Source organism: Muntiacus reevesi, chromosome 2 (assembly GCF_963930625.1).
Source record: "Muntiacus reevesi chromosome 2, mMunRee1.1, whole genome shotgun sequence".
Taxonomy (NCBI): Eukaryota; Metazoa; Chordata; class Mammalia; order Artiodactyla; family Cervidae; genus Muntiacus; species Muntiacus reevesi.
In genome coordinates, this window is record NC_089250.1 from 257,483,044 (window position 1) to 257,555,132 (window position 72,089).

The window sequence follows — 72,089 nt, forward strand, 5'->3', positions numbered from 1 at the left end:
GGAAATCAACCCTGAATATTCATTGGAAGGACTGATGCTGAAGCTGAAGTTTCAATTCTTTGGCCACCTGATGCATAGAACTGACTCACTGGAAAAGACCCAGATGCTGCAAAAGATTGAGGCCAGGAGGAGAAGGGGGTAGCAGAAGATGAGATGATTGGATGGCATCATCAACTCAATGGACATGAATTTGAGCAAACTCCAGAAGTTAGCGAAGGACAGGGGAGCCTGGTGTGCTGCAACAATGCAGTGACTGAACAACAACAACAGAACTCTCTAGCCCATTTTGCCACAAGAGGACTCATTGAGAAGTCTGCAACCAGAAAGCGAGGCTGACAATCCTGGCACCCTGATCTCAGGCTTTCAGCCTCAAGAACTGTGAAAAATAAATTTGCTTATAAGCTACCCAATCTTTTGCATTTTGTACGGCAGTTTGAATGGACTAAGACAACAATCCATGGGTCAAAGAAGAAACCAGAAATTAAATCAGAAAATACTTAAAGACTAATGAGAATGAAAACACAACATACCAACATTTAAGGTACAGAGCAAAAACAGTACTAGGAGGGAAATGTGTAGCAGTAATCGCCTACATAAAAAAGCAATCAAAAATCAATAACCTAACTTCTGCCTCCAGGAACTATAAAAAACACAAACTAGACCAAAAGCTACAGAAGGAAGAAAATAACAAAAAAAATAGGGTGGAGATAAACCAAATAGAAAGTAGAAAAACAATAGAGAAAACCAACAAAACCAAATGTTGGCTCTTTGAAAAGTTTAACAAAATTGATAAACCTTTACCAAAACTGACAAAGAGAAAACACAAATAACTAAAATCAGAAATGAAAACGGAGTTATTACCACCAACCTCACAGAGATAACACAGGACAAAATATGAACAATTATATACCAACATATTAGGTAAATAGCAAAAATGGAAAAATTCCTTGGAAAATAAATTAAACTAACTCAAGAAGAAATACAAGATTTCCACAGACCTATAAGAAGTAAAGAGATTGAATCATAATCAAAAACATCCTGACTGAAAAGAAACTTTTCAACCAGACTGCTATACCAGTGAATTCTACCAAGCTTTTAATGAAGAATTAACACAAGTCCTTCTCAAACTTAAAAAAAAAAAGAAAACAAACTGAAGAGGGGAAACACTCCTTAACTTGTTCTGAGGCCAGTATTGTTCTGTTACCAAAGACAGATAAAGACATCACAGGGAAAGATAATTACAAACGAATATCCTTTATGAATACAGATGCAAAAATCCTCAACAAAATATTAGCAAATTAAATCCAACAGCATATTAAAAGGTTTACTCACCATGAGCAAGCAGAATTTACCTCAGCAATGCAAGGGTGGTTCAACATAAGAAAATTAATCAATGTAATCCTTCCCATTAATAAAATGAATGGAAAAAACCCACTTACTCATCATGATTTATGTAGAGAAGACATCTGGAAAACCCAATAACTTTTCATGATGAAAATGCTCAGAAAACTCAAAATAGAGGAAAATTTCCTCAACATGATAAAGTTACTTGTGAAAAGCCTACAGCTAAAATCATACTCAAAGATGAAAGACTGAAAGCTTTCCCCCTAAGATCAGAAAAACACAAGGAAGGAGACCTGCTTTCACAGTTGCTATTAGGCACTGTACTTGAAGTTCTACCCAGAGCTATAAGACAAGCGGGGAAAAAAGTCATCTAAAGTGGAAAGGAAGTTGTAAAATGATCTTTTTTTTTTTTTTTTTGGCAGATGACATGATCCTATACTTTGAAAATCCCAAAGAATAATAAAGCTAATAAATGAATTCAGCAAACTTGCAGGGAAAACTAACACCCCAGAATCATTAGTGTATCTATAGAACAGCAATGAACAACCCCCCCAAAAAATTAGGAAGCTCCTTGTATTTTACAACCATACCTACAAGAATAAGATATTTAGTAATAAATCTAGCCAAGAAGGTGAAAGATTTGAATGCTGGGGGGAAAAAATAGTTGAATGAAAATAAAGAGCTAAATAAATGGAAAGATGTCTCATGTTCAAAATAAAATAGGAAGTCTTAACATTGTTAAGCTATCAATATTACCCAAGAGATAACACAGATTTAATGCAATTTTTACCAAAAGCCCATTTTTGCAGAAATGGAAAAGAATTCCCAAATTCATATGGAATTTCAAAGGGCCCCAAATAACTAAAACAATCCTTTAAAAACTTCAAAACTTAACAAATCCCCGGTGGTACAGTGGATAGGAAATCCACCTGTCAATGCAGGGGACACTGGTTGGATCCCTGGCCTGGGAAGATTCCACATGACACAGAGAAACTAAGCCTCTGCACCACAACTACTGAGCCCACACCACAGCCCACACGCTGCAACTACTGAACTTATGTGCACCACAGCTGAGACCTGCGTGCCCTAGAGCCTGTGCTTCACAACAAGAGAAACCACCACAATGAGAAGCCTGTGTAGAGCAGTGAACAATAGCCCCCACTCACCACAACTAGAGAAAGCCCATGCACAGCAATGAAGACCCAGAGCAACCAAAATTAAATAAACAAAAAGAAGTGATAACTCGGTACACGTGAAAAAAAAAAACAACAGTATGGCACTAACATAAGGACAGACATACAGACCAAAGAAATAGAAGAGCCAGCCCAGGAATAAACCCTCATATATACAGTCAATTTTCAACATGGATGATAAGACCATTCAAGGGGAAAAGACAATCTTTGAATAAATTGCAGAAGAGGAAATACTACCTCATTCTATGATGCCAAAATTGCCCTGACACCAAAATCAGACAAAGACACTACAAGGAAAAAAAACAGAAACAAAAAACTATAGACCAATATCCCATGTGAATATGGATGCAGACATATTCAGAATACTAGCAATAGACACTTCTCCAAAAAATATATATAAATGACTAACCATGGAAAAATGGTTGGCATAATTAGTCATTAGGGAAGTGCAAATCAAGCCCATAATGAATTGTTTCTTGGCTTTCTGGCTAAGATTGAATGCAAAACCACCACTAGGATGGCTATAGTAGAAAAAAGGGCACGGGAGGCGAATAAGTGTTGGTGAGGTTGTGGAGAAATCGAAACCCATTGCATTGCTTATGGGAATGTAAAATGGTATAATCATTGTGGGAAAAAGTATGTGGTTCCTCAAAAAGTTATATATATAATATTTTCTGTCAATTCCATTTCCAATGTATATTCAAAATACTTGAAAGCAGGGACTCAGTTGCTTAGGATTCAGATAATTGTTCACAGATGTTTATACCAGTATTATTCACAATAGCCATAAAGGCAGAAAACAACCCAAATTTTCATTAACAGATGAATAAACAAAATATGGCATGTACATATAATGAAATGTTTTTAAACCTTAAAAAGAATGGAATTCTAAACAGGCTACAATAGATGCACCTTGGAAACATTGTGCTAAGTGAGATAAGCCATACACAAAAAAAGGCAAATATTGTATGATTCCATGTATATGAGATACCTAGAATAGGCAAATTCATGGAGAAATAAAGTAGAATATAGGTTACCAAGGACTTAGGGCAGGGTGGGAGTTACTGCTTAATTGATAGAGTTATTGTTTGGGATGATGAAAAGCTTCTGGAAATGGATAGTGCTAGTGGATTTACAACCTTGTGAATGTACTTAATACTATTAAATTGTATATTTAAAAATGGTTAAAAATCATAAAAATTTATTATATCCTGCAATAAAAAAATGAAAGAAAAAACCCCAATATATAATACAGTTAGCCTTCCTTATTCTTGTGAAATTAGGTGCTACGTCTTTGATTCTAGCAGAAGTATGGCAAAAAAGGAGAATCCTAAGCAAATTATCTAAATCCCATGTAAGATCATGTATATTTCAGGGTGATTTTCAGACTGCCACAAACCATACCTGCTAGCTTTTATCTCCAAAAGAGGTACTTTTGGAACTCAGCTAACCTATCTCTATCAGGACCCACTAGTAGACAAGTTAATGGAAACTACACAAAAGTTTCTAAGTGCTCATGGATTACATTGAGAAAAATCTGACTTTTTGGAAGGGTGGCAGGCTCCAATATGTAAAGAATTGTTTCATTGTTTATAATTTTATTTCTCCTTTAAAGTTGTGTTTGTAAGAATAATAGTTTCATACAGGGATTACTCAATAATTAGCATTTATATGAGAAAATAATCAAGTTTACAATCATTTGTTGATGACCTTAGTTTGTTATATCATGTAATAGTTTAAATTTTGTAATTGATATGGAAAATTACAACCCATTTCCTGGTTGTAAATATTATGGGAATTGAGGCAATAAAATAAGACTCAAGACATAGACACCAGAAATGTTCAGAGAATGTCTGAATTTTTAAATAAGTGCATGAATCAGTAGTTTACAATATGTGGCCCCTTGACCAGCAACTTCAGCATCACCTGGAAATCTATGAGGAAAAAAATTCTCAGGAGATTGTACCTGGCAGAGAGGAGTATCTGAACAAAGTCCTGATAACTGGACAGACTGGGCTTTACGGAGGGGAAGAAGGTCTGTTGGGTACAGCTAGTTTGGGATGGCTGGCTCGAGAGCATTCACAACAGAGAGGGGAGGGAATGGAGCCCAAGATATCTTTCTGGATATAATAGGGGTTTGGATTTCCTAAGAACAAAGGGCACCCTCCCAATGCCCCAGGGACAGATGGGTCATTAAAAAGGGAAAAAATGCTGGGCATGGCTATGGTACACATAAGAGTGGATCCCACCTCCAGGAGATAAGAGTTGCAGGCATCCAGCTTCTACTGCAAGGTCTTCCAGTTTCTCCACAGGAGCCCAGAACCAGAGATTTCAGAATCTGTGTAAAACTGCACAGATTTCCCATGGTGGAAACTGATTCATATTAAAAAAAAACAAAAAAAAAACAAACAAACAAACCTTTGGGGAGCCTTAATCCACACCTCTAGGCCAGATGTAGACTCCCAGGTAGTACCTGGTTAAAGACAGAACTGAGGGCTTGGTGCTACAGGCAATCCAGTTATACTTCCATATATTAGACCAACACAAATAGAAGAAGGATGGATAGATTATTATTTGTAATTGTACCGATAAGGTAGCCTTGATAAAGTTTCATTTTATTAAAACATAAAAGCTGATCACAGTGGTCACTTGAGCACCTAGGAGACATGTATGAGGACAGACCCACAGGTGCCAAAATGCAGAGAAATAAGAGAGATCTTGATGGCCCTTCTGAGGATTCCACCTTTCATAGGCATTTCCAGAGTTGTCAAGTTTATGTAATTTCTTTGCTAAGAATGTCAGTGTCCCTACTAAAATACTTAGAGAAATGCAAAAATATTTCCAAATCACAATGTCTGACATCCAATTAAAAATAAACAGTGACACACAGAAGCAGGAAAATATAACCTAAAATGAGAAGAAAAATCAATCACTTAAAACAAGGCACAGATGAAGCAATTATACCCCAATAAAAAAATTTTAAAAACAGGCACAAAACATGAAAAGATGCTCATCACTGCTAATTATTGGGCTTCCCTTGTGGCTCAACTGGTAAAGAATCCATCTGCAATGCTGGAGACCTGGGTTTGATCCCTGGGTTGGGAAGATCCCCTGGAAAAGGGAAAGGCTACCCACTCCAGTATTCTGGCCTGGAGAATGCCATGGACTGTATAGTCCATGGGGTAGCAAAGAGTCGGACATGACTGAGCAAATTTCACTTCACTTCACTGCTAATTATTAGAGAAATGCAAATAAAAAATACAATGTGGTAACACCTCACACCTGTCACAGTGGCTATCACTAAAATGTCAACAAATAATAAATGCCATATAGAAGAACAGATTTAAATGCTAATGAGACAGGCTTGCTTATAAGGCTGTTGGCAAATGAACCTATATAATGCAAATGGCTTTCAAAGCCTGACTTTGAATTATTCAAGTATCACACACAACTGTGCTATTGTATGAATGCCAAGGGCAACTTTAAGTACAAACCCCTAGTGTTGTAAAGAGCCCCATGTCCAGACTTGACATGGGGCTCTTTACAACACTAGGGGTTTGTACTTAAAAGAAAAATCTGAACCATATGACAGTCCACTGTAGGTGGAATAAAAAGCTTTGAGTGATACCAGAAACATTCTGGGACTTGTTTCACAACTGCTCATCCAAGAAACTGAATGCTATTTCCAGTGCAAAAACCTTGCCTCCAAGGTTTAATTAATTTTGGATAATGCCCCAATCCATTGCCATGAAGAAGTTGAAAATGCCCACTCCAACCCAGATGTTCTTTTCATGCCCCTAAATTCTATGTTATCCAACCACTCAATCAGGGCATAATAAAAGCAAAATATAAGAGAGCTTTTTAGCAAAACTCTCAACACCAACAAAGAAACCATATACCAGGATGGACTACTGGGTGTCTGTCAATATATTCACTGTCACTGTGTTGGCACAACCTGGGATAATTAATAAGCAGATTACTATCATTAACTGTTGGGAAAATGCTTGGCTAGACTGCCTGAAAATTTTCAGACTTAAAGGTGTTACAGAAAATATAAAGGACAGGGTCAAACACACAATGCATATCACAAAACATATAAGTAAGAAAGATTTCAAATGATATGATGGAAGATGTGGAAGAAACTTTGGCAGAGAGGGAAGTAGAAACCACCAACTAAGACCTGGAAGAGAACGCAAAACAAAGCATCGTCCTCTCCTTTGGTTTTCCTGGGTCAAGCCAAGGTCAAGAGATTTACCCACTCAGTGCACTGCCCCATCACACATCCTGCGGTTCTATCAAAATTAGAGTTTTAGTTAATGTTAATATTTAATTAAGTTTAATCTTTTTTTTCCTAGGACTTTCTTTGCATGGTGTACTGTACAACATAGTATACTATACAGTGTTTATGTGTTTACTGTATAAGAGTACTGCATATATGTATTGTTTGTGTATGTTGTAGTGAAAAGAGTAAAAACAGTACAGTAACAACAGAATATACAAAAATGATGTCATTAAAATATTTTTAATACAATGAAATATCGGATGTAACTTCTCAGAAACATTTATTAAATAAGGTGTCCTAAAACAGAAAAAAAAAAAAAAATCCCATAGGAGATTAAGTATTGATTGGTTGATGAAAATGTGAACAGATGCCCACAGGTACCTAAATCTGTATTGCCACTAGAAGCAATGGTCCAGTATTCACTAATTCAGTGTTTATGGTGAACTTAAAGACTATAACTACCGTGAATAACAAGAACTGATTGCATATAATATATGTATATGTATTTCATGACTCAGGCCTTATGCTCAATGGCAGACATGACATTGAAATGTTACATGTCAATATTTTGTAACAAATAACTTTCAATAAATGTTAGCCGAGTTAACATCCCAATGGTCCAATTCTCCTGACTATGGATATAAAAAAATACATAAAGGGGATGAGGCCTTAGACCTCTCCCCTTTCAGCCCCTCCCCTGCCCCCACACAAATGACAAATTGTCATAAGCTTGGCAGGGAGATTGGAAAAAAGACACACATGCATTTCCCTTACCTTTCTCTTCTACATCTCTTTAAATGCTCTTGAGATGGATTTGTAATAAACATAGGAAGGACTGTTGCTGACATTTTCCCCAAATGCATGACAACCACTGAGTCTCCCTTGTGGATTCTCAGATGTAGTGGAAAGCTGTAGCCAGTGTCAATTTCTAGTATGACCCTTTAGATGACCTGCCATAGAAAGCTTTCACAGAGATGATAATTATGTTTCTCTTCTGACACTGAGTAAGATATCTCTCAGGCCAAAAGACTTCCCTGAATAGTTATATTCAAAAAGAAAAGGTACTTCACCAGTATGAGTTCACTAAAATTGCCTGAAGTGAGCAAACTTGCACAAGGCCTTCCTCCATCTTCTAAACTCTGGTGTGAATCTTTTGATGGTGAGTGAAGGATGAACTGTGGCTGAAGGCCTTCCCACATTCACCACATTCAAAGGGTTTCTCTCCAGTGTGAGTTCTCACATGTTGAGTTAAGGCAAAGCTGTCACAAAAGGCCTTCTCACATTCTTTGCACTCATAGGGCTTTTCTCCAGTGTGGATCCTATTATGCCGAACAAAATTTGCAGGTTGGGTAAAAGCCTTTCCACATTCTTTGCATACATAAGGCTTTTCCCCAGTGTGAATCCTCATGTGTCGAGTAAAGGAAGAGCTATAGTAAAAGGCTTTTGCACATTCTTTACACTCCAAAGGCTTTTTCCCACTATGGGTCCTATTGTGTCTGATAAAAACAGAATGGTGTGTAAAGGCCTTTCCACATTCACTGCATTCATAGGGTCTCTCACCAGTGTGAATCCTCATGTGTTGAATTAAGGAAGAACTGTCACAAAACGCTTTTCCACATTCTTTGCACTCAAAGGGCTTCTCTCCAGTATGTGCCCTCTTATGCCGGATGAAAGTAGATCGATGAGTAAAGGCTTTTCCACACTCACTGCACTCATAGGGTTTCTCTCCAGTGTGAATCCTCATGTGTTGAGTAAAGGATGAGTTGAGGCAGAAAGCTTTTCCACATTCTTTGCACAAAAAGGGTTTTTCTCCCGTGTGGGTCATATTATGTTGGATAAAAGTGGAGCGGTGAGTGAAGGCCTTTCCACATTTGCTGCACTCATAGAGTTTCTTTCCAGTGTGAATCCTCATATGTTGAGCGAAGGAGGAGCTGTAGTAAAAGGTTTTCCCACATTCCTTGCACAAAAATGGTTTTTCGCTAGTGTGAGTCATATTATGCTGGATGAAAGAGGAGCGATGGGTGAAAGCTTTACCACATTCTTTGCATTCATAGGGTTTATCTCCAGTGTGAATACGCTGGTGCTCTGTGAGGTGAGACCTGCGTTTGAAGGCTTTCCCACACTCGATACACTTGTACGGCTTTTCCCCAGTATGAAACCTCATATGTCGAATGAAGTCTGCCATATAACGAGAAGCTTTCCCACATTCACCGCATTCATAAGGCTTCACTCCAGCGTGAATCTGTTGATGCCGAATAAGGGCCCAATTCTTGCTAAAATCTTTTCCACATTCCTTGCACTTATAGAGGTTATTCCTTACATCAACAACCAGGTCTTTTCCTGGTTCTTGGGAATCACATTCATGCAGAGCATCTTGTATAGTGACTTGCTCTGGTAAAACCCCTAAACAAAGACTATCATCTGTCACAAAGTCATCATGTTTATGGCTCAACTTCTTCAGGCATGCCTCCTTGTGGGGATCTGCTCCTGGCCTCCAGTTCCCTTCCTGCATTTCTGACAGTTTTTCCTGATACCTTGCTTGCCCCAGCCAGGAATCCCTTGAGGTGCCATGTGTCACTTGTTCCTCAAAAGAGGCTTCCTCAGTGAGGGCCAGCTGAGAAGCAGTAAGCTGTGTGGTCTTGGGGTTTGCTTTTTCACCTGAAGGAAATCCAATATAACAAAAGTGCCTATTAGTGATGTCAAGACAGAACAAAATAAATGACCATTTTACTGGGAGAATGAAGATGAAAATAAAGCCTCTACCATCTATGGCATTTTTACATCTCTTAAACCCTGGTTTAAAATTTCTTTCTTTACTAATCCTTGGGCTCTTGACAACTTTAAAAGGTAACCCAAGGAGATAACCTGCAGCAGGGAACAGAAAATCTGTAGTGGAGACTCCACCTCACTCTCCAGAGTGAGGGAGGGTGGGCAGAGTAATGATAATGACTGTGTTCCAATATCTCATGCTGCTATGACAGCACAGAGAAGGTGAACCTAACTTGGCCCAGATGGCAGACAGAAAGAGGTCAGTGGAGGCTACAAGGACAAAGTGCTACATAAAATTATTTCTAAAGGTGAGTAGGAATTCCCTGACAGAGGAATTAGGAGAAAAACTGTATTAGACAACTGAAAGTTCAAAGGGTCAGGGTCTTAAGAGAATGCTGAATGCCAGGCAAAAAGAAAAGAATGACAAGATGGTGGAGAGGGAGACAGAGACAGAGGAGAAACAAAATCTTAGGATTCTGGACTGTGCAAAAGTTGTGGGGAGTCAGAGATAAGCAAACTGGGTGGACATATTCAATCTACTACACCTGAGTAAAGACTAGGTGAACAGACTGAAATAGATAACATTTAGATAACTAGAAAACATATCACACTAATAAAGATTTATTTGAAAACAGAGATCAATAATATAAAGCTGCCAATTTCCCTCAAATTCACTATAAATTTAACAACTTGGGATAAATCCCAATAGGGTTTTTCATGGTTACAGGCAAGCTGATTGTGGAATTTATATAAAAGAACAGAGACCAGGATAAGAAGAAGAAGAAGAATAAAGAAGAATAATATTCTGAAGAAGAATAAAGCAAAACGACTTGCTCTTTGAGGAATTAGGATGATGATGAAATCATATATAACAAAGTAGTGTGATGCAGCCTAGATATAATATAAGCTGTCAAAGTGTCAAAGGTAAAAACAGAGTTAGGAACTCTGAAATGTGTATATGGAATTTGCTCAACACATGAGGATTCACACAATTTTGATATATGATAGAAGTAGCAGAGAGGCCAGTGGGAATAAGAAAAGACTATTTAATAAATGGATGTAGAAAAATCATTTGCCACAATGAAGGAAAATGAAGTTGTATTTCTACCTTGCACAAAGCAAAAAATTAATTCCAGATTGACTAAGACTTATTGTCAGAAGCATTCATGGGGTCGCAAAGAGTTGGACACAACTGAGCGACTGAACTGAACTGAAAGATTAAAAACTTTTAATAAATAGTGAAAATGACTATCTTTTAGATCTTGGGGAAAAGGAAGAATTCAAAAACAAGATACAGAAGCATTCACTATAAAAGACTAATCAACATGGCTAATGTTTTAAAAGGCAATCCAAGAAAAATGGCTATGTTAACATCAGACCTATATTAACACCAGATAACATAGATGACAGAGCAAAGAAAATGGGACCAAAAGGGACATTATATAATGATAAAAAGATCAAGCCACCAGGAAGACATAATAACCCTAAATCTGTATGTACCAAATATCAGAGCCTCAAAACATACAAACCAAAAACTGAGCTGAAAGGAGAAATACCCAAAATTACAATTACAGCTGGAGACTTCAACACTTCACACCCAAAATGAAAACCGACCCATGCTATTAACTGACATTTCACAGAAGATATGTATTGACTAATCAACATGTGAAGAGGTACTCAAATTTCTTAAATATGAGGGAAGGGCAAATTATGATCACAAAGAGAGACTATTTTATATTCACCTGATTGAAAACACTTTTCAAGTGTTGGAGAGAGTATAGATCCATGGAATTGTTCATACAGGGCAAGTGAAGTATAAGTGTATATAAATAACCATGTTAGAACACAACAGGGCATCATCTAGTAAAGTTCTCCTTTTGCTTAATTTATAATTCCCAAATTCCAGTCCTAGGCATATTCTAAGAGAAATTCCTACACTTGTTTGTGAGAATACACACATGTGAATTTTCATGGCTCCACTGTGTATGGGTACAAAAAATTAGAAACAAGAAAATTTCCATGAAAATGGATTAATACATGGCTTTATATAAATGACTATGGGAGAAAAAAAAATGAGTGAACTATAGCTGTGTGCATGCTCAGTTGCTAAGTTGTGTCTTGCCTCCTTGCAACCCCATGGACCGTAGCCTGCCTAGCTCCTCTGTCCATGGGATTTCCCAGCTAAGAATACTGGAGTGGGTTGCCGTCTCCCTCTTCTGGGTCTTCCTGACCCAAGCAAGGGATCTTCTGAACCCATGTCTCCTGCATTGGCAGGCGGGTTCTTTACTGCTGAGCCATCAGGGAAACTGAACTATAGTTACATGCATCATGAATCTCAGTAATGTACTGTTGAATGAAAAGTACAAATCCTATAAGACAACATAAACAGATACTTTTTATAATGTTCAAATAAAAGAGCAAAATATACCCACAAGTACAATGAAACAATGTTTTTTTTGAGAATGTCAGTTTTTCATGGCATTATAAAACTGATGTGTATGTATCTTAAACTTATTTTTTAGCAATTTTTAATTGTGGTAAAATAAAATAACATAAAAAGTACCATTTTCAGATGAAACAATCTTAAAAAGAAATGGATAGAATAATTAGATGAAGTAGATGAATTCCTTAAAACACTCAAATTACCAAAACTGACACAAGAAAAAACAGAATATCTGAATAGCCCTTTATTTATTCAAAAGACAAATTCTGTGATGGACTAAATGTGTTCCCCAAAATTCATGTATTGAAGCCCTGACTGCCAATGTGTTTGGAGGCAGGGCCTGGCCTTTACAGAAGTAATTAAGGTTAAGTGAGGTCATAAAAGTAGGGACCTGAGAGGATCAGATCCTTATAATAAAGAGACACCAGAGACTTCTCCCTCTCTTCCCCTCCACCACACACCACACTTTGGAAAGGCCATGGTCCCTATCTTCATATAAGAACACTAATCCCATCATGGGTGCTCCATTCTCATGACCTCATCTAAACCCAAGCACCACCCAAAGGGCCAGAATCATCACACTGGGGTATTAGGGATTTAACATACAGATTTGGGGAGGACACAGGCATTCAGTTCATAACAAGGTGACATGAGAAAAAATACAGCAAAGTGCATGGCAAATGTTCTGTAAATTGTAGACCACTATCTATCATTATTATAGTTGTTACACTGGTTAATCAGAATGTCAGCAATAACCTGTGAGAACATTTTTTTTAGTACTGCAATGCTGAGAAATACCATTACTGGGGCCTCAAAGAGTAAAGGGCAGATACCATCTGCTCACAAGTATGTGAAGCAATGAGGGATCTTACATATAGCTGATGGGAATGTGACATGGTGCAGTCACTCTGAAACTGACTGGTAGTTTCTATTAAAGCTAATCATATAACTACACCATGATCCGGCCAGTCCACTCATAAATATACTCCCAACATAAATGTGTGCTTATAGGCAAAAAAAAATATGGTTAAGAATATTCACAGCAGCATTCTCCATAATATTCCGAAAAGTCAAATGTCCATTGACAAGAACACAAGTATGTGTAATCTATTAATTCATTGAGCTATTGCACAGTGAGAAACTAACTCCAAATAAATGCAACCACATGGATAAATTCCAGAGCCATAATGATTGCCAAAAGAAGACAGGCAGGGCCATATTGTATACTGTGGGGTTCCATTTATAAACCTTCAAAACTAATCTATGGGACTTCCTTGGTGGTCCATAGCTAAGACTCCAAGCTTGCAATGCAGGAGGCCTGGGTTCAACACCTGGTCAGCGGACTAGACCCCATATGCTGCAACTAAGAGTTCACATGCCATAACTAAAAGATTCCACATGCCACAACTAAGACCTGGTGCAGTCAAATAAATAAATAAATAAATAAATATTTTTAAAAAAAACTTAAATCTATGGTGACAGAGTCTAAATACTGGTTAATTTTGTAGAAGGGGATATTAACAAGGAGGGAAGCACAAGATGCCTGAGAGGTGCTGGAAATACTGCATTTCTTGACACTTGCAGTGGATACACTGGTTTATATATATGTAAAATTTCATAATGATGGACCTTTAAGATTTATACATTCACTATGTATAAATTACACCTCAGTACAAAAATTCAAGGAAATATTGACTGGTAAAGGGGAAGTCTGTGTAGATGTCTCTTCTGAGAATGAGAAAAGTCCTTGTCTCTTCTGAGAATGAAAAAAGTCCTCTAAAAAGCTTGGTTGTTCAGCTGAAATAGAGTCCACAACTTTTGGATGTTGTTGGAGAGCCAAGAGCATTTTCTTTTAATGTTTCCCACAATTGCAAGAAACTTCATCATGTTTTTTATATTGAGCAGAGAGAAGATGGAGATATCGAAGAGGGAGGAAATAAATGAAAAAGCATGTTCTCTGAGGTAGCAGACAAGACTCCTGTATGGTTTCCCATAATCCCGTCCTCATGGTGTTCCCACAGGTTTGATACCCTCTGCCTGAATCCTGGGCTTCCAAGGTGGCACTAGTGGTAATGAACCCACCTACCAATGCAGGAGACATAAGAAACATGGATTCAATCCTGAGTCAGGAAGATCCCCTGGAGAAGGAAATGGCAACCTGCTCCAATATTCTTGCCTGGAAAATCCCATGGACAGAGGGGCCTGGTGGGCTATAATCCATGGGATCACAAAGAGCTGGACATGACTGAAGTGACTTAGCACACACACATGCTGAATCTTAGCAAAATTTACTTCTAAAGAACAGAATATAACAAAGGCGGTAGAATGTAAGACGTTAACAGATAAAGTATACGTATGGAACCTCTCTTGCTGGAATCTCTTACACCATTACTTGATCTGAAGAAGTAACCTGATGTGTTGTAAACTGCCTACAACTACAGCTTTGCAGGGGATCAAGCTAAGCTGTGCCTAGATTTCTGATCCACAGATGAGATAATAAATGAGTGATATTTTAATATTAAATGAGTGATTTTTACTCACTTATTGTGATCTGGCAATAGATAATTAAGACACCTGAGAAGGTAGGTGAAGGTATGACCTAGACTCTGCTAGGGGGATCAGCCATGGCCAGGGATGAGAACTCTTCTGGAGAGGTGAGAAGGAAGCTGCAGGTATAAGTCAGTAAGGGTTAAAAAGCAAGAAAAAGAAGGGAACAGCCTTTATTTTCTGAATGAACTGGGTCATATGTTGAGATCTCAGTGACTGGGGAGATGGTGATGTTTGGAATAAGGAAAAGTGGATAGGGGAGTGGATGTGAGACATAGAGTTGATCCTGGGGGGACTATGTTAGCATCATGCAGGCAAAAGATGATTACAGTCTGAGCTAGGGTGATGATGATGGAACTCATAGAACTGGTGGAGGTGACAGATTCAGAAGAAATGTATGATGAAATATGATCAAGATTCAGGAATGGCTGCATCATGGGCATGATGAAGATGGAGGTGTTGTTCAAGTTTGTTTTTGGTTTTCTCAACTTCTTGAACAAGACCATTGACTGAAATGGGGAGATGAGAGGAGTGGGCAAGATCTTGAGATCCTTCTTAGGCATGATGGGTATGAAGTGCCTTTGAAACCTCCAAGTGAAGACGCAGAACTGCAGAAAGGGGTGAAGATTTGAGACAGACTCACTGGGACTGAGGAGGGGCTGGCCAGAGATACTCTCTGGCTGGCTGAGCAACCTGAGGGAACCCAAGAGGGGAGTGATCACAAATTTACATTGGTGCTAGCCACACATTTGTCTTTTTTTTCTTTTTTTCATTTATTTTTATTAGTTGGAGGCTAATTACTTTACAATATTGTAGTGGTTTTTGCCATACATTGACATGAATCAGTCATGGATTTACATGTGTTCCCCATCCTGAACCCCCCTCCCACCTCCCTCCCCATCCCATCCCTCTGGGTCTTCCCAGTGCACCAGCCCTGAGCACTTGTCTCATGCATCCAACCTGGACTGGCGATCTGTTTCATACTTGATAATATATATGTTTCAATGCTATGCTCTCAGATCATCCCACCCTCGCCTTCTCCCATAGAGTCCAAAAGTCTGTTTTATACATCTGTGTCTCTTTTGCTGTCTCGCATATACGGTTATCGTTACCATCTTTCTAAATTCCATATATATGCATTAGTATACTGTATTGGTGTTTATCTTTCTGGCTTACTTCACTCTGTATAATGGGCTCCAGTTTCATCCATCTCATTAGAACTGATTCAAATGAATTCTTTTTAATGGCTGAGTAATATTCCATGGTGTATATGTACCACAGCTTCCTTATCCATTCATCTGCTGATGGGCATCTAGGTTGCTTCCATGTCCTGGCTATTATAAACAGTGTTGCGATGAACATTGGGGTGCACGTGTCTCTTTCAGATCTGGTTTCCTCAGTGTGTATGCCCAGGAGTGGGATTGTGGGTCATGTGGCAATTCTATTTCCAGTTTTTTGAGGAAACTCCACACTGTTCTCCATAGTGGCTGTACTAGTTTGCCTTCCCACCAACAGTGTAAGAGGGTTCCCTTTTCTCCACACCCTCTCTAGCATTTATTGCTTGTAGACTTTTGGATAGCAGCCATTCTGACTGGCATGTAATGGTACCTCATTGTTAGCCACACATTTGATGTGGGGCTGACAAAGGCAAACATCCTCTCAAGGTTTTACAAGACAGGAGGGCAAGAGGATGACAAGGCTAGGGACTGCTTCTGAATATCTCATTTACAAATGGAAGCATGGATGCCTGCAGGGATGTACAGTACAGATAAACGATTGGATAGAGGTGGAAAAGAGTGAGATGCAAAGCAGAGTTGGAGGTAGTAATCTGCAGAAAAATAAATGACTCTTTTCTAAATCCAGAAGGTAGTGAGATACCATTAGTTACCATTCTTTATGAGTAATAATACATGAATATTGTTAAGTCACTTACTTTGGGTCAGCAATGGAAGGTGAATGGAAGTGACTATGGGAGCAAATGGGTATGACTACTCCCCTTCTCTCCTATTCCTTTTGGCCAGTTGGATGACGTCAGGGCAATCTTATAGCCACATACTGACAATAGAATACACCTGGTCCCTAAATAGATATGTGGTACAGAATTTGCCTGCAGACCCACATTATGTGTGTATGTGCTCAGTTGCTCAATCGTGTCTGACTCTTTGCAACCCTATGAACTATAGTCCGCCAGGCTCTTCTGTCCATGGAATTTTCCAGGCAAGAATACTGGAACAGGTTATCATTTCCTACTCCAGGGGATCTTCCCAACTCAGGGATCAAACCCACATCTCACTCGTCTTCTGCACTGGCATGCAGATTCTTTACTACTGCGCCACTTGGGAATCCTGACCACGTTATACCATGGCACAAATGAGAAAAACAAGTCTTGCTGAGTCACCAAGATTTTGGAGTTTATCTCTTACAGCAGGCAGCATCACTTAGCCTAACTTGTGTGTCAAAAGCACAGGGAGATCATGCAACTTCCCCAGGGTCCTGATGCTTCTGAATGGCCAAGTATAGAGTCTGTCTCTTACTCAGGATAGCACATTTCAACCCCAGTAAAAGCAAAGAGTGTGATGGGATTGGGAAGACAGCAATAGCACAGTTAAAAGGACTCCATGATCACCCAAGACCCCCAGAAAGCCATAGAAAGAAACTGCCCATGGAAAGGGGCACTGCCCACTCAATGGGGCTGACTGGCAGACTACCAGTCACTCCCCAGCAGTCTGCCAGCTGCCATGACACTCACCTGTACAGGTGTTTCTGGAGAGGCCTCTCTTTACCGTCCACAGTCCTGGCCCATATTCCAGTAGGTGAATCAGCTCTGCCTTGGGAACAGGATGCCCTGTACATGGAGAAATAAACGGGGAGTGGATATATAGGTAAAGACAAAAGGGAAAGTCTCACATACACAGGAGTGAACACCTTGAACATACCACCATGAAACCCCAAAGGGCACACCTCCTTCCAGAAGTCTTTCCCTAATTAAATCAGCAAGATTCAAACTTCCCATGCTTCAGAACATCTTAGACACACCTGGTTCTAAACAGAGAACAAATTAAACCAAATCTCTGGGCATAAAGACAGTACTGGTTGTTTTCAAACTTTGCCAGGTGATTCTGGTGCCCAAGGATGGCTGAAAAGACTAGACTAAATCAACTGATAGTCAGTTGTCTGAGGAAGGCCATGAGCTAAAACTGCTACCCATTCTGAAGAAAAGTCCAGGTTGGGAAGATGGGGCTGAATGTGGGGACTTGCTACCCTATTTGTTGCTACAATATCCTGTTGCTACTTCAGGGATGCTGGCCCGATGACCTGGACCAAAGAGAGAAAGCAGACAGAGAGAACTGGGTTGGGGGGTACCAACCCAGGAACCAGCACCACCACAGGGCTTCTCATTAGGTGAAGTAATAAACTTTTTTCAGGGTGAAATTTGTATGATGTGGTTTTTTGGCACATGCAGCCAAATATATTTTGTCAAATGTGAAGGTTTAAAGATAGGAGGATTCTAAAGAGAAGTCAATGACTTAGGCAGCAGGACCACAGAAACTCTGATTAGAAAATCCTGTACTGCAAGCCAGAGTGCACCCAGCTGTCACTTAGCAAATGTTCACTGAGGTCTGCTTTATATTTGGCACTGAGTTCAGTGAGGAGGCAGGGGAAAAGGTAAACCTGATCTTCCTATGTCTCTGCTCGACCCGAGCTCCCTGCCCACTCAAGGAATTGGCTTGTGTTTGTCCCTCCACTTGGAATACTATTCCCCAGATGCCTCCTTTCAATAACTATTCACAATTGTCACAAAACACTGTAGTTACTTCACTGAAGCCTGACCTTCTGGGAGAGACTATGTGGACATGAGACAGGGAAAGCCCAGTTAGAGGTAACCATTTCTGGGTAAAGTGGCCAACTAAGCTTTAGGTGGAAGAACATTTGGGATTTATTATTTTGTATAATTTTATTGTGCAATTTGTATACGATTATATTTGTACGTAATTTGTATAATTTTGTACATTATTATGTATAATTTATTATACATAACAAATACCTATATGGCACTTTCTAAGTTCCCAGTTCTACTCTACGCACTTGAAAGATATTAGTTCGCTGGGGCTAAGTGAAAGGGTTACTACAAAAATGATAAAAATAATCATGAGGCGGTCAGACCAGAACAGGCTGAGGCTGGAGGGAGAAGCGAAAGCAGGCTCCTCAGGTCTTCTTAACCGATCATGCTCAGAGAGAGGGTAGAATGAAAGAGGCTCTGGGTACCACATGTGAGGTGAGGCCTTACCCAGTGAGACCAGGAGGCTGCAAGTCTCCAGCATCACCTCCTGGTACAAGGTCCTCTGGGCCAGGTCTAGATGTCTCCATTCCTCCCCAGTGAAGGTTATGGCCACATCTTCAAATGATATCAACGCCTGCAAAGTGAAATAGAGGTGGTGGGGTGACTGTATGGCTATTAAATTAGAGCCTACTGCATGGTTAGTGACAGAAATTCAGAGACCCAAGGCCTGAATCCCTGAGTATCTCCTGAGAAGCCAGCTCTGTGCTGGTTTTAAGAGGGAGGTAGATGGTGCTGTAGATGGAATACAAATAGTGTGGGAGAGAAAAACCACCTATATGGGGATTCACTAGAGAGTGATGCAAAACAAAGGTAATCTTGTGTGGACTATGAGTCTATTACTGTAATTCAAGCAGGATAAGAGCAGTGGCAGCCAAACCTCACTGGTCTGCCCTCTATGCCTGCACCTCAGGGTTTTAGATGCTGTGTTAAAGCAACTAAAAGATTCTAGATCTGCATCTAGACTTCTTGGGATTTAAATCCAACCTTTTGAACCAAAACATGCTAATTTCTTTGAGCCTCAATTTCCACATCAATACAACAATAATTCCAACTTCACCAGGTTGTTGCAGAGATTAAACTGAAAACGTTCATAAAGCAAACAAATGCAGTGCCCAGCACTTGTCAGTGCTCATTGTGTATTTGTGAATTTCATTAATCCTCTTGCAGCCCGTGAGGTAAACACCATCCCTGTCTCCATTTCACAATCAGCAAATGGGGGCTCAAAGTCAAGCAGCCCAGAGTAACATGTCTAATGAGAAGGGACAAGATTTGAATCCAGGTCCCTCTGGACCAGCCATGGTAGGGGATTTAGATTTGATCTACGTATAATAGGAGCTCCAGAGGGTAGAATCTTTCATTCATCAGCCACTTATTGAACACTTGGTACGGGTCCTGCATTCTTCTAAGCTTGGGGACAGGAGTTCCCACATCCCTGACAAGGAACTAAATAAATAAGCAAGAAAAGTCATATGGCCTTGGGGGCTCTGAAATGAAGAAAAATAAGATGACTACAGAGGATTACAAGACTAGATGAGGCAATCAGGAAGACCTCTCTGAGCAGATGTGGAACAGGGCTGGAATGAAGTTAGCGAGCAAGTCAGGAAAACTGGATAAACAAGCAAAGTTCTGGAGGTGATCAGAGCTATGTTGACAGCAAAGTGGCGTGCTGAAGAATAACTTAGGACCTGTCCATATGTTTACATCCCTTGAGGCACAACATTCCTATGCACTGTCATTAATGAAAACTGTAATGGATTCACTTTTCAAATATAAGTAAATGTGCTGGGGAAATGGATACTGTCAGTGGCAAGCCAATGGCCTTGTACCCAGATGGCACCTACAAAGAGAAATCCAGTGACAGGCTTGTCTTCTGGTCTGTCCCAGGAACTTCTACTCCTACTAGAGGAGCAGCCAATTTCAGAAACACTGCTCCCACCCCACTTCTGCTCTCCAGGCTGTCTCATCTGTCTCCCAGTTCTCAGCAGCGTTGAGGCCGGAGGCAGGGATGTCTGAGGGAGGGTCAGACTCCACCTGGGGTGAGCCTAAGATAACAGCAGGACCAGGAGAGTCCTTCTCCGGAAACCACATCGAGTGATGCTCTCTGGGTTGTGCTGAGCACTCAAGGACACACGTCACAAGCATGTGCTCTCCAGTTCCTCCGACCGACAGAGAAAAGTTGTTAATACTCCAATTTTAGACCCGAGGGAATAGAGGCCAAGGGCCGTGAATTCACAAGCTTAGAGCCCATTATGGGTGCCTCTCTTTACAACACTTTGGCCTGGATTCAGAACCCTGGGTTGGAACTGATAAGCACTGTAGTTCCCATACCCCATTCTCACCGAACCTCCAGATCCGAGCGTATTAAGACGGAAAGGCGGAGAGGCCCGGGATTCCCCATATCACAGAGTGGCACTATGCGGACCGCGACCCCAGCGCACTTGGGCACCCTCCACTCACCAGCGCCGGCGCCGCCATGGGGCCCGTAGGCAGAGCGGGACGGCGGGAGGCGGTGACAAAAGCCGGTAGAGAGGGCTCAGCCGACCCGAGGCCAGCCCTGCACGGAAGTACCTGGGACCTGAGTGTCTGCGGTGTGGAATGGGCATCAGGCCCCGGGAGCCGCCTCTGGGAGCTGTGGGGACGGAGGGCTGGGAGCTCAAACTCTCGGCTGACAACCCGTTCCAAGCGGGGTCACGGCTCACACAAAAGTGTGGCGGTGGGTTCTAGTCTCCTCACGGCTCTTTGCTCGGTACAGAAGACCTTTTTCTGTGGAGTGGTCAATGCTCAGAGCTCCAGTGGGGAAAGCCCGTAAGGCTAGACAGACCGCTAGTAAACGACGTCCTAATACTCTATCAAGAAGTCCCGCCCAACCTGCCGCCAGTGCCTGCCTCCGCTTTACGTCATTGGCTCAGCGCCCAAGCCGTCATTGGAGACACTGCCTTCTGGGTAATGTAGTTTCTGACTTCATCCTGCTGAACCAAGGAGCTAACTTCCGGTTTTCTATGGAAACAGTGTCTTAAGGTTCCGTGGTATCTGGTCCCATCACTTCATGGCAAAAAGATGGGAGAACAATGGAAACAGTGACAGATTTTATTTTCTCGGGTTCCAAAATCACTGCGGATGGTGACTGCAGCCATGAAATTAAAAGACACTTGCTCCTTGAAAGAAAAGCTAAGACAAACCCAGACAGCGTATATAAAAAGTAGAGATATCATTTTGCCAACAAAGGTCCCTATAGTCAAAGCTGTGGTTTTTCCAGTAGTCATGTATGGGATGTGAGAGTTGGACCATAAAGAAGGCCAAGCACCAAAGAATTGATGCTTTCTAACTGTGGTGTTGGGGAAGACCCTTGAGAGTCCTTTGGACTGCAAGGAGATCAAATCAACCCTGAATATTCATTGGAAGGACAGATGCTGAAGCTGAAGCTTCAGTACTTTGGCCACCTGACGGGAAGAGCCAACTCATTGTAAAAGACCCTGTTGCTGGGAAAAATTGAAGGCAGCAGGAGAAGGGGATGACAGAAAAAAAATGGTGGGATGGCATCACCAACTCGGACATGAGTTTGAGCAAACTCTGGGAGATGGTGAAGGACAGGGAAGCCTGGCATGCTGCAATCCATAGGGTCACAAAGAGTCAGACATGACTGAGCCACTGAACAAGGTTCCAAAGGAGGGCACAGCCTCGCTTCCTCTTGAAGGCAAGGCACACTGATTTCCTTGGCCCTTCAGGCAATGCCCCGCCGTTAAAGGACTCTAACACATGCTGTATTCCTTAACCTACGCAATGTACTCCTGCCCAGCATTTCACCTCTCTGAGCCAGGATTTATGATGAAAAGTGAAGATTCCCCTAATCTGCGGTTTCCAATTCACAGACCACATCAGTATTACCTGGAATTTGTTACACGTCATCAGGTCCCACTTCAGACATACTGAATCACATACTCTTGAGTGAGGCCCACGTACCTGTGCCTAAGCCCTGCAAGAGGTTTTAATGCTCCAACACAGTTGAGAACCGGACTCTCCAGTGAATGGGACAAAATTACCTACGTCAGAAGAGATAGCTAAAAAGTGCTTAGCACTAGACCTGGCACATAATAATAAATGCGTGCTAAATCACGTCAGTCATGTCTGACTTGAGACCCTATGGACCCATAGCTTGCCAGACTCCTCTGTCCATAGGATTCTCCAGACAAGAATATTGGTGTGGGTTGCCATGCTCTCCTCCAGGGAATCTTCCCCACCCAGGGATTGAACCTGTGTCTCTTACATCTACCTGCATTGGCAGGAGGGTTCTTTATCATTAGTGCCACCTGGGAAGCCCAAAGTGATGAGTACTTGAGAGCTTTTGTTGTCATTTTCAGTCACATTGACTTCACTTGATTTCTTCAATAGATTCTCTTTCCAACTCGGGTTTTTGGCACATCTAGTTCCTTCATCAGAAATGCTGCTTCCCCACATTGAACCTGGTGGAACTATTCCATCCAGCTGGGGTCTGCATGATACCAGCTTCTGTTTACTCTGCTGTCCTTTCTGGCATTATACCTTAATGCTCATTGTCCCACTTTTACCAAAAAGGACACTGAGAAGTGATATTATGAGGAAATAACAGATTAATATCCCTTACATTTACAGATAGAAAAATCTTCAACAAAATATTAGAAAACAATTCCAACATCATTTCAATTTTTTAAAGGAGTGTATATAATCATGGATTTATTCCAGGAATGCAAGAGTGGTTCAATATAAGAAAATCAAGTAATAGAACACATCAATAAAATAAAGAGAAAAAAGACATGATAATCTCAATTGACAAAGAAAATGCATTTGATAAAATCCAACACACTTTTATAATAACAGTAAGAGTAATAAAACATTCAGAAAACTAGAAATAGAGAGCATTTTTCTCAGTGTGATAAATGGTATTCTTGAAAAAGCCACTGTTAAAATTATACTTGATAATGAAAGATTTAAAGCTTTCCCTGCAATATCAGGAACAAAACAAGAATACCTGCTTTAACCACTACCATTCAACACTGTACTAGAAGTTTCGGCCAGGGGCAAAAAGAAGAAGAAAGAAAAAGCACTACATTTGGAAAGGAAAAAGTAAAACTGCCTCTATTCACAGATGACATGATTCTGAGAGGGTAGGGATAACCACTAGACCATTCGGGTATGACCTAAATCAAATCCCTTATGACTATACAGTGGAAGTGAGAAATAGATTTAGGGGACTAGATCTGATAGACAGAGAGCCTGACGAACTATGGACGGAGGTTCGTGACATTGTACAGGAGACAGGGATCAAGACCATCCCCATGGAAAAGAAATGCAAAAAGGCAAAATGGTTGTCTGAGGAGGGCTTACAAATAGCTGTGAAAAGAAGAGAAGCAAAAAGCAACAGGGAAAAGGAAAGATATACCCATTTGAATGCAGAGTTCCAAAGAATAGCCAGGAGAGATAAGAAAGCCTTCCTCAGCAACCAATGCAAAGAAATAGAGGAAAACAACAGAATGGGAAAGACTAGAGATCTCTTCAAGAAAATTAGAGATACCAAGGGAACATATCATGCAAAAATGGGCTCAATAAAGGACAGAAATGGTATGGACCTAACAGAAGCAGAAGATATTAAGAAGAGGTGGCAAGAACACACAGAAGAACTGTACAAAAAAGATCTTCACGAGCCAGATAATCACAATGGTGTGATCACTCACCTAGAGCCAGATATCCTGGAATGTGAAGTCAAGTGGGCCTTAGAAAGCATCACTATGGACAAAGCTAGTGGAAGTGATGGAATTCCAGTTGAACTATTTCAAATCCTGAAAGATGATGCTGTGAAAGTGCTGCACTCAATATGCCAGCAAATTTGGAAAACTCAGCAGAGGCCACAGCACTGGAAAAGCTCAGTTTTCATTTCAATCCCTAAGAAAGGCAATCCCAAAAAATGCTCAAACTATTGCACAATTGCACTCATCTCACATGCTAGTAAAGTAATGCTCAAAATTCTCCAAGCCAGGCTTCAGCAATACGTGAACCAAGAACTTCCAGATGGTCAAGCTGGTTTTAGAAAAGGCAGAGGAACCAGAGATCAAATTGCCAATATCCACTGGATCATCGAAAAAGCAAGAAAGTTCCAGAAAAAGATCTACTTCTGCTTTATTGACTACACGAAAGCCTTCGACTGTGTGGATCACAATAAACTGTGGAAAATTCTGAACGAGATGGGAATACCTGACCACCCGACCTGACTCTTGAGAAACCTGTATGCAGGTCAGGAAGCAACAGTTAGAACTGGACATGGAACAACAGACTGATTCCAAATAGGAAAAGGAGTACGTCAAGGCTGTATATTGTCACCCTGCTTATTTAACTTATATGCAGAGTACTTCATGAGAAACGCTGGGCTGGAAGAAGCAAAAGCTGGAATTAAGATTGCCAGGAGAAATATCAATAACCTCAGATATGCAGATGACACCACCCTTATGGCAGAAAGTGAAGAGGAACTAAAAAGCCTCTTGATGAAAGTGAAAGAAGAGAGTGAAAAAGTTGGCTTAAAGCTCAACATTCAGAAAACTAAGATCATGGCATCTGGTCCCATCACCTCATGGGAAATAGATGTGGAGACAGTGGAAACAGTTTCAGACTTTATTTTTTGGGACTCCAAAATCACTGCAGATGGTGATTGCAGCCATGAAATTAAAAGACACTTACTCCTTGGAAGGAAAGTTATGACCAACCTAGATAGCATATTAAAAAGCAGAGATATTACTTTTCCAACGAAGATCCATCTGGTCAATTTTATGGTTTTTCCAGTGGTCATGTATGGATGTGAGAGTTGGACTGTGAAGAAAGCTAAACACCAAAAAATTGATGCTTTTGAACTGTGGTATTGGAGAAGACTCTTGAGAGTCCCTTGGACTGCAAGGAGATGCAACCAGTCCGTCCTGAAGGAGATCAGTCCTGGGTGTTCATTGGAAGGACTGATGCTGAAGCTGAAACTCCAATACTTTGGCCACCTCATGTGAAGAGTTGACTCATTGGAAAAGACTCTGATGCTGGGAGGGATTTGGGGGCAGGAGGAGAAGGGGATGACAGAGGATGAGATGGCTGGATAGCATCACCGACTCGATGGGCATGAGTTTGAGTGGACTCCAGGAGTTGGTGACGGACTGGGAGGCCTGGCGTGCTGCGATTCACGGGGTTGCAAAGAGTCGGATATGACTGAGCGGCTGAACTGAACTGAACTGAACAGGTAGGAAGGCCAGTGGTCTCCAAACGGAGGAAATAGGCTTCAAGTGTCAACATTTTTTAAATCTCTCTCTTAACAAGCAGGAGGAAACAAACTAGTGATATATTCTTTTCCCTTCTCTATACAAATTTAAAAAGAGGTTTCTGTTAAAATATTGTGTTGCCATAATGACACCTTATTCCACTTAACTTTTCTCAAATTTTGAGTTAACCAATATATTTTTCTAATGGAAATGTTTGTCTTAAGCTATGTTAATGTACTATGCATTTACCCCAGACTCTGTCTTCAAGTCGGTTTGTCCTAAAAGCTCAGATTTAGACTCAGAACCGACTTGACAAACCAGTATGTTATACTCAGACATTGTTCTCCTAATCTATGTAAATGAAACTATTTGTATGGTAATCTGCCTTTCTACAAGATTCAAGTCAATTGTTTTATGGCCCGGGATGACTCACCTGGTGCCAAGATTATCCCAAAATACATCTTGTGAGTGAGGGGCCTGGTGCCATTCTCTGAGTTTTAAGACATTCCTTTCTTTCATTAACAGACTGGTAGTAACTATATAACATCCAGCTAAAGACTAGCAGGTGGGTATTCTTTCTGCCGCCTTCTGATGTCTATGTCAGAAGCTTTCTCTATCTCATTTAACAAATCTAATAAAACTTTACTACACAAAAGCTCTGAGCGATCAAGCCTCATCTCTGGCCCCGGATTGAATTCTTCTCCTCCGGAGGCCAAGAATCCGGGCATCCTTCATAGTTCAGCAACAACCTTTCAGTTCTAAATATAGAAAGTATCATAGAATCTACCAGAAAAACTACATGTATTCAGAAAAGCATCAGGGAACAATAACAACATGCAAAAATCAGTTCATTGATGGTGGGAATGTAAAATGGATCTGCTTCTGTGAAGAAAGCTTGGTGGTTCCTCAAAGAGTTAAGTGTAGCACTATCACATGGCATATGATTCCCAGCTGTGTAGATACTTTAGAGAATTGAAAACAAGTATTTCAACAAATACTTGCATGTAATGTTAACAGCAACACTATTCTTGATAAACAATAGGTGGAAACAATTAAAATTTTTATCAATGAATGGATAAACAAATTGTGCTATAAACATACAATGGAATATTATTCAGCTATAAAAAGGAATAATACAAAGAATTCTACAATGTGAATCAACCTGGAAAACTATGAAAGGTTTATAAAGAAATAAAGAAAATGGTGAAGCCTAGATGAAGCATCCTTAGATATAATCACACAGCACAAGAGGGAAAAGGCTGAAAATTGAGACTTCATCCATTTTAAAGACATTTGTTCTGTGAAAGTATTTTGAACTTAGTGGAAATGAAGACACAACATATCAAAATTTGTCAGAGGCAGATAAAACAGTATTTAAAGGGAAATGTATAACATTTACACATTAAAAAAAAGAAATGTCTTAAGTCATAGATCTCAGTCTTTGTATTACAAAACCAGAAAGAGAAACACAGAGAAACCAGGAAAAGGATATAATAAACATGAAAATGGAAACCAATGAAACAAATTTAAAAAGTAGAGAAAATCACTGAAACCAAAAGTCTTAAGATAAATAAAACTGATTAAACTCTAACCAAATTTTATCAAGAAATAGAGAATACACAAATTATGAAGTCGAGAATGATACAATAGATAGCACTACAGATTGGATGTATACTAAATGTTAATGTGGGGATATAGTGACCTTTCTTTTATGGCATTAATTGAAAAACTTTAGTGAAATGGACAATTTAAAAAAACACACACACAAACCATGAAAGCTCAGTTAACGAAAAAAAAAAAATAGTTGACCTATTTAGCTGCATATCTATTATAGCAATTAAATTTCTATTTAGAAGCATTCCTACAAAGCAAATTGCAAGCTTAAATGCCTTCACTGTGAATTTTACCAAACACTTAAGGAAGAAGTAATACCAATACTACACAAACTTTTCCAAAAAGTGTTAGAGTAGAGAATGTTTACTCAATATATTATGTGAACTTAGCATTATTTGATACCACAACCAGACTGAGGCATTACAAAGAAATGCATATCAACATCCTTTATGAACATACATGCAGAAATCCCAGTAAGATTTTAGCAAATCAAATCCAGCTATTTATGAATAGGATTGTGCATCAAGACAAAGAGTTTACTTCTGAAATGTAAGGTTTGCTTCTCCACTTTCATGGCACTTATTTCTCAACTCTTCAGTGTCAACTTTTTGATGCACAGTAAGAGTGAAGGTCTGTATAAAGAATTCCCCACACTACTCTCCTCATAACTCCCTTATCCAATACAGATTCTCTAGTACTGACCAAGTGTAAAATTGTAGCTGAAGGTTTTTCCAAATTCACTTCACTTGTAATGCCTTTGCACAGCAGGAAAAGCCACTGCACACCTGATGCTACTGTAAGGCTGCTCTCCTCCCCTGTGGCAGGTCATTCCCCTGTGAGTGACCTGATGCTTGAGAAAGCCTGACATGACCAAGCAGTCCTTCCCAACCTCCCTGCATCTGAACTGCCGGGAGCCGTTGTGGGAGATCCCACCCATGACAAGGTCATGAGGAGAAGACCTGACACGCAAGGCCGTTCAGGATCCCATCCATGATGAGGTCATGAGGAAAAGACCTGACACGCAAGGCCGTTCAGGACACAAGGGACCCTCCAAGTTGGCCCCGGCCTCTACCGCACCCTGTATCTTCCTCCCCCCTTTTCTGCTGTTGTTGTTCGCCCTGCTGCAAATTCTTGTGTTGCCTGCCAAGAGCTCTCCTGTTCCTCTTTCACTGAATAAGGACCAACTTAAAACCCAAACTAATAAATCTCCTGGACGCCAGTACCCTATGACGGGGCCAGGGATGAAGGAAATGCTTCAATTCAAACCCTTTTGCTGGCATTCTGGCTTGTTTGATAAATGTGTGCTCTCATTACAAAAAATGCTCATGATTATTCTAAGCATCCTAAGCCCAGTATGCTAACCAAAAAAAACTATTAAGCATTGGTCCTCCCGTGGGGTGAAAAAGGCTCCACAAATAAAATAGCCACAAATATGCCTAGTAAAAAATACTTCAGATAGAGATTAGCTGGTGACTTCTTGCAGGTAATTAACTTTTAGACTAAGAACCTGTTTTGTGCCATATCTGCTGTTTTTGCAATCCTTTGCATTTCTGTTCCATAAAAATGTAATCCTATCTAGTTCCCATGGAGATGACGCCTAGTAGAAAGAAAACAGATTAACCACAAGAAAGACAGGGTCGGCTACTGAAGTTGCTTAAAGTTACACCGGGTGCAAGCCATAAATTGTCAATAGGCCTGAAGGCCAAAAGATATTATACATAGAGATTAACCATAAAAAAGGCCCTAATAGGCACAGAGCCCTTTGGGTGGTGAGGAAGCCCTATTAGAGAACACAAAAAATATTATTTTAAAAATGGTTATTGGATCAATGTTTGATTGTTGTTAATGTGCTGAGGTTGTACAGTGGAAGCTATTGTTAATATAGTTAAAGATCTAGAAAAATAGAAGTTTAGCTCTAGTGTAAAAACAATAAGATAATTGTTAATTTTAACCAGGAGTGCTAAACAGGGGCTGTCTCACCAGAGCTGCAGAGTCTTTGTGTGCTAAACTTTTTAGATAAATTTAGCTGAAAACTTCTACAAAAAGACTGACCTTTCTGTTAACAGGATTGTATTTCTACTATGTTGCAACCTGCTGTACCATGAGACTGCCACCTTTTTGTTTTCTGCTAAGCTCAAGGCCAGGAGATAATGTACAAAAAATCTATGGAAAAAGACTCTCATAAACAAAAAATATACGGAGAACACCTGGTTTCATGAAGGACAAGCTGATGTAATGTTAAACTAAGTCTGTATGCTTATCTCCCCCTTAGAAATGTACCAATTTAGGGCATAAAGGCTATGGTGAAAAATAAAACATTGCCAGACTCTGCTGCACATCCCAGTCTGGTCTCTCTCTCTCTCTCTCTCTCTCTCTCTCACTCGCCGATGCCGTTCATCTTGAGGGTTCCCCTGGATCCTGCTGGGGCTGGACCCCAGCATTGAACAACTTCCCTGATGTGTTGTCTTTATAGTTCTTTACAAGGGAGGCTCTGCCCTCTCCCTTCTGATGGACTTCTTTTTTTAAAGTATTCTTGTTTATTTACTTACTTATTTTTGGCTGTACTGGGTCTTTGTTGCTGAGCATGGACTTTCTCTAGTTGCAGTGAGTGGGGCTACTCTCTAGTTGTGGTGCCCAGGCTTCTCATTGTGGTGGCTTCTCTTATTGCAGAGCACAGGCACTAGGCACATGGGCCTCAGTAATTGCAGCATGCAGACTCTAGAGCACATGCTCAGTAGTTGCAGTGCATGGGCTTAGTTGCTCCACAGCATGTGGAATCTTCCCGGGCCAGGGATCAAACCCATGTTCCCTGCTTTGGCAGGCAGATTATTATCCAGTGTGCCACCAGGGAAGTCCTCTGATGGACTTCTTGACATTCTGCTGCATCTGTTGCTGGTGAAGGTTTGCACTAAATCAGAACACTCTCCACTTATCAGACCAGTGTGTAGTCTCTGCCCTGGTGTGTGCCTTTGTATCCAGCCAGGTGCAAAATGTTTTTCAAGAGTAGATCATGCATATAGAGGGGTAGGTCTGCTGAGTGGGATTCCTAACATGTGACACTCCTACTGTGCTCAAAAGGGTACTCCTCGCTCTCCACTCCATGCCAAAACACTGAAAGCTGAGAAAAGGCTGGAGAAATTCTTGTTAACTTTGATGGGAGGAAACAGCCCATCACAAATGTATGCTTGACCCAGGAATGACTGCACGGGGTTGTTGGGAAGATGAAGGCATTGAGGTCAGGGTAAGGAAGGGATGCTGTGCACTAGTAAGCCTCTAGAGATCATAGAATCTAGAGTCAGCTTTAATAGGGCCACATCCTCACCAAAGTGAAGGATATGAGGATGGAGCATGGAAGTGGATGGAAAGGCAGGGTCTTAACTTACTTCTCTGTAAATGCTTTTTTAGCAGGATATTTGTGACTGGTAACACACAAACCCTGTGCAGAGAATGTGTCCAAGCCCAGGAGAATCTGATTAGAGCTGAGTTGCTGGTATTCACGGACTATTAATAGAAATGTGCATCCTTGTTCAGTTGGTAAATCATGTCCAACTCTTTGCACCCCCATGGACTGCAGCATGCCAGGCTCCTCTGTCTTCCACAATCTCCTGGAATTTGCTCAAATTCATGTCTACTGAATCAGTGATGCTATCTAACCCTTTCATCCTCTGCTGCCCTCTTCTCCTTTTGCCTTCAATGTTTCCCAGCAAAAGAGGTCTTTTCCACCTCTTCACATCAGGTGGCTGAAGTACTTGAGCTTCTGCTTTAGCAGTACTTCTAATGAATATTTAGAGTTGATTTCCTTTACTGGTTTGATCTCCTTGCAGTGCAAGGGACTCTCAAGAGTCTTCTCCAACACTACAGTTTGAAAGCATCAATTCTTGTGCGCTCAGCCTTCTTTACGCTCCAGCTCTCATCTTCATACTTGACTATTGGAAAACTATAGCCTTGACTATACAGATCTCTGTTGGAAAAGTGATGTGATGTCTCTGCTTTTTAATAAGCTGTCTAGGTTTGTCATAAATACAACACATTAATCGTAGGCTGATGTTGGAGAGCCCTGAGGAGTAAGTAGTGGAGAGAGTGAGACATGGAGACTGCAACCAAGGATCCACAGCCAGCATAGAAATAACAAGTGGCCAAGTTTCAAGAATAGGGAAGGAATGATATAGAAGAGGTATGGCCATCAGCTTTGGAGCACAATGTTGAACAGGGGACAGAGTGCTGGTGTGATTTGAACCTAGTCCTGATGTTATGCCATCCCCCAGGTCCCACTTAGCAAGGCTGAAGCCCCTCTGAGCACCTCTTCTCAGAGGTGTAGTATGTCTGCTCTGCTCAGGCACACAGAGCTCTTCCTTCAACTGCAGTTGGGAACCCAGAAGGTGTGGCGAGTCCTAAGGGAAAGACATGGCAGGTGAAATTGCCCCTGTGAACTACTCTACCACAGACCACAGGAAAGAAAATCTAAATGAAACAAAACAAAACAAACCAATCCCTATGAGGAATGTCTTGTGGGAACACTAGTAGTCCCAGCCAAGTAGTATCTATGTCAATGCCTATAATCACTGGCACAGTCAGAACCCAGGAAATATCCACTGAAAAGGGGGGCAGAACCCAAATTACATAACTGTTCCAGAACTGGACAACCATCTGAGGAGGGAATGGGATCCACTGGGTCGATCTCAAGACTAATGACTCTTGGCCTCTTATCTGAAGGACTTCAGGATGGCAGTTTTGGGACTGAGAGAGGACTGGGCTGCTTAAAATAGTATATATACTTGCCCCTGGAATACTAGCACATATGCCAGAAAAGTGGGGAAGGAGGAAGTGCCCAAGCTCCAGCTGTGGGAGAAGGGGACAGGCAGAAACCAGCTCAGGTCACCAAGGTAGATGTGAAGGTTTCACACAGTGAAGCTGTTAAGTGCAGGGCTGTCCAGCACCACCTCACAGTACCGGATTCTCAGCCTTATCAAGCTATCCCCACTGCCTCCAAGGAAAATGAAATGGCATTACCCTCAAAGGTCACACAGCCCTTTGTGTGGGGGCAATTGATTCCATGAGCAGCAGGGTCACAGTCCATCCTCCCACACATTCATTCCATGCTCAACCTCTTTCCCAGCTTCCCAATTCAGAGCTACCAGACACTCGTGCTCACTCTCAACTCATATTCCAGTGACTACTGTTAACCCATAGTAGAGACAGACAGGCAGGCAGACAGACAGCAACAAAGCTCTGGGCCTGATAGGCAGGGTATTTTAAGATGTTACCTGGGGTTTGTTTTAATCAGGTGTGGTAAAATGACAGACATGGAGAAAACTGTCTTTGAAAGAGGAGTTTATTACTTACAGTCCCAAGAGGAAGGAGCATGGCAAGCCATGCAGGGCCACATGGGGAGGCACCAGGGTTGGTCAGGATTCAGAAAGAGTAAGGAGAAAACAGACCAGAGACCATTGCAGTTTTTGCAGGAGGGAGTGGGCTAAATGGCATCTATTAGCCCAGTATTTGGCCCTGGGGCAACTGAGGACAGGTTGATAGTGTCTCAGGCTGCAGGAGCCTGATAAAAGGAGGTGGGGGTGTGGACTTAGATTGCTGGTTTGCATATCAAAGAGTTTCTCACAGGTAGCTTGTTTACTTCCTCTAGGAACTAGCTACTCTAGGAGGGGTAGTCTCTCCAGAATCAGCAAGTCCTCCAAGACATCAAAGCCTCATGAATACAGAAAATAAAAAACATGATGAATACAACCCCATCTCCTGGTGTCACTGAGAACATAACTCAATCTTCTCCCTTGATCTCCAACACCAGGGCCCTGGAGTCACCAGTTAACACTTCCTCCCCACATGGATATCACTCTTAAGACTACACTTCTCTCACAACTCTAGACGCCCCCATGAACCCCCAACACCACTGCTACCCACCTCCTGGCCCACACCCTAGCCTTCTCCATAGACTCCCCACAAGTCACTCTGCACATGGCATTCAGAGAGCATTTGGCAAATGTAACCAGGATCTCATCTGGCCCAGACCTTCTGTATTAGCTTCCTAGTGTTGCTATAACAGAGTACCACACACTGAACAATAGAAATTTATTATCTCCTGGGTCTGGAGGTGAGATGTCTGAAATTACAGAATTGGCAGGACCATGCTCTCTGATGGCTCTAGGGGAGAATCCTTCCTTACCTTGTCTAGCTTCTGGCTGTCCCTGGTATTCCTTGGCTTGTAGATGTATTTATTGCTCCAGTCACCTGGCCATCTTCTGTGTGTCTTCACATCATTTTCTCTCTGTGAGTATATGTCTCTGTGTCCATTTTCCCCCTTTTCTTGAGGACACCAGTCATATTGAATTAAGATCCATTTTGATGACCTCATTTTAGCTTAATTACCTCTATAAAAACAAGTAAGATCACATCCTGAGGTGCTGCATGTTAGCACTTCAGCATATCTTTTAGAGGAGACATGATTAAACCTACTGGCAAGGGCAGCATTCAGTCCTGCTCTGTTGGCTTCCCTCCAGGCTCTGTTCCTGATTTCATAACTGCAACCTCAGTCATAACTACACACAGATGTCTGATGTCCTTGATACTTTTCTTATCTGAGTTGCACAATCTGTCCCTTCATCACCGATGGTCACCAGGTTAAAAGCCCAGTATGTCCACAGAGGGGTGAATAAGATCAGGCCAGGCCTTACTGTAGTCTTATTTCCATTCCTGCTAAACCCCAGCATCCAAAAATCCACTCTCCCTTGGGGGGAGGATGGTGGGAAGGGACAGTTAGGGAGTTTGGGATGGACATGTACACACTGCTATATTTAAAATGGATAATCAGCAGGGATTGACGTATAATAGCACAGGGAACTCTGCTCTATGTTATGTGGCAACCTGGATGGGAGGGGAGTTTGGGGGAGAATGGGTACACGTATACGTACAGCTGAGTCCCTTTGTTTTCCATCTGAAACTATCACAACATTGTTAATGGGCTATACTCCAATATAAAATAAAAAGTTAAAAAATTAAATAAAATCTACTTCCCCTTGGAATATTTGGCCACCTGCCAGACCCTGATCTTCCCACAAGCACCTCTCAAGGCCACTATATTTCCTCTCCTGTCCTTGTGATGCCCACCATCCTCACCCATTGGCCCAGGCAAGATAAAACAGACCTCGGGTCCCACCTTCTCCTTTCTTTCCTTGCAATTTTGTTGCTACCATGACCAGAAGATTTCACCTCCTAAGTCTAACCCATAGTTCCACACTCATCCATACACCAGATGCTACATTTTGGATGCTTATAACCTGCAAGCCTCCCCAGCACGCCTTAATTGTGTGTCTAGTTCTGCCTATTCATAACTTCCACTCAAGGGGTCTCTGAAACATCAGACTCAACATTGCACCATTTGGCTCCTTTAAAATGTTATTCTTTTTTTTTAATTGGAGTATAACTACAATGTTATGTTAGTTTCTGCTGTACGACAACAATGAATCAGTCATATGTTTACATATACTCCCTCTCTCTTGAGTCTTCCTCTCAACTCCTCTAAAGTTTTTTATTCTTGAAAATAGATCATGAAGAAGGGTTTCATAACTACAGGCAGACCTATTGCCTAACAGACGATTCTGACAGGTCAAATGATTCAACACTTGAGAACATCACGTATAACTGCCCTTAGGCCAAAGCTGAAGTGGAACTGACGTGACTTCAAGAATGTGATGGCAGTTGACAAGACACTGTTCACCTCTAATTCTCAGGAATCTTACCCTGGTCCTGCCTCCCCTCTGGATCTCAGAGCAGCCACACTCAGGTCCAAACTGAGATGGCACAGACTGGTGACTCAGTCACCAGGGACTGCCCTCATCAAGACTTAGTCACTTCATCACCTGAACCTGCATCCACAGGTGAGCACCAATTAAGTGTATGACCAGGGAGAGAAAAAGGGATTGCTGAGCACCTAGTCAGTTTCTAGCACGATCAATCAATTTGGCCACCAGATTATCTGTTACATTATTTCTCCCACATGCTCAACACTCTCAACCTTTTTATGTGACAATCTCAAAGCTCATTCAGTCACTGCCTCCATCAATGATAGAATTTCTGTTCCCAGTCTAACCTCAGACCTGGAGGCTCTCCTCCAGGTTCAGGGACACAGTGAAAGAGCCCTATTCAAATTGCTAAAGAAATAACTGCTCATCTAACTTTCTAAACATATTGATAGTGTCTTTGGAGTAAGAGTATGGAATAAACTACTTCACATCACAAATGAGAAATTTAATGTAGAATTAACCTGCTTTAAAAAAAATTCTTTTTTAAGCATCTTCTATTTAATGATGATGAAAAATGATCCCAGGTGAAAGATCTGTGATGATAGAAGAAATGAGGCTTCAAGAGAGAGATGCATCTGTGGATTTAAAAAAAAAAAAAAAAATCTCATTATCTGTGTAAAACATAGATAATATTCCATTATGAAGTCAGAATGACAGCAATACCATGTGCAGCCTCAATAACATAAATATATACTTAACTGAAAACTAGTGTTAATATTTTATTTTTAAACATGTACATACTGAGATGGGACAAACTGGTTAATGTTCTAAGTCTTCCAATATTGTGGAGGAGGGAGGTAAGGTACTTGAAACTCTTTGTTCTGTTTTGTTAAATAAGTGTTTGTAATTGTTAGCTTAATATTAGGAATCAGAATATACACTTCCAAACTAGAAGAAAGAAAATTTGGACTGTAAATAAGTAATTAGTTGAAATTTTAAAAAATGACCACCTAAAGAACAGTGAGGCAAAGAAATTTACATAATAAAAGAATACAGTTAAAGAAAAATACATTAACTATTACATTAAGTGAATACACAAGAGATGTTCAAATTAGCTGTCACTGGGCTTCCCGGATGGCTTGGATGGTAAAGAATCTGCCTGCAATGCAGGAGACCCAGGTTCGATCCCTGGGTTGGGAAGTCCCCTTGGAGAAGGGAATGGCTATCCACTCCAGTAATCTTGCCTGGAGAATTCCATGGACAAAGGAGCCTGTTGGGCTATAGTCCATGGGATTGTAAAGAGTCAGACACAACTGAGAGACTCTTACTCACTCATCTGGGCTTTACAAATTAGCGATCAGTGATCTTTATTGAGACCAAAATACCTTTTATGAGGAATTTAATTTTCATTAGTGAATTTAAATTTTTATTCAAAGCACAACTAATTCCATGGCATCCTCAGTCACCACCAGTGGAAAGGAGCCAGAAGTTGAGCAGGGATGTCCTAGGTTTGGCTGGTGGGGTGCCAAGATTTTATATTGAAGGTCATGAAGGTCACGACCAAGGCCTAAAGCCAGCTGAGATGTCCATGGGAAACTGTAGTACATATGCTTTTATTCAGCAAATCACTAGGTCAGCAGCACTCTCTGGTTGGGGAGATGGGGATTGGGAAAGGTATATGACCATAATTAGTAAAACATCTGCCCTTTTAAAAACATGTTCATACATCAAGCATACATACATGTACAGATGCTGTGTCCTTTAACCTACAAAGCAGTCTGGAGAGGTGAATCTGCCAAGTTTACAGAGAAGGAGATCAAGGCCCAGAGATCCCTGTTTTGCCTTTGGTAATATTTGGTAAGTGGCTGCGAATGTGCCCCATAGAGCTGCAGTTCTGCCCAATACCCACATGATCTACTTCCCAGTATCATCTAATCTGGGCTGAGCTAGGGTCCCTCTGTGTCAGAAAAATGAGGCCATAGAAAAATGAACTGCCTGTGTAACCCTCATGGGGACAGGGAAGAATCTTGCCTTTTCCAAGCCCCAGAGACAGCAGCCTTTGGCTTCAGTGGGTTACTGTGTACTGACCAAGAAATATAAACACAAGAACAGAACATGCCCTGCAATCCCATGTATGCAGTGGGCTTTTCAGAGATGAGAAAATTCATCCCCTGGGGCTCACCCCCTTATCCCAACCATCCATACATCCTATCATCTCTGCTTCCTAACATGACCCCAGTCATACTCTACCCTCCAGCTTAACACTAGAGTCCTGGGTCAGTCCACTGTCAACACACTCCTGGATTATATGGCAGCTTCGCCACATCCCCTGTCTCAGTTCTTGACTCTACCAAGTACATTCCTCACACATTAGTAGTTGTTTGTTTTTTTTTTTTAATAATTTTATTTATTTATGATTAGGCTGCACTGGGTCTTAGTTGTGGCACATGGGATCTGAATCCCTGACCAGGGATTGAACCCTGGCCCCCTTCATTGGGAGCTTGGAGTCTTAGCCACTGGACCACCGGGGAAGTCCCACACATTAGTAGTTGTTGTTTAGTCACTTAGTCATGTTCAACTCTTTCATGAACCCGTGGACTGTAGCCTGCCAGGCTATTCTATCCATGGGACTTCCACATCAAGAATACTTGAGTCAGTTGCCATTTCCTTCTCCAGGGCATCTTTCCAACCCAGGGATGGAACCTGTATCTCCTGCATTGGCAGGTGGATCCTTTACCGCTGAGCCACCAGGGAAGCCCCTCACACTAGTTAGAGGGGGGTTTAAAGACAAATCAGATTGTGTTTTTGTCCTAGTGAAACCCTCCCACAGCCTCCATGAGCAATTAGGATAAAATCTACATTTTTCATTTTGCCTTCAAAACTCTGTGCATCAGTCTCTGGCTCCTATTCTAGCCTCAAGGGCCCAGCCCTTGCGGCCTCAAGATCTTGGCCCATGCTATTTTCTTTCGCAGGAATACTATTCCCTATCTTTGGACCTGGCTTCAGTGCCTACCAAGAAGTCTGCATGAAACCCGTTCTTTAGTGTCTGCTCTCCTTATTGTGCTTTACAATTTATTGACCCTTGTTTACAGATAAGGATGCTAGGGCCTGGGGAGAAGAGACTTGTCCAAGTCTGGTGATGGGAATAACTTGGAAGTGCTAGCAAAGCAATCTATACACACAGAATCCAAGCTCTTAGCCACCAGTAACTAGACTGCGCTTTCCTCTGTACATCTTTCCTCCAAGACCCCGGTTTTGAACCTACTCTTCTTTATGCCCTTGGAGGCCCTGGACAGATTTCTATTGTAGCAGCAGAGTAGTTTTACAGTACCTGTTTTCATGTGTGTTTCCAAAACTATATGACGAGTTCTCCTCTTGCTCAAGAGCCAAGTCTTAGTCACCCATGTGTATTTACTTGTGATGTGTCAAGGACACAGTGTGTGGTAATGTGGATCAAGGATGACTCATGACTCTTGCTCATCATACCAGCAAGAGCACACCAGAGTCCTTTGAAGACAGATATGAAGACTGAATGAGAGAACTGAATAATGGAGGAACCAACTCCAAGATATCCTTCCTCTGCTGGGCTGTACATCACTCCTACTGAGGAAAATGGAGTCTTGTACTTTTGTGGGGGCCTGTTACAGCATTCTTGCCTTGAGAACCCCATGAACAGTATGAAAAGGTAAAAAGATAGGACACTGAAGGATGATCTCCCCAGGTTGGTAGATGCCCAATATACTACAGGAGATCAGTGGAGAAATAACTCCAGAAAGAATGAAGAAATGGAGCCAAAGCAAAAACAACATCTGGTTGTGGATGTGACTGGTGATAAAAGTAAAGTCCAATGCTGTAAAGAGCAATATTGCATAGGAACCTGGAATGTTACGTTCATGAATCAAGGCAAACTGGAAGTGGTCAAACAGGAGATGGCAAAGTGAACACCAGCATTTTAGGAATCAGCAAAATAAGATGGACTGGTATGGGTGAATTTAACTCAGAGGACCATTATATCTACTACTGTGGGCAGAAATCCCTTAGAAGAAAAGGAGTAGCCATCACAGTCAACAAAAGAGTTCAAAATATAGTACTTGGAGTGAATCTCAAAACTGACAGAATGATCTCTGTTCGTTTCCAAGGCAAATCATTCAATATTACAGTAATCCAAGTCTATGCCCCCAACTACTAATGCTGAAGAAGCTGAAGTTGAATGGTTCTATGAAGACCTACAAGACCTTCTAGAACCAACACCCAAAAAAGATGTCCTTTTCGTTATAGGGAATTGGAATGCAAAAGTAGGAAGTCAAGAAATACCTGGAGTAACAGGCAAATTTGGCCTTGGAGTACAGAATGAAGCAGAGCAAAGGCTAACAGAGTTTTGCCAAGAGAACACACTAGTCATAGCAAACACCCTCGTCCAACAACACAAGAAAAAACTCTACACAGGGACATCACCAGATGGTCAACACTGAAATCAGATTGATTATATTCTTTGCAGCCAAAGATAGAGAAGCTCTATACAAGCAAAAACAAGAATGGGAGCTGACTGTGGCTCAAATGATGAACTCCTTATTGCCAAATTCAGACTTAAATTGAAGAAAGTAGGGAAAACCACTAGACCATTCAGGTATGACCTAAATAAAAATCCCTTACAATTATACAGTGGAAGTGACAAATAGATTCAAGATCTGATAGACAGAGTACCTGAATAACTATGGACAGAGGTTTGTGACATTGTACAGGAGGCAGGGATCAAGACCATCCCCAAGAAAAAGAAATGCAAAAAGGCAAAATGGTTGTCTGAGGAGGCCTTACTAAATAGCTATGAAAAGAAGAGAAGTTAAAGGTAAAGGAGAAAAGGAAAGATATACCCCTTTGAATGCAGAGTTCCAAAGAAGAACACGGAGAGATAAGAAAGCCTTCCTCAGTGATCAGTGCACAGAAATAGAGGAAAAAATAGAATGGGAAAGACTAGAGATCTCTTCAAGAAAATTAGAGATACCAAGGGAACTTTTCATGCAAAGATAGGCACAATAAAGGACAGAAACTGTATGGACCTAACAGAAGCAGAAGATATTAAGAAGAGGTGGCAAGAATAGACACAAGAACTATACAAAAAAGATCTTCATGACCCAGATGGTGTGATCATGATGGTGTGATCACGCACCTAGAACCAGACATCCTGGAATGCGAAGTCAAGTGGGCCTTAGGAAGCTTCCCTAATAACAAAGCTAGTGGATGTGATGGAATTCCAGTTGAGCTATTTCAAATCCTAAAAGATGATGCTATGAAAGTGCTGCACTCAGTATGCAAGCAAATTTGGAAAAGCTCAGCAGTGGCCACAGGACTAGAAAATGTCAGTTTTCATTCCAATCCCAAAGAAAGGCAATGTCAAAGAATGCTCAAACTACTGCACAATTGCACTGATCTCACACACTAGTGAAGTAATGCTCAAAATTCTCTAAGCCAGGCTTCAACAGTAAGTGAACTGTGAACTTCCAGATGTTCAAGTTGGATTTAGAGAAGGTACAGGAACCAGAGATCAAATTGCCAACATTTGTTGGATCATTGAAAAGGCAAGAAAGTTCCAGAAAAACATCTATTTCTGCTTTATTGGCTATGCCAAAGCCTGCATCTTTGTGGATCACCACAGACTGTGGAAAATTCTGAATGAGATGGGAATACCAGACCACCTGACCTGCTTTTTGAGAAATCTGTATGTACGTCGAGAAGCAACAGGTAGAACTGGACATGGAACAACAGACTGTTCCAAATCGGGAAAGGAGTATGTCAAGGCTGTATATTGTCCCCCTGCTTGTTTAACTTATATGCAGAGTACATCTTGAGAAACTCTGGACTGGATGAAGCACAAGCTGGAATCAAGATTGCTGGTAGAAATATCAATAACCTCAGACATGCAGATGACACCACCCTTATGGCAGAAAGTGAAGAAGAACTAAAGAACCTCTTAACGAAAGTGAAAGAGGAGAGTGAAAAAGTTGACTAAAGCTCAACATTCAGAAAACTAAGATCATGGCATCTTGTCCCATCACTTCATGGCAAATAGATGAGGAAATAGTGGAAACAGTGACAGACTATTTTTATGGGTTTCAGAATCACTGCAGATGGTGACTGCAGCCATGAAATTAAAAGACGCTTACTCCTTGGAAGAAAAGTTAAGACCAATCTAGACAGCTTATTAAAAAGCAGAGACATTACTTTGCCAACAAAGGTCTGTCTAGTCAAGGCTATGGATTTTCCAGTAGTCAAGTATGGATGTGAGAACTGGACTATAAAGAAAGCTGAGTGCCAAAGAATCGATGCTTTTGAACTGTGGTGTTGGAGAAGACTCTTGAGCATCCCTTGGACTGCAAGGAGATCCAACCAGTCCATCCTAAAGGAAATCAGTCCTGAATATTCATTGGAAGGACTGATGTTAAAGCTGAAACTCCAATACTTTGGCTACCTGATGTGAAGAACTGATTCATTGGAAAAGACCCTGATGTTGGGAAAGATTGAAGGTGGGAGGAGAAGGGGACGACAGAGGATGAGATGGTTGGATGGCATCCCCGACTCAGTGGACATGAATTTGAGTAAACTCTGGGAGTTTGTGATGGACAGGGAGGCCTGATGTGCTGCAGTCCATGGGGTCACAAAGAGTCGGACATGACTGAGCAACTGAACTGAACTGTTATAGCATAGATTTTCCTGCTGTAGACTGAAGGACCCTTACTGAGAACCAAGGTGTGATCTGGGAAAGAGAGGGCCTCCAACCTCTGTGATGCAAGCGTTCAGCTACAGGTGAAGGCACAGCTGCCGCAGAGACTGTGTACCCGAGGGAGGATAGGGTTTCTCTTCAATATGAATTCTCAAATGTTGAGTAAGATTATTCCACTGACCAAGCAATTTGCCACAGTGTTTGTATTCAAAGGGCCTTTCCCTTTTGAATACATTATGACTTCTCGGAAGTAGACTGAAGTCTGCCCATGTGTGAAAGATCTACCCAAATTTCTCACACTCATAGGATTTCTCTCCATTATGACTCCCTCAGTGGCTCATGAAGGATGAGCTAAGGCTTACAACGTTTCCACATTCACTGTGCTCTTATGGCTTCTCTGCACTGAGATCCCACACACGTCTAATTGAGGACAGCTTGTCTCCAAAGGCTTTCCTACATTCTTTTTACCCAAAGGACTTTCCTCCAGTGTGGGTCCTATGATGCAGACAGAATTGGAGCGGTCATGATATTTCCATATTCACTGCACTTGTAAGACTTCTTTCCAGCATGAATTCATGTGTCAAGTTAAGGAAGAGGTGTCACAACAGTCCTTTTTATGGATTCTTTTCCTTCCAAGAGTTTTTTCCCCCCACTGGATAAAATTAGAGTGGTCTGTGATGGTATTTCCACATTCACTGCCCTCAGAGACTTTCTGTCCACTATGATTATGTCAGTTCTCCATGAGGTATGACCTGTGGTTTGAGGCCTCCTCACACTCAGCACACCCATATGGCTTCTCCCCAACATGGATGCTGTAGTGTTGGGTGGGGCCTGCCCTCTTGAGAAAGATTTTCCCATATTAATTGCATTAATAGGATTTCTCTACTAGGTGAGACCACTGATGTTGAGGAAGGAAGCAATTATATTTTTAACATGAATTTTATTGACTGAGACATCAACAACTGTTAATGTGGTGAAGATCTGGAATAAGGCCTGAGTGGCTGGAGAAGCTTATGCAGGAGAGAGAGCCAACCAGAAGTACAGAGCAGATGTGCAGAGATCAAGTGGGACTCTGTTAGCATCATGCAGGTGAAAGATGATGACAGCATGGACAGGGCATTAGTGGTGGAACTGACTGAACTGAGGGATTCAGGAGATGTGTATGAGGTACAATGGACAGGCCTCAGTATGGCTAGATGTTGGGCTTGATGGTGACAGAGGTGTTGAGCTGCTGTCTGTGTTTTCTGCCTTCTCAGCTTTCCAGATGGCAGGTCATTCACTACAACTGGGAAGGTAGAAGGACTGGGAAGATAGTGAGTTCCCTCCCAGCCATGATGAATATGAAGTATCACTGAGATGTTCATGTGGAAACGTGGAATTGGGCAGAGGGGTGAAATTTCAGAACAAACTCCAAGGAGCTGAGGAGGGGTTGGCTAGAGACATGTAGCTAGCTGTGCAGCCTGAGGGATGAGCAGAGAAACAAGAGACCATCATGCTCAGGTGATGCCAGTCAACCCAGTAATGGCGTTAGGTGCCTCAGCAGCCCAGATGTGGGTAAGGCCAGAGACACCTAAAGGTTGTACAGAACAGGAGCAATGACACAGGGAAAGGATTGCTTCTGAATGTCTGATTGACAAACAGAAAAATGACTGTATTTATGGACAGATAAATTGATAAAGAATGTGGATAATGGTGGTTACCAAGCATAAATGGAGGTATTAATGGTAGAGAAAGGCTCTTCTCATCTGAACCCTAAAGGAAGTGTGTGATATTACTCTTAGTCATTATGATTAATGTTATTGCATCCATGAAATCAATACAAATAGCTAACATTTTTTGAGCCTCTATGTGTCAGGTCCTATACTATGCAGTTTACATATTTTCTAGTTAGATCCTCAAACAATCCAATGAGACAAAATGAAATGATATAATTACTATCATTTTCTAAATGTAGACTGAGTTTAGCAGACCAAGTAGATATTCACCAAACCCATGTTCTTTTCTCCTTGGGTACACAGCTAAGACATTTCATAGCTCTGAGAATCCAGGTGTGGCTAAATGCCCAGGTTTTGTCAGTGAGATGTCAGTGCAGTAGCAATGGCAATGTTATGTGTATAAGTGGGTATGATTTCTTTCATTCCTCTCTCTTTTCCCCTCTGCTGGACAAAGAATGCCAAGAAAGCCCAAGTTAAACCTTATGTTGACAATAAAAGGTATCTTATTCTCTGAATAACTGTGATACAGAACTTCCCACTAACGTGTTCATATCCTGACATGAATGAGGAAAAGAAAAAAAAAAACAAAAACAAGACTCTCTGTGCTGAGCTCCTGAGATTATAGTTTCTGTTACAGTAGCTAGTATTACTTTATTTCCAACACCCATGAGATCATTCAACATCCCCATGGTCACAAACCTGAAGAGACAAAGTCAGGTGTTAATCTCAAATGTATGGAAACTATAGCCTGACATTTACCTAATGCAACCTCAGTTCAGTTCAGTTAAGTTGCTCAGTCATGTCCAACTCATTGCAACCACATGGACTGCAGCATGCCAGGCCTCCCTGTCCATCACAAACTCCGAGTTTACTCAAACTCATGTCCATTGAGTCAGTGATGCTATCCAACCATCTCATTCTCTGTCGTCCCCTTCTCCTCCCACCTTCACTCTTTCCCAGCATCAGGGTCTTTTCAAATGAGTCAGTTCTTCACATCAGGTGGCCAAAGTATTGGAGTTTCAGCTTCAACATCAGTCCTTCCAATGAACACCCAGGACTGATCTCCTTTAGGATGGACTGGTTGGATCTCCTTGCAGTCCAAGGGACTCTCAAGAGTCTTCTCCAACACCACAGTTCAAAAGCATCAATTCTTTGGCACTCAGCTTTCTTTATAGTCCAACTCTCACATCCATACATGACTACTGGAAAATCCATAACCTTGATTAGACAGACCTTTGTTGGCAAAGGAATGTCTCTGCAAAATTTTTAATATGCTGTCTAAGTTGGTGATAACTTTTCTTCCAAGGAGCAAGCGTCTTTTAATTTCATGGCTGCAGTCACCATCTGCAGTGATTTTGAAGCCCATAAAAATAGTCTGTCACTGTTTCCACTGTTTCCCCATCTGTTTGCCATGAAGTGATGGGATTAGATGCCATGATCTTAGTTTTCTGAATGTTGAGCTTTAAGCCAACTTTTACACTCTTATCAAGAAGCTCTTTAGCTCTTCTTTGCTTTCTGCCCTAAGGGTGGTGTCATTTGCATATCTGAGGTTATTGATATTTTTCCCAGCAATCTTAATTCCAGCTTGTGCTTCATCCAGCCCAGCGTTTCTCATTATGTACTCTGCATATAAGTTAAATAAGCAGGTGACAATATACAGCCTTGACATACTCCTTTCCTGATTTGGAACTACTCTGTTGTTCCATGTCCAGTTCTAACTGTTGCTTCCTGACCTGCACACAGATTTCTCAAGGGGCAGGTCAGGTGGTCTGGTATTCCCATCTCACTCAGAATTTTCCACAGTTTGTGGTGACCCACACAGTCAAAGGCGTTGACAAGTCAATAAAGCAGAAATAGATGTTTTTCTGGAACTCTCTGGCTTTTTCAATGATCCAATAGATGCTGGCAAATTGATCTCTGGTTCCTCTGCCTTTTCTAAATCCAGCTTGAACATATGGAAGTTCACGGTTCACATACTGTTGAAGCCTGGCTTGAAGAATTTTGAGCATTACTTTACTAGCATGTGAGATGAGTGCAATTGTGCAGTAGTTTGAGCATTCTTTGGCATTGCCTTTCTTTGGGGTTGGAATGAAAATACAACCTAGTCCTCCTCAAATAATGAGGAAGTGTGTAACTGGAGGACAGGTCAGAGGGCTCCATGGCCACCAGGCCCCCAGGCAGGTCACAATAAGAGACTTCCCAGTGACCCTCTATTGATGCCCTCACCTGCTGACCATTGGTCACTCACCTGGACAGGAACTTTAGGAGAAGCCTCTCTTCACCACGCATAGATTTTGCTCATTCTCTAGCAGATGGATCATTTCTGGTTTGGGAACAGGATACCCTGATCATGGAAAAATAGGACAGCAGTGTTAGAGTAAAGGTACAAAACTGTTAGTTACTCAGTTGTGTCCAACTCTTTGTGAGCCCACGGACTGTAGCCTGCCAGGTTCCTCTGTCCATGGAATTCTCCAGACCAGAATACTGGAATGGGTTGTCATTCCCTTCTCCAGGGAAAAGGTACAAATGATCCTCTCTATTCAGCATGATATTCAAGGATGAGAGCTTGGACTGAGCTTGCTCCCACACATGTAAAGAAACTGCTGACCTGGAAACCAAGAGTACAAACACCATCCTTGGACCAAAATGCTGCAGAGGGTAGTGATAGCTATCTACCTAACACCCATTCCCCTTGATCTCCATCCCACAGGAACCAATTCAAGGGGCCCCTTCCCTTTATGCACAGCCACGGGACCCCAGGAAGGTGACACCTTTTTATTGGAAGTTATTTTCTCATTAACCTAAGTCAGTGTTCCAACCTCCCTGGGTATCAGAACCACTTGGGGATGCCTGGTTTTGATCATTAACCAAATGGAACCAAATCTCTAGGGAAGAAGCCTGGATGTGAATGCTTTAAAAGCTCTCCAAATGATTCAGGTACCCAGGGAGAACTGTAAAGCACTGTATAGGTCAACTGATGCCTGACTGTCTGACCACTTTGGTTTTATTTGGAAAATGTTGAAAGTTTTGCTATTCAGAAGTTATGATTTGTGATGGTGCAAGGTGAGACAAAGGGACTCCATATAAAACAGAAGACATTTGCATCAACAGTCTCAAGGCAGAAATTAATCCTTACTTATACTATGAATCTCACAAAAAGCCTATTGAGTGAAAGACCCTGGACACAAAGCAGTGCACCCTGTGTGATTCCACTTATGTAATGACCCAGAACAGTTTCAGTCCAACATCTTGGTGTGGAGGTCAGCAATGACCCTAAAGAGTAGTGTCTTTGGTGGGGAACCAACTGAGAGACAGTGGGGAAAACCTGCTTCGGGGTGAAAAGTACTCCACAACTTGATCTAGGTGGAAGTCATATGAGTGGGTACACAGAAAAATGTATTAATACAATTGGGTTAGACACTGGAGATGGTACATTTTCTTGAATATAATTATACCTGAAATAAATAAACATATTCAAGTAATAACTCATGCTAAAAACCGTTACAGTTGTCTTTGGGCAGCAGCTTCCTGGAGGGGAGAGAAATAGGCTTAGAGTGAGCAAAAGGTACTGTGAAAATTAAGTTAGTGGAGTAGAGAGTGTCTTATCAGGAATGGGGGCTGACAAGGGGTGTGAGTGCTCAGAGACCATTAGTTCTGTCCACTATTAACAACTGCTTTTGTCAAAAAGTTGACTCATATTTTGTTTACTTCAATTGACTTCTTCAGAAGGGGAATCTTGTATCATGTGTAAATGGTAAAACTAGTTTCACTTTTCATGAATAGGTAGCATCAAAATATAATAATGAAAACAGAATAATGTTATAAACTCCAGTAAGCTTATGTGTCCTTCCAGGCATTTTGAGTCAGGGGCTGCTCCTTGTGTTGAAAGGAAAATTAGCCAAAGTTAGAGGAGGCATCAAAGACTTCTCACACAGATATATCATATAACATCTCTTATATGTGGAATCTAAAAAGAAATGATACAAATGAACTTACTTACAAAACAGAAAGAGACTCATAGTCTTAGAAAACAAACTTATGGTTGCCAGGGGGAAGGGATAAATAGAGAGTTTGGGAAAGTCATGTACCTACTGCTATATTCAAAATGGATAACCAACAAGGACTTACTGTATAGCACATGGAACTCTACTCAATGTTATGTGCAGGCATGGCTTGTCTGCCTTGTGGACTCTTTGGGAACAGCCCCTTATCTCCAGCCCCTGCGTACTGGGTTATGGGGACACCTAACCCAACATAACGCCAATTTCCTTGGTGGCTCAGACGGTAAAGCATCTGCCTACAATGAGGGAGACCCGGGTTCAATCCCTGGGTGGGGAAGATCCCCTGGAGAAGGAAATGGCAACCCACTCCAGTACTCTTGCCTGGAAAATCCCATGGACCGAGAAGCTTGGTAGGCTATAGTCAGTCCATGGGGTCACAAAGAGTTGGACACGACTGAGCGACTTCACTTTAACCCAACATAGCCTGACCATTGAGTTTTGTTCCAGTGAGAATCTGGAATAAGGGCCTCAGGCTGAGGCCAGCCTGGGCTAGGTATTGGAGTGGGGGTGAGCTTGGTTTAGTTCTTGATTTTGCTTCCTAATTTTTGGCCCCTTGTGGTGCCTGGCTAGACACAGGGAGACCAGGAAAGAAGAGGCGGAACAGGGATGCAGCAGGAGTTATGGGTGGGAGGGAGGGAGGGTGGACTTCAGAGGCCTTGTCTACAAGTCAGGACTGAAGTGAGAGGGTAAAATGAGGAAAGAGGCTGTGGGTTCCCCACAGAGGAGGCAGGTGGGCCCTTACCCAGTGAGATCAGGGGTCCGCAGGTCTCCAGCATTACCTCCCAATACAGGGTCCTCTGTGCCAGATCCAATTGCCCCCACTCCTCCCAAGTGAAGGTCATGGCCAAATACTTGAGGATCATCAATATCTGGAAAGTTAAACAGAGACAGCCACGTTGACTTTGAAACTTTGGGATGAGATTAGAACCTATTTCTTGGTTGCTGCTAAAGCTGCAGAGAGACTCAAGGCCCTAAACGCCAAGCACAGTAGTGAGCCAAGCTCTGCACTGTGTTCAACATGGCGGCAGAAGCTGCCTTTGGGCATAATGTGAATGTGCCAAAGAGAAAAGCCATCCATGGGGGACGATGTTGGAGAACAACACAAATTTCGGACAAGTCCATAGGACTATAAGGTGTAGACAGCAAGTGCTCTGGCATGTCAGAGCATGGGAAAATAAGATAAAAATTCCAGCATGGCGGCAGCAGCTGAGCCTCGCTTGTCCTCACTGTGTGTCAGCACCATGCTGACGGCTTCACATGTTGTGTTAAAGTGTCTAAAGTCCCTGGTCTGGACCCAGATTCCTAGGTTTTCAGTCCAGCCTCTAGAAACAAAAGTTTGCCTGGTACATGATCTTGGGGAAAGCACTTCATTTCTTTGAGCCTCAACTTACCCATAAATATAGCAATAGTTCCCACTTCACAAGGCTGTTGTGAGAATTAAAGAAAAAATTATTGCAAATGCAAACACTGGAGTGAATGGCTTGTGTAAGGACTCAATATGTGTGTTTTTGTGTGTGTTGAAGAGTTTGGAAGTTTCTTCTTTTTTTGTAATTAGTAATAATTATATTTCTCAGAACCATATCAGACTTACAGAAAAAGTCAGCAGATAAAAGAAAATTCCCATATTTACCACCTTCTTCCCCAGTTTCCCCTATTATTAAGATCTTACATTCGTTGGAATATTTGTTACAAATACTGAACCAATATTGATATATTAACTAAAGTCCATAGTTCATTCTATCTTACTATTTATCTAATGTCATTTTTCTGTTCTAGAACCCCATCCAAGATACCACACCGCATTAGTATCTCAGGCTCCTCTTGGTTGTGACACTTCCTCAGAAACAATGCTTGTTTTTGATGATCTTGAGAGTTTTGAGGAGTATTGGTCAGGTATGTTGTATGATGCCTCTCTACTGGAACTTAATTGTTTTTCTCATGATTATGGGATTATTCTCAAGGCCTTATGGGTGAAGGGAGAAGATAACAGAAGGATGCAAACTATCAACATGATTTATGACTGCCTGTTGAACTTGACTGATTACTTGGCTGAAGTAGTGTTTGTCAGGGTTCTCCACTGTAATTACTGTTTTCCCTACTGTCCATACTGTACTCTTAGAAAGTGGGAAGTTATACTCCCTCTCCTTTAGTGTGGAGTATCTACTAAGATTTTTGGAATTCTTCAGCACTGAAGATTTGTCTTTTATTCCCCATTTATTAACTTATTCAATAATCTATTTATATAAATATGTATTCATATACCTTTGTACTTTGAGGTATAATTATATTATATAAATATATATTGTTGTTCATTGTTGTTCAGTCGCTAAGTCATGTCCAACTCTTAGGAACCCCATGGATTGCAGCATGCCATGCTTCTTTGTCTTTCACTATCTCCTAGAGTTTGCTCAAACTTATGTCCATTAAGGTGGTGATGCCATCTAACCATCTCGTACTCTGTCATCCCCTGCTCCTCCTGCTATCAATCATCCCCAGCACTGGGGTCTTTTCCAATGAATGGGCTCTTCACATCAGGTGGCCATAGTACTAGAGCTTCAGCATCAGTCCTTCCAATGAATATTCAGAGTTGATTTCCTTTAGAATTGGCTGGTTTGATCTCCTTGTAGTCCAAGGAACTCTTAACAGTCTTCTCCAACTCCACAGTTTGAAAACATCAATTCTTTGGCACTCAGTCTTCTTTACAGTCCAATTCTCAAATTGGTACATGACTACTGGAAAAACCAGAGCTTTGCCTATATGGGCCTTTGTCAGCAGGGTGATGCCTCTGCTTTTTATATATACTGTCTAGGTTTGTCATAGCTTTTCTTCCAAGGAGCAAGTGTCTTTTAATTTAATGGCTGCAGTCACTGTCCACAGTGATTTTGGAGCCCAAGAAAACAAAGTCTGTCACTGTTTCCACTTTTCCCTCATCTATTTGCCATGAAGTGGTGGGACCAGATGCCATAATTTTAGGTTTTTGAATGTTGAATTTTAAGCCAGCTTTTTCACTCTTTTCTTATACCTTCATCAAGAGGCTCTTTAGTTCCTCTTTGCTTTCTGCCATTAGAGTGGTATCATCTTCATATCTGAGGTTGTTGATATTTCTCCTGACAATCTTGATTCCAGCCTGTGATTCATCCAGCCCAGCATTCCACATAATGTATTCTGCAAATAAGTTAATAAGCACAGTGACAATATGCAGCCTTGACATACTCCCTTCCCAATTTTGAACCAGTCCATTATTCCATCTCCGGTTCTAACTTTTGCTTCTTGACCTGCATACAGGTTTCTCAGGAGGCAGGTCAGGTGGTCTGGTATTCCCATCTCTTTAAGAATTTTCCACAGTTTATTGTGATCTACACAGTCACAACAAACTGAATAAAGCAGAATTAGATGTTTTTCTGAAATTCCCTTGCTTTTTCTATGATCCAACAGATGTTGGCAATTCGATCTCTGATTCCTCTGCCTTTTCTAAATCCAGATTGTAAATCTGGAAGTTCTTGGTTCATGTACTTCTGAAGCCTAGCTTGAAGAATTTTGAGCATTATCTTGCCAGCATGTGAGACAAACACAAGTGTACAGTAGTTTAAACATTCTTTGGTATTGCCCTTCTTTGGGATTGGAATGAAAACTGACCTCCTCTAGTCCTGGGGCCACTGCTGAGTTTTCTAAGTTTGCTGACATATTGAGTGCAGCACTTTAACAGCATTATCTTTTAGGACTTGAAATAGCTCAGCTGGAATTCCATCACCTCCACTAGCTTTGTCCATAGTGATGGTTTCTAAGGCCCTCTTGACTTCACACTCCAGGATGTCTGGTTCTATGTGAGTGACCACACCATTGTGGTTATCCAGGTCATTAAGAAAGGCAAAGGAGAAAGGGAAAGATATACCCAACTGAATGCAGAGTTCCCGAGAGCAGCAAGGAGAGATAAGAAAGCCTTTTTAAGTGAACAATGCAAAGAAATAGAGAAAAATTGGATAAAATTATATATATACACACACATATATGTGTGTGTATATATATACATATATACATACATATACATACACACATATGTATATATACATATACATATGTATACTATATACACATACATACATATATATACACATATACATACATACATATATATACATATGCTCAGATTGTTCCCTCTCTGGCTAATGGGAGCTCTTTCAGTTGGTTTCCTGTGTCTCTTTGACATGCTCCCATAATTGTGGGGGTTTGGGGAGTACCTTACTTTCTGGCATTACTAGGAACTCCATGTATCTTGCCCCAGTCCTAGATTCAGCCATTTATCCAAGGAGCCTTGATTCCTTTTATTAGAGAATTGTATTAGAATCAAGATCTGGCCACTAGGAGTTCTAACTGTTACTGGGATATCTTTGCTTTAGGCTCTCTCAGCTAACAAAACAAAGAAGTATGTGTATATACTAATCTGTATCTGTATACACCATCTGTATCTATATGAAATTAAACATGAGTTCTTACTGACATCTCCACTGTAATCCACTACCAACATGGATCATGAATCATTCTAATCTCCTTCCTTTGCTCATCTGTAAATTCCTGCTTCAACAGTGACACTCCTGGCTTCTACCATTCAGCACCCATTTACTTAATAGCTCAATTCCAGTACATATATTATATAGTGGTATTGGAAATGTTAACCTGTACTTCTGTGGGAACAACTTTATCATCTAAAGTGCGTATTTGCAGTTCATTTTGTCTTTACTCTTATAATCTCACTCATTTCCACAGTCAGCGCCTTTCCCCCATTTCCTCCCATGAGGCTGTGTCATAATTCATAACACAGATTCTCCAATTGCACTCTGTTTTATTTTCTGAGATCCCTCAATCTGATAAATTGTTATTTTAGTTTGCATACATTAAGGTTCACTCTTCGTGCTGTACAGTTCTATGGGTTTTGACAAATATATGACAGTATCACAGAGAATAGATTAATAGCTATAAAAATCCCCTGTGCTTTATATATTCATCCCTCCCAACTCCCCCTCAACTCCCAGCAACCACTGAGTTTACTTTATCTATAGTTCTGTCTTTTACCAAACATCACAGAATTAGAATCATAAAGTTGTCTTTTCAGAACAGTTTCTTCCACTTAGCAATTTGCATATAGGAATATACTACATGGGCTTCCCTGGTAGCTCAGTGGGTAAAGAGTCTGCCTGCAGTGCAGGAAACCCAGGTTCAATCCCTGGGTCCAGGAGATTTTCTGGAGAAGGAAATGGCAACCCACTCCAGTATTCCTTCCTGGAAAATCCCACGGATGGAGGAACCTGGTGGGCTGCAGTCCATGGGGTTGCAGTTTTACAAAAAGAACAGAATTTAATGAGTCCCCATGTACACATCATTCAGTTTCAACATTTATCCTAATTTTTGCTACCCTTGTTTCATCTGTCACCTCCATTTTTTTCCTAGTTGGAGCAGTTTAAGGAAAATAGTATGCATTTTAAAAATACAACCACAATACCATTATTATACCTAAAAAATAAAAAGATTCCTAATAAATACTCAGTCCACACTTAAAATTTCCTGATTATACCAAGGATGGGAATATATTGTCAATTTGTTCAGTTCATCATCCGAACAAGTCCAAAAATTACATTTAATTGTAATGCCTCTTAAATCTCTCTTGGGGAAAGAAGACAAATCTTGTCATCAAAAGAGATGTTATTTAGAATAAAAGTGCAGCAAAACAAGCTGAATTTTGTTTTGTTTTGTCCTGGTGTTGCATTATTAGTGCATCACATTCACTCAACACTACAATCTGCACAAAAAAAATACAAATAGCTTGGCCTACAGAAGTCATGCTCAAAGTGTGGTCCTGAGCCAAAAGCATCAGCATAGCACAGGAACTTGTTTGAAATATAATTCTTGGTTCCCACCCCAGGTCTACTGAAGCAGAGACTCTGGTGATGAAGCTCAGCAATCTCTGTGTTAACAAACCCTTTAGGTGGTTCTTTTTTAAAAAAAAAAAAGTAATAAGCTTCAGGTGTACAGCATTATAATTCAATATCTGTACAAACTGCAAAGTGATCACCACCACAAGTCCAGTTGCCATCCATGACCATACAAATGACTTTCTTCTTCCATTTTGCCCATTCCACATCCCCATTCCCCTCTGCTAACCACTAATCTTATTTCTGCATTTGACTTTTATTTTGTTCAGTTGTTTGTTTTTAGAGTCCACATATGAGTGAAATCATACAGTGATCTGATAAGGGGTTAACATCCAAAATATGTCAAGAATTCATACATGTCAACAACAGGAAAACAAACAACCCAATTAAAACATGGGCAGAGGATCTGAATATTCTTCTAAAAAGAACAAACAGATGGCCAACAGGCACATGAAAAGATGTACAGCATCACTAATTACAAGGAAAATGTAAATCAAAAGCATGAGATATCATCTTACACTGTTAGAATGGCTATTATTGAAAAGACAAGAAATAACAAATGTTAAAGAGGACATGGAGAAAGGGAAACTTGTACACTGTTAGTGGGACTGCAGATTGGTGTAGCCACTATGGAAAACAGCAAAAGGTCGCGGCCGTGAGCTGTGAGCTATGCTGGGATTCGTGACCTCCAGAGGAGAGGATTTTGATCCCGGGCCAGAAACAAGACTTGATCACTCGGAGCTTTTGTGTAGCAAAGTTTTATTAAAGTATAAAAGAGATAGAGAAAGCTTCTGACACAGACATCAGAAGGGGGCAAAAAAGATACCCCTTCGCTAGTTTTTAGCAAGACATTATATACCTGTTAGCAAGTTGCTAATCAGATAAAAGATACGCCTCAAGACCGAGAGAGTTGCACCAGGCCCCTCTCCCACAACATGCATTTTGAGATAGAATGGCACAAGCAGACTCATCTCCAGTCATAAAACAACTGACATGAATCTTGAAGAAAGACAGATGTCCAAGCAAATGCATAGTTTCATTAACATAACTTTAAAAAACATTTCCATGGGTAAGACGTACTGAGCCATTATCAGCTCAAGGTTTGTGAATACGGTTAGTCTTAGGCAGAACCGATCTGAGGAAAGGCAGATTCCAAAGCAAATACCTAATTCCATTAACATAGCTTAAGAAAAACATTTCCATAAGAAAAATTGGTTTGTTGAACCTGTAACCCCTCAAGGTTAAGTTCAGGCGGAACCACGTGTTGTCATGACAACACAGAATTAAAATAAGCCTCCTTTAATTTTGTAGAGACAAGGAAAAAAAAATCAGCCACTTGCAGTTTATTTCCTCATACCGCTTGGGGACCTCTGGCCTTCCTACCTGACTTAACCCTCTCAACAGTATGTGGATTTCCCTTAAAAACAGAGGTACCATATAACCCAGCTGTTCCACTTTTGGGGATTTATCTGAAAAAAACAAAAATACTAATTTGAAAAAATAAATGCACCCATATGTTCATGGCAACATTATGGACAATAGCCAAGACATGAAAACAACCTAAATGTTCATCAATGGATGAATGGATAAAGAATATAATGGAATACTTCTCAGCCATAAAAAGAATCTAATCCTGTCATTTGCAACAACATGAATGGTATTATTATGCTAAGTAAAAAAAAAAAAAGAACCAGGCAAATACCTCCATGTCCCCTGTGCCTTAAAAAAACAACACACCAAATTCCATTGTATATATGTACCACAGTTTTGTTTGTTCATTTTGTGTGTGTATGTTATTATTGTTTTTTATTAGTTCAGTCACATACAGAATGACATCTTTATTTGCTTTTGGCTTGGGGAAATTATGACTAAAGCTACAATAAACATTCATGTGCAAGTTTTTGTGTGGACATAAGTTTTCAACTCAGTACAGTAAATACACAGCATATGGCAAGACTATTTCAACTTTTAAAGAAATTGCCAAACTGTCTTGCAAAGTGGCTTCATTAGTCTGCTTGGGCTACCATATCAAAATACCACAGACTGGGTGGCTTAAAGAACAAAAATTTATTTTCTTACAGCCCTGGGAGCTAGAAATTCAAGATCAAGATGTCAGAAAATTCAGTTTCTGTAAGCACTCTCTTCCTGGCTTCATATGGCCATCTTCTCACTCTGTGCTCACATGGCCTTCCTCTATGTGAGCACAGAAGGAGGGAGGGAGAGATAGATGTGGTGTCTCTTCCTCTTCTAATGTGGACACCAATCCTATGGGAATAGTGCTCTACTCCTCTGTCCTCACTTAACTTTAATTATTTAGCTCCTTAAAGGCCCTATCTCCAAATACAGTCACTTGGGGGTTGGGGCTTCAACATATGAGTTGGGGAACCCATAAAATTGGCTCTACCATTTTGCATTCCCAGTAGCAATGAATGAGAGTCCCTGTTGCTCTATGTACTTGCCAAACTTTTGTATTATCAGGTTTAAACCATGTATTCAGTCTAAAAGGTGTGTGTGGGTACCTTATTAATATTTTAGTTTGCAATTCCCTAATGACATATGATGTGCATCTTTTTATATGCTTGTTTGCTCCATCTATACCTTCTTTGTTCAGATCTTTGGCCCATTTTTCAACTGGGTTGTTTCCTTATAGTTGAGCTTAAACGTTCCTTACCTCACATAGCTTGAAACTCTGTTGCTAGCAAAATCCAGAGTAAGGACTATTTATATCTTCTTAGAGATTTGACTCCATTATCATTATGTAATACTGTAATACCACTCTAAAGAAAATTCCCTTGCTCTGAAGTCTGATTTAATATAGCAACTCCTGCTTTCTTCTGATTAGTGATAGTGTTTCACTAATGTGTAATGGTGTATCTTTATCCCTTAACTTTTTATCTATCAGGGTCTTTATATTTAAAGTGTGTTTTAAAAAAATAAATAAATAAATAAATAAAATAAAGTGTGTTTTTTATAGATAGTATACAATTGGATCTTGTTTTTTTATCCCCTCTTCAGTTTCTGAGTCTATAGTTGGTATATTTAGGACATTCACATTTAAATTAATTATTGATATAGTTGGATTAAAAACATGTTTATAACTGTTTTGTTTGTTGTACTTTTTTATTTCCTCTTTTTTCTGTCTTCTCTGATTTTAACTGAGTATTTTGTATCATTCTATTTTCTCTCCTCTCTTAACATGCTGATGATACTTTTTAAAAAAATTCTTAGTAATTACCTCAGAGTTTACAATATATATTTCCTTCTAATCTAAGTCTATTCTTAAACTACACTAAATTAGTTCATGGGTAATGCAAATACCTTGTAACAGTATTCTCAAATCCTCTATCTAATCCCTTATGACACTGCTAACATTTTCCCACTTACCCATGTGTTATAAATACCCAATACATTTTAAAAATTATTTTCAACAAATTTATTAATGTGTTTCTTCTTTCTTAGACATTTCACTCCAGGCTTTTCTTATATGCAGTTTCCAGTGTAATTCTTATCTTATTCTTTTTTAAATGGATTTTCTACAGTTCGAATGTGACATGCCTAAGTGTAGATTGTTTAGTATTTATCTTGCTACAAGTTTTCTGAGCTTCCTGGATATGTGGTTTAGTATACATCATTAATTTTGGGAAATTCTCAGCCCTTTACTTGAAGTATTTCTTCTGCTCCTCTCTCTTCTCCTTCTGGTATTTCCACTATGTGTCATTTACATCTTTGATAATTGTTTCATAGCCCTTGGATGTTTCATTCTGCATTTTCATTCTTTACTCTTTTTGCAGTTTCATTTGGGAAATTTCTATTGATTTATCTTCAAGCTCATTGATTCTTTCTTCGGTCATGCCCAGCCTACTGATGAACCCATCAAAGGCATTCTTCATCTGTTACAATGTTTTTTATTTGGGGCATTTCCTTTTGCTTTTCAGCATTTCCATCTCTCTGATTATATTACCCATATGTTTTTATATGCTGTCTGTGCTACTTTTATCAATCCTCCACAGTTCTGGGATAAACACCCAGCATCTTTTCCATATCACAACCAATGACCTTAGCAAGTTGTCCTGTGTCCTTAGTCTGATTAGCAGAGGCAATACTTGAAGTCAGGTCTCTCTGGTCCATGGTCTGTGTGTGTAAATTCCGTGACTTATTCCATCCAGAATAGGATGTGAAGCATTTCTCAATTATCGGTTGTTCTTATATTTATTTCAGCCACCCTTAAGCATATTTCTATGGACATGAGCAAAGGAGTAGAGCTGTCATCACATCCCTCATAGAAAAGGCATCTGAGGTGGGCTGACACCTGCTATGGAGGAACACACAACACACGTCACACTCATGACCTCTCTGGTCTCCTCACCCCAGAGGAAGAGATAATATTCCCATTCTCTGAGGAAATGGAGGCCAAGTACAAAGAGGGGAACTTTTCAAGATCACAACCCAGGAAACGGGCATAGTCAGAATCTACACTGCATTTTCCAAACGACTGCTTGTGCTCTTCTCTACAGCTCATCCCCAGCAAACTGTGTGGTCAGAGGATTCTGAGGAGGCCTATTTCTCTCTCTGGTACCCTGGGGATGAGGAGGTCCAGCAAAGTGAGGGGGCTCAGGCAGCACAGAGGATAGGGGACTGGGAGAAATATGGGGAACACAAGGGGCCGGGGGCATGGAGGACAGAGAATATGGTTGCAGCTATGGTGTAGAAATGGACCTAATCTCAGGGATTAGATGAGGCTGCCCCTTACCTAGGATACAAGGGTGACACTCAGGTGTCAGTTGGCCATGCAGCCAATTGCATGCCCCCTGTCCACCAGGCTTGGGTCCAACTGGGTTAGAATGGAGGGAAGAGCATGATGTGGGAAACCCACAGTCCCAGGAGGGCCCTTGAGCTATAAACACATTTGCTTCTCTTCCCCAGGACCTGTTTGCTTCCCATCAAGCCTGGGACTCCCAGATTCCTCTCCTGTTCATATTATCTGAGCCTCAAGACCATTAACTAGTCATACTGCAACACCTCCAACTGGGGCTCTCTAGCCCCTCTTCTATGAGTTACAGAGTCTTTCTGAAAACTTTCTACCCTCACTTGAAAACTATTTCCATGAATGGTGTCACCACCTCCAGGGCATTCCTAACAGGGCCACTGATGTCACCCAAATGCATCCTTTGCTCTCACTGTCACATGCAATGATTCATTTCTAAAGTCCTTTTGGTCATCCACCAAATGCCAGTTCAGGGACCCTTACTCCACAGGTCTCAATACCCAGCAGTCACTTCTCATTATCACTGTTAACACTGTGGATGTTGGGAGAGACTCTGAAGGACTGAGAAGTTTTGATGTGGCCCTGACATGTGTTGGTTCCTTCACGTACCTTGTTGTATGTGACTTTACCCGTTAGTGCTCATACCTATCCTTCTGGGTAGAATGCAAAATGCCCAACAATGACTTTTAATCTGTAAAAACATTCCTTGCCTCTATCCTAGAACTAACTTTGACCAATGATTCCCAGACTAGCTGAATGTGGACTGACCTCTCCAGGAAAACCTGTAAAGTCCCTGCCTTATTGTCCTAATCAGATTGCTACTTCCAGGCCTTCTCAGCCAGCATATCAAAGTAAAGGCTTGTGCTACCCGGTTCAAGCTATTCTCTTCCCATCGCATGTCCTATTGGGCTCACATTCAGTCATCAACTATGGGTGAGTCTCTGGGTTGTGCCACGATGTGCACCATGGTTCCGTCTTTCTTTTTTTTAATTTTTTGCTGGACTAGGTCTTTGTTGCTGCTTGAAAGCTTTCTCTAGTTGCAGCGAGTAGGGGCTACTCTTTGCTGTGGTGCACAGGCTCCTCACTGCAGTGACTTCTCTTGTTGTGGAGCACAGCCTATAGGTGTAAGGGCTTCAGTAGTTGCAGTACCTGGGCTCAACAGTTGTGGTGCATGGTCTTAGTTTCCCCGATCTAACCCATGTCCCTGTGTTGGCAGCTGGATTCTTATCCACTGTACCATCAGGGAAGTCCTGGTTCCCTGTTATAACCCCCATCAGTGCATCATCAGATTTCAGGGATGGAGGAAGTTTTGTTCTCTCCAAGCTAGCAGGTTCCTATCTCATCAGTCTATGGGAACTGTATGATCACTGTGGCATTCTTATCATATGCCTGTCTCCAGAGTCTCCACGGAGTATCTGTGTCATCATACTTGCTGTCATGTGTCAGTACTTCCATCCTGTCTCACAGATCACTGGTACGTTTTACACATCAGTTGAGTGTGTCTCAGGTCTGTCACACATCTTTCCTCTACCAGTATGGTAATTGTGTCTGGGTCCTGTCTGTTTTGAAGAGTGTTAACATCCAGCACCTGTCATACAGTGTCCCAAGGATTCCAAGGTTTTTCTCAGGTATATCACAAACCCATCACGCATGACCCCCAAATATATGTGTATGACTCTTAGCTCTGCTGCATTATCACTATGCATCTGGCACATTTAGTACCTGAAATATTTGTGTTTCCAGACTGTGCTTCAGTGTGCTAGCAAAACACACTGTCATACCACGTTTCCAGGTGCGTGACCATCACACCTGTCCTATTCTTGTATCTCCTGTTCAGTTCAGTTCAGTTCCGTCACTCAGTCATGTCCGACTCTTTGAGACCCCATGGACTGCAGCACATCAGGTCTCCCTGTCCATCACCAACTCCCCGAATTTATTCAAACTCATGTCCATTGAGTCGATGATGCCATCCAACCATCTCATACTCTGTCGTCCCCTTCTCCTCCCGCCTTCAATCTTTCCCAGCATCAGGGTCTTTTCCAATTGGTCAGTTCTCCACCTAAGGTGGCCAAACTTGATTGGAGATTCAGCTTCAACATCAGTCCTTTCAATGAATATTCAGGACTGATTTCCTTTAGGATGGACTGGTTGGATCTCCTTGCAGTCCAAGGGACTCTCAAGAGTCTTCTCCAACACCAGAGTTCAAAAGCATCAATTCTTCAGCCCTCAGCTTTCTTTATAGTCCAACTTTCACATCCATACATGACTGCTGGAAAAACCATAGCCTTGACTAGATGAACCTTTGTTGGCAAAGTAATTTCTCTGCTTTTTAATATGCTGTCTAGTTTGTATCTCTGTTACCATTACACATCTGTCAGCCAGGAGCAGACCCCAATTATCCATCTCTTCAATATTTAGTTTATAGGAAAGATGGGAGAAGGTTGAAGTGAAGTCACTCTGTCATGTCCGACTCTTTGCGACCCCGTAGACTGTAGCCTACTAGGCTCCTCCCTCCATGAGATTCTCCAGGCAAGAATACTGGAGTGGGTTGCCATTTCCTTCTTTTTCCTTTTTGTTAAATCAAAAAGGTGCACAAAACCAAACCTAGAATGAGATCAATTCTAATAGACTAGTGACCCAGCAAATTCAACAAATAAATCAGAATAAAAGGAGGTAAGTTGCACCTATTTGTTATGAGACTTATGAAACATACCTATTAAAAGTAATATGGGTATGTTTTAGATATTGATTATACTTCATCACCTTAAAAACAAACATATTTTGAAAACAACTGAGAAAACTGAGTACTGATAACATATGAGATTTTAAAGTATTTTTATTCTGTGTGATATAGCCCTTACATTTTAGAAATGCATCTTTGTTTTTGGCTGTGTTAGGTCTTTGTTGTGGCGCATAGGCTCTGTTGTGGTGCATAGGCTTTCTCTTGTTGTGGTACATGGGCCTCTCTTATTGTGGAGCACAGTTCTAGAGTGCAAGGGCTCAGTAGTTGCGGCATGCTAGCTTCTCTAGCTGTGGTTGAATTCTCTAGTTATGGTGTGCTGGTTTAGTTGCCCTGCAGCAATTGGAATCTTAGCTACCCAACCAGGGATCAAACCTGCGTCCCCTCCACTGGAATGTGGATTCTTAATCACTGGACCACTAAGGAAGTCTCTAGAAATGCATCTTGAAGAGATTACGATTAAATGACATGATGTGTATGCTTATAAATAACTCAGTAATAAGCATGGGTATAGATGAATCAAGAATGGCCATGAACTAGCAAATACATGAAAAGATGCTCAACATCACTCATTATCAGAGCAATGCAAATAAAAATCATAGTGAGGTACCAGCTCACGCTGGTCAGAATGACTGCCATCAAAAAGTCTACAAACAATAAATGCTGGTGAGGGTGTGGAGAAAAGAGAACCCTCTTACACTGTTGATGGGAATGCAACCTAGTACAACCACTATGGAGAAGAGTGTGGCGATTCCTTTAAAAAACTGAAAACAGAACTGCCATATGACCCAGTAATCCCAGTGCTGGGCATACACACTGAGGAAACCAGAATTGAAAGAGACATGTGTACCCCAATGTTCTTTGCAGCACTGTTTACAATAGCTAGGACATGGAAGCAACCTAGATGTCCATTGGCAGATGAATGGATAAGAAAGTTGTGGTACAAATACACAATGGAATATTACTCAGCTATAAAAAAGAACACATTTGAGTCAGTTCTAATGAGGTGGATGAAACTAGAGCCTATTATACAGAGTGAAGTAAGTCAGAAAGAGAAACACCAGTACAGTATGTTAATGCATATATGTGTAATTTAGAAAGATGGTAATGACGACCCTATATGCAAGACAGCAAAAGAGACACAGATGTCAAGAACAGACTTTTGGACTATGTGGGAGAAGGTGAGGGTGGGATGATTTGGGAGAACAGCATTCAAACATGTATATTACCGTATGTGAAATAAATGACCAGTCCAAGTTTGATGCATGAAACAGGGCACTCAAAGCCAGTGCACCACAGCAACCCAGAGGGGTGGGATGGGAAGGGAGGTGGGAGGGGGGTTCGGGATGGGGAGGACATAGGTACACCTGTGGCTGGTTCATGTCAATATATGGCAAAAACCACCACAGTATTGTAAAGTAATTAGTCTCCAATTAAAATAAATTAATTAAAAAATGGCCATGAATGATAATGATGAATGGCCATGAAATGATAAATAATGAAAGATTAAGGAATAGTTCATGGAGCTTCATAACAGTTCTCTCCAGTTATATGTACATGTGTGTATGTGTGTGTGTATATATATTTATGAAAAGTATCTATTACACAAGGAAGATTATGTCCTTGCAGTAATAATTTTATGTTAATAAGCTGGATTAAAAAGAGTAGGAGGAAAAATTTTGGTTTCAGGAGTGTAAGCATAAATCAAAAACATCAAATTGTACACTCTTTGTACAGTTTAAGTGAATCATACCTCAATAAAGCTGTTAAAAAACCAAAGGTACTAAATACTCAAAACTTGTCTTTCCTAGTCAATTTACTATTATGTATGTTCTTGGGTTTACTTATGAAAACTCTGTCAGTATGGTGGAAAAAATATAATGATGAGCTACTGTGCATCTCTTCTTATTCCATGTTCAGTGACACCATTTTGGTGTCTTGAAACTGGCCACTGTGGGAACCTGCCAGGTGTAAAGGTAAGATGGCTTCTACAACAGAAACGTGCAGTGACACATCTGGCAAGAGCCTTGGATAGGCCAGAAAGTACAAGAAATCTTGCCACAAATTCGTAACCTATGGAGAATCTCCTTACTTGGACATTCGTATATAAAAGGTTCAACATTAGGCAGATGTCTTCATCACAAAGGCTCTCCTCTAGTGTTGTTATATTGAGCAAGTAGATTGCACTGTTCTTTTATGTCTATGGTGACTCTTTGTGTGAATTTCCTGCTGTTCAATGAGGTTAAACTATCACCTGAAGGCTTTCCTATGTTCACTTCACTCATAAGGTTTCTCTGTAGTGTGGACTTTCCTGGTGTTGAATGAGGTTCGATCTTTGGATGAAGACTTTCTTAATTCACTGTACTCATAAGGCCTACCTATATGATTGAATATTTGGTGCTGAATCAGAGAAGACCTTTGACTGAAGACTTTCCCACATTCATGGCACTTGTAACATCCTTCTCCACTGTGGATTTTCTGTTGCTAAATAAGGATAGGCCTTTGGCCTAAAGGTTTCTCTTCAGACAAGCTTTCAGTGATAAATCAGAGCAGACCTTGAACTGAAAACTTCTCTACTTCATGAGGCTTTTTCTAGTGTGCAGTCTCTAGTGCTAAATAAGGTGGGTGCTTCAGCTAAAGAATTCCCCACATTCTTTACACTCGTAAGGCCTTCCTCTAATGCTACCTATCCAATATTTAATGAGGTTGAAGCTTTCCTAGAGGCTCCCCCATACCCATTGCATACAGAAGATCTTTCTCCAGGATGAAATCTCTGGTGTTCAAGAAAGCAAGATAAAGAATTTCCCATATTCACTGCATTAATAAGGTCTTTCTTCAGTGTAAATTCATTGGTGAAAACAGGTCTGTATTTGCAGCTGAAGATTTTACCACATTTGTGGAAAGTTTAAGTACTTTTTCCTTTTTGTGGAGTCTCTGGTATTTGTGGTTGAAGGCTTTCCTGCATCCGTCACACTTCTAATTAATTTTCCTACTATGAATGGTCACCCCACACTCGGTGCTGCTGCATGGCTTCTTCTGTTGTAAGTGCAGGAAGCTTGAACTGACCAGGAGGCACTTCCCAACTTTGTTTCAGGTAAAGGAATTCTTTGGTATATGGAGTTTGTAGCTCTTCACAAACAAGGTCCTGCCACATCCCTTCTGAACATTTTTCTCTACTGTGCTGCTTCTGGTGAAGGTTTATACTAAAAGAATGGTTTCCCACATGCCCCATAAGTATACGGTTTTTGCCTGGGATGTGTGTTCCTTTCCTCAGCCAAGTGCAAAATGTCTTTTAAGACAGAGATACATATCTCACAGGAGTGGGCTTTGTAGGGAAAAGGGACCTGCTTTGGGAGTCCTGACCTGTGACATTCCTTCTACAGAAACACTCTGCCCAGAAGGTGCCTCCTCGTCTTCCCCTCCATGCCAATAACCTGGAAACAAAGAAATACAGCTGAAGGGCAGCTGACTCTGGTAGGAAGGAGCAACCTCCATCACAAAAGTGCATCCGATACACTAATGAATGAGTGCACGTGAGTCCACAGGATTGTTGTCAGGAGGGAGTTGGAGTCAGGTTGGGGAAGCAGCTGCGGTGCGGCAACGGTCCTCTAAAGGTCACAGCATGGGGGACATAAAGGACACAGTGAAGAACCAAGTGCAGGAGAAAGGGTGGGGTACAGCACAGAGAGGAGATGCAGGTCTACAACTTACTCTGAATGGTTTCTAGCACCTCTCTGCTGATGACCCAGGAGAGCTATGCAGAAGGATGTGTCTGGGCCCAAGAAAATCCAATAGCATCAGAGTAGTTCTTGTTCAAAGACTATTTAGAGATATGTGCATATCTCACAACAAAATATGTGTGGGGCAGTGATGGAGAACACTGTGAGAAAAAGCAGTGGAGAAGAATGGGTGGAATCCATTGTGAGAGTTACAATTCACCCTGACAGAGAGCCAATGTAGAAATGACAAGCTAGCAAAGTGTCAAGAATGGAGGAGGAAAGGTAGAAATAGAGTGTGGCTGCTGGTACTGGCACCAAAATGTAGAGGAAACAGAACAGATTCATGATATGAACTGAACACACAGTCCTGAGATCACGCCCCCTCACTTGCCACTCAATAGTGCCAGGGACCCTCTGAGCCCATTTTGTGGAGCTGGAGTCATTAAAATGCCCACCCTGAGAAGCATCCATAGGTCTCCCCTGACTCCCCATGTAAGTATAGTGCCTGGATCATACAAGCCCTAAGGAAAAGACTGGACAGGTGAGTGGCCAGCACTGACCTAGAGTAACTCAGAGCAACAGACATAGGAAAGAAAATTCAATATTACCAAAATTAACCTCGGAGGAGGATCCTGAAAGAATAGCCTACGGGCTGCGTAAGTAGTGACCATATCAGTGACTACAATTTCTAGCATAGGCAGAAATGAGGATACATAAGCTAGAGGAAGGGAGTAGAACCTAAGGCAGAGGTGACACCTGGCCTGAGAAAGGGAAAGCAAGGTGGTATCCAAAGGCTAACTGCGAGACTTCTGACTCCTTCCCCGAAGGGCTTTGGGGTAGCAGGTACTGGGACTGAGTGAGAAAAAGACAGGACACTGCGGACAGCTCAGTCCTAGCAACCAGAGCACCTACCCAGGGAACTGGGGAAGGAAGCAGTGCCTGTGGTCCTGATGTGAGAAAGATCTGATCTGTCCATGGGGAAAAGGAAAATATACTGGGGCAGGTATGAGGGTCTTACCTAGAGAGGCCATAAGTGCAAAGTTCTCCAGCATCACATTGCAGTATAGGAGTTTCTGGGTCTCATTAAGGAGAGCCCATTCCTCCCAGGAAAAGTACACTGCCACGTCCTCAAAGGTTATGCTGCCCTGCCATGATGAGGAGAGAGGAAATCATGAACAGCCTCTCGGTCAAGGATCCCCAGTCCATATCCCCACATATGTATTCCATGCTCATACTTCTCCCCAGCTCCACAACTAAAATGAGGTATTGGACTCTGGTGCCATTTGTGTCTGTTACCTCCTAGTGGTCCCACTAGTTACTGTGTCTAGTCCTCAGCAACATTAGGCAGGTGGGCACAAGGATGCCATTAAGATCCAGGCCTGCCAGGCAGGGCTCCACCTGTCCTGCCAGACATTCCTGGGAAGTCTCCCAGATGGCACCTCCCAAGCACAACCAAACTTGGGCCTGCACTTCATCCTTCAGTCCCTAATACCAGGACACTGGTGACATCACTTCATACTTCTTCTTCATGTGCATATCATACTTTAGACTGTACCTCTCTTCTATCTCCAGACCCTATAGCCACCACCACCTCCTCTCTATCCCATCTGCAAACCTCTCCCTGGCTTCCCCATGTGTTACTTACCTCATGGTGTCAAGATTATGCAAATGCAAACAGGATTCAGCACTACTCCAGACCCTCATTGGCTCCCACTGCCAGGGGCAGCCTTGAATCCTGCTATCCCATCCTCACTTCCTGGCTTATTGCTTGTAACACCCTCAGCCATTCAGAACCACATGCATTCAGATCCCACTGGTCCTCTTCCACTTCCATGTGGCACTTACTGTCCCCTTGTTAGTCACAACCCTCCTCTCTCAACCTAACACTCATTCAAAGCCCAACCTCATGGCTCTCCTCCTACAGCTTAGTGACTTGATGAAACAACCACATGTTCCCCTGACCGAATCCACCAGCCTGACTGAAACACTCCAGTGTCACCCAAAATCTTAGTAAGTCCATAGACCTGAGCATAGAAATCAGCCTCAGCCTTAGTGTCATGTTTCCTCAGTTATATCTAGGCTTCTGCATTGTTTCAACATCTACTCTTCCCTTGGAAGCCTTGACCACCTGCCAGACCATCCTCTTCCCAAGCCCCCTTTCATGGCCAGTTCTCTCCCTCAACAATGCTTGTGATTGCATGTTACCCCTAACCAGGTACTCAAAGAAGAGACCCAGTCCTGGGGCACCACCTTCCCTTTCCTGGCCTGCTAATAGCATTACCACCATAACCTCCCCAAATGTGACCCACAACTCCACCTCATCTTTGATACACAGAGTAACCACCACCATTTTGCTGTCTTCACCTTGAATCATTCCCCAGAGTTTCAGATATTTATGTCCAACTGCCAATTTAATGCCTTCAAGCAGTATTTTCTGAAACATCTCAGATTCTTAACATGGCTTGCCTCCCACTAAAAAATAAAACAAAAATCTCCTGATATTCCCATTAAAAATTGCTGCCAGCTTTCTTTTCTTCTTTCCAAAACCGCAGGGTAATCCCCAACTCCTACCTTTTTCTCTCTCATCCTCAACATTAGAACATCCAGTCAGTCATACATTAAAGGGGCTTCCCTGGTGGCTCAGAGAGTAAAGAATCTGCCTGCAATGCAGGAGACCTGGCTTCAATCTCTGTGTCAGGAAGATGCCCTGGAGAAGGGAATAGCTACTCACTTCAGTATTCTTGCCTGAAGAATTCTATGGGCAGAGGAGCCTGGGGGGTGGGGTGGGGTGGGGTGGGGATAGGGTCGAAGAGTTGAACACAAATGAGTGACTAATACATCCTTCTCACTCATTCACTCATATATAAAAAAACAGATCCAGAACCCAACCACTTCTCCTACTTTCATGGCCACCAGACTGCCCGTTACCACCAATACTCATCTGGACTACTATAGTAACATCATCCCTGATCTTCCTGCCTCCTCCCTCACTCCCCTAAATCTGTTCTTCACTCTGCAATCTAACAGAGCCTTCTAAGACCTGAGTCACATAACCTCCTTGTTTCTATACCATTGCTCCTACCTCTCCAGGAAAACATTCAACTTCTCAGGCTGCCATTTCAGGTCTGACTGTTTCTTTCCTGATCACCAGAGCAAAGAGAAATGTGGTTTTCTGAACACTCTCAGCTCAACCTTACCTTCAAGCATTTGGACATACTACTACTTGTGCCTGGAATAACCTGCCCCACCTCATTCCCTTGGTTGCCAGACATAGGAACTATTTCACATAAACACTGCCCTTGGGCTTGGGGTTTCTCAAGAGTCTCCTAGGCCAAAGGGCAAGGAGAGTGACAGTCTGCATCCTAGAGCATCACAATCTCAGAGAACCTGTGTGTTTTGTGTGAGGAAGTTGGGACTGGTGAGATACCACTCACCTTGCTAGGGTCCTTAAGCATTTCTGTGGCCATGGAACCTGTGGCAAGAGAGAGGCTGTGAGAAGCAAGTCGCCATGGAAGGTCACCATGGGCTCAAATCTCCTTTGTACCCTTGCCTAGTGCTGGGGCCAAGTGACCTTGGGCTTACTGTTAACTTCTCTTTTTTTAAATTTTCTTTATTTTTGGCTGTGCTGGGTCTTCCTGCTATGTGGGTTTTTCTCTAGTTGCAGAGAGCAGGGGCTACTCTTCATTGTAGAGCAAGGGCTTCTCATTGTGGTGGCTTCTCTTGTTGCAGAACAGGGGCTCCAAAGCACAGGCTCAAAAAGTTGCAGCAAATGGGCTTAGTTGCTCTGGGGCATGTGGTAACTTCCTGGATCAGGGATTGAACCTGTGGTCTCCTGCATTGGCAGGTGGATTCTTTACCACTGAGCCACCAGGGAAGCCTTATTATTAATTTCTGTATCCTAGTCTTCAGTAATACCTCTTACCAGCTGTGTGACTTTGGAGAAGGGCTCAACCTTCAGGTGACTCACTGTCCTCATCACCCCTTTTCTAGTTGGGGGAAAACTTTAAAAACTCTAACTCAGACTGTGTTCCTCCTCTGTTCACAACCCTCCATGCTTCCAAGCACCATAAGAACCTAGGTACACCCCCTCCACCTGCCATTCCAAGCTCCACTCCCCAGTCACACTCTGTTCTATACAGACAGGACATGAAGCCCAGGTTTCCCCAACAGTCCTGGACCAGAAGCTCCTCCAGGTCTTTGCACACTCGATCTCTCTGCTTGTAACACTCCCACATCTCATCACACTGACTTTCGGAAATGGGCCCTCCCTTCTCACACCTCTGCAGGTGCTGGACCCTCTGACCTAGGCTGTGGTAATTCGCCCCTGCTCCCCATATGTGGGGCTTTAGGATTCAAATGTGAGAATGGTTCAAGTGAGGGCCTGAAGATCTCAGCACCAACTCATGCCAGGTCCATCATTGAGGCCTCTGTAATCTGAGCCTGTGGGTGAACAGGGACGGGAATGACAGGTGACCAGTGTGGGAACTCCAACATCACCCCTTCCAACCCAATCCTCCCAGGTGGCCCCCACTCCAAGCCTCAGATTCACCTCTGTGCAGTGAGGAAAACAGTTGTTCTTGACCTTTCAGTCTCTGATTGCCTCAGACCCGACTCAGCGATCAAGAGCTATGGAGCTGGTGAATCTGCCCCAAGCCAGCCAAAATGACCGCCACAAAGAGAGGCCGGAAGTTCCGCCCCTATCTTTTGCCAAATATGGCTCACCCCTCTCCCGCGCCTTCATTGGGTCAGCACCGCCGGTGTTCAGCGCAGAGCACTCTGGGTAATATAGTCACCTCTCCGTCCGCGGCGGAGAGCGAGTGTCCCATCCATTCCTAACCGCGGAAAAAGAGCTTTGCTTTCTCTCAAAAGAAAGGCACATGGATTTGTGAGCAGTGTCTGCAGTCGATCACCAAAGTGTTGATAAAGATAATTTCACAGTTCATCAAGGTCAGCATGCTCTTTGAGGCTAAGCGTTTTTTCCGATGCTCCAAAGACTGCAAATCCAAGTGATCATTCCATGGTGTCACTGAGACTCAGAGTGCTTCCACACATAGCTGGGAGCTAATAAACATAACTTGTTGCTCTTCAAATGCATGTAGCCTAAAGTGTTAATCAGTTTTGTGCATTTCAGTATCTTCTGTCAAAAACTAAAGGGAAAAAGTCAGATCAAGTAAGATGCAAGAGGGATGTTTGGAGGTCCTTCAAAGAAGTAGCCACACTGAGAATGGTATTTCCAAAAGTGATTCTTTTTCATTCTTGAAAATATTGTAAAGAGAACATGTAGAGGTACCAGAATAGTGAAAGTGGACAGAGATCTGTAGCGTTATGCTTTTTCACTGATCTAACAAATGTTCACTGAGCATGTATTGTAGGTGCATGGGAGACATCATGAAACAATTGAGACAAAAATTCTTGCCTTCAACGGAGCTTATATTATATTCAAGGAAGACAGTCAGACAACAGGAAAGAAGTACTTGAGGACTTCCCTGGGGATCCAGTGGTTAAGAATCCACTTTTCAGTGCGGTGGACATGGGTTTGATTCCAGGTTGGGGAACTAAGATCCCACATGCCTCAGGCCCACACACTCTGCAACCCACGTGCCACAACTAGAGAAACCTGAGCTCTGCTAAGAAGATTGCACATGCAGCAACTAAGACCAGACACAGCTAAACAAATACATAATTGTTTTAAAAGACAGAGAAGAAATACTAAATTATGTAAGTAGAATGTAGTAGGCAGAATGGAGAGGAGTGTTTATGTGCTGAGAAGTAGGGAGGCAGTCTGTAATATTACCACAAGGAGGAGCAGGACTAAAGACACCAGACTGACTGCACCCCCTCTCCCACCTGCTCCACCTGCTGGCTTTTAGGAATAGGACCTTTTGACACCAATGGGAATTTGTTTGGGTTTTTGTGTGTGTGTGTGTGTGTGTGTGTGTGTGTGTGTGTTGTTTTTTTTTTTTTTTTTTTCATTTATTTTTATTAGTTGGAACTCAGGGTTTTGTTTTTATACAGATGTGTGCAGTAAGGGAGATCTCCCTAGTAAGAAGATAACTGAGTAAACACTTGAAGGAGGTGAGGAATGAGTCCTGTTGGGTTTATTGTTTCAGGCAGTTCCAGGCAGAAGAAACAAGTGATTTACGGGCTTCAGTGGGTGGAGCCTGGTGGGGGTTTGTGGTCACCAGCATCGTGGGGCTTCCTCGCTGGATTCCTTAGCGGTGAAGGGACTAGGACCTCCAGGGGGACATTTCTCTGTTTTGCTTACTGCCGAGACCTCCAGGGATGTCAGTGAGAACTCTGGCATCTGCCCTGCGGAGTCTGCAAACCTCCAGCCCTGTTGTCTGTGGCATGAGATAGTATTGCCTTTCCTAAGACACTTCTCTGAGTTTGATCTCTGAACCAGCAGCAAGAGCATCACATGAGAACACAATTTTTTTTAAGGATTCTTTTAAATTATTATTTTATTTTATTTAATAATTTTTGGCTGTGCTGGATCTTCACTGTTTCTTGAGTTTTTCCTCTAGTTGTGGAGAGCAGGGGCTACTCTTTATTGAAGTGCACAGGCCTTCAATAAAGTGAGACATTGAGGTGGCTTCTTTTGTTGCTTCAAATAGCTTACTTGTTTTGAGGCTTGTTGGATCTTCCCAGACCAGGGATCAAACCTGTGTCTCCCTGGCAGGCAGATTCTTTACCACTGAGCTGCCAGGGAAGTCCCACATGAAAATACTTAAGGACTCTCAGTTGTTTGAACCTAGACCTACTGAATCAGACATTCTAGGGTGAAAGTCCAAAAATCTGCCTTAAAGGGGCTTTAGGTGATTTCATGCACGTTTAAGAACATTGTCTCCATCTGCTGTGATTCCTATGAATGGGAATCATGCGGTTTTTGTTTGTTTTTTGCTACTAACAGGAATCACTTCTAAAAGTACAGGAATTTTGAACTGAGGTTGCAAAATGCGTTTGTGAATGCTATTTTTCCTAATACTTTAACGTATAAAATGTCAACCCTATACACATTTCTAAAATACAAAGTGAAAAGTCTGATAATTTTAGCTTCTGGAGCAATATTTGCAAGCTTCTATTATCCTTTCAGAACTGAGTCTTCACATGTCTTGCTCTATGCGTGTGTTCAGATATATTCCTATACACATTGTTTTTCTTTGTAAAAATAAAGTTATACTTTGAATGCTGATTTGCAGTTCGCGTTTCTCCATTTATCTTGGTCAACCTAAAGCTACCTCTTTATTTAACTCCCAAAATCTCCTTACGGACACCTTGTGCGCCACAAGCTGCCTCCTCCATTTAAAAGCTGCCTCGTGTCATTGTCAATATGCACCATTGCTGCCCAGAAGCGGTGGGGTCAGCCCTAGTTGGGGCTTTTGCGACGGTGGCTTA

At 41.6% G+C, this 72,089-nt stretch overlaps 1 protein-coding gene across 2 annotated transcripts; it reads right to left on the reverse strand.

The window, feature by feature from the left end:
* Positions 1-6,266: 6,266 nt before the first annotated feature.
* Positions 6,267-21,217, reverse strand: ZNF599 (zinc finger protein 599). Of its 2 annotated transcripts, none has more exons than XM_065925866.1 (4): positions 20,988-21,217; positions 18,867-18,993; positions 17,328-17,423; positions 6,267-9,477 (listed from the first exon to the last, which is right to left on the reverse strand). In XM_065925866.1, the coding sequence occupies exons 2-4, from the start codon at positions 18,898-18,900 to the stop codon at positions 7,952-7,954; spliced, it is 1,656 nt and encodes a 551-aa protein (XP_065781938.1). In that variant the 5' UTR covers positions 18,901-18,993; positions 20,988-21,217; the 3' UTR covers positions 6,267-7,951. The 2 variants fall into 2 exon arrangements, with proteins under 2 accessions (XP_065781938.1, XP_065781937.1); XM_065925865.1 differs by having other exon boundaries at positions 20,877-21,217.
* Positions 21,218-72,089: the final 50,872 nt, after the last annotated feature.

Coding starts and splice junctions, on each gene's coding strand:
- ZNF599 (XM_065925865.1), bottom strand. Junction 17,424..18,866: donor CAGCCTCCTGGTCTCACTGG/GTAAGGCCTCAC, acceptor CTCCATGTACAG/GGCATCCTGTTCCCAAGGCA. Junction 9,478..17,327: donor CTCCAGAAACACCTGTACAG/GTGAGTGTCATG, acceptor GATTTCCTTCAG/GTGAAAAAGCAAACCCCAAG.